The sequence below is a fragment of the Miscanthus floridulus genome, chromosome 7, assembly GCF_019320115.1.
Source record: "Miscanthus floridulus cultivar M001 chromosome 7, ASM1932011v1, whole genome shotgun sequence".
NCBI classification, from domain to species: Eukaryota; Viridiplantae; Streptophyta; class Magnoliopsida; order Poales; family Poaceae; genus Miscanthus; species Miscanthus floridulus.
Genome location: NC_089586.1, coordinates 130,883,781 through 130,944,259, shown reverse-complemented (window position 1 = coordinate 130,944,259; position 60,479 = coordinate 130,883,781). Strand labels below are relative to the sequence as shown.

Sequence of the window (60,479 nt, the reverse complement as noted above, 5' to 3'; positions counted from 1 at the left end):
CTACATAGTGAATATATAATACGGTATACTTTAATACAAAATTTTTACTGTAGCATTAGATTAATTGGAAAATCCAATTTTGTCTGTAATTAATTAGAATTTATCTATAACTAAGTTATACATAGTCCAATGAGTACGAAATTTTTACTATAGTTCAAGCATACAATAATTAGCGTACCATAAAAATTTCACCATAATTGGACCATAGAAGCTGCAGCTATGAATTATTCCAATTAATTAAAGACAAAATTAGATTTTCCAATTAATCTAAGGCTACAGTAAAAATTTTGTACTAAAGTATACCGTATTATATATTCACTATGTAGATCTACTCATGTGGAGTCCAATAAAATTAGATTTTTTATTTTATGATTTTTCTATGATTTTTCAAAAATTCACCGAAAATAAATAAAAAAAAATTCAAAACCGCAATTACCGTAGCAACAACCGTCACTGCAGCAACCCGCTGTTACTGTAGCAAACAGCTGCTGAAAACCGCCCCAGAGGTAAAACAGACGGTTTTAGATAGTTCAGGGGGTAAAACAGACGGTTTCATAGTTGAGGGGGTGAAGTAGACCAAGTATGATAGGTGAGGGGTTAAGTAGACTTTTTCCAATTATTTATTTAGGACACGCGCTATAGTGCGATGGATAGAAAGATGCATCCACCGTGTGGAGCAGGACAAATCGAGATGCTTGCCGTGTCTTCTAGGGTCAAATGCGGTTCGGTGTTGTTGTTATTATTAATCAGTTTCATTCACAGACGATGTGGTTTGTAGATCAAAGGGTTAATGACGCAAGTCTCAGTGCAAATTGCAACCAGAGTGAGATCCATGCCCCCACATTTCCTACTACTCCTAGCTACTAGTACTAGTAGCAATGAAAGGCAGCATGGTGCCAAGAGAAAGCAAACAATAACACTGTTTTTTTTTACCTGCAAAAAAAAATAAAAAATAGTGGAACGCTAGTGAATAAAAAAGTTGCTACACTGACACTGGTGTCCGGCATGATTACTTTACCCATTGCCGTAAACCTGTAACCATATTTTTTTTCTTTCTTTCCGTGTTAAAAAGATCACCAGTACTCCGTACATATTACACACTGCATAAGATAACAAGGAGATTATGCGTGGAACGGGGATGTTATCAGGACGGTCTAGCAACATGTTCGTTGGTTTTATTTGACTTATAAATCATAGTTTATCAGCTAATAAATAGTTTTTTTTTCTTATATTAAACTAGTCAATAGTACTTTCAGTTATGATTTATAAGCCAAATCAGCTCAAACGAATAGAGTGTGTATCCGAAATCTCCAGCTAGCTCGTCGTCCTTTCCGAAACTAATCATATTGTCGCACAGTACACCACATCGACTTGAGTTCACACGGATGATATATCGTTTTCGGTGTGGCGGTGGTGTGGCCACATGCTGGTTCACATGCGCATGTCGATGCATGTCGGAGAGAATATAGTTTTAACCGGCCTCAGAAAAGAGCGTTTGCCATACCATACCTCTCACTGCTTAAAAAGGAGCAAATAGCAGGAACATGCAACAGGGAAGAAAAGAATGTGATCACACCAAAACAAAAGTCTCCTTAACCTAAATAAATAATTTGTTCAGTAAGATTTTTGTTTTTTTGGTGGGGCAGTTCGATTTGATCTATGAAAAGGGTTGAAAATCGAATTAATTTTATAAGAAAAAAAAGATTCAACACAGGGGTTTAAACCCAGGCCCTTGGGCTAAGTCGTGAACGACCTAATCAGCTAAACCACAATGATGTTGCTACATGTTCCTCGGAACTATTATACTTGTTTCATTTCAAACGCCAAGATCTATAGGGTAACAGCTCGGCGCCAAGATCTACGGCGTCAAGATCTACGGCGCCGAGGCCTTGTCCACGTCGGCGCCAGGTCACCGCCATGTCCAACGTCTCGCCAAGACCTCGACGCCATTGTCCATGGCACTGAGACGTGTTTCCTCGGCGCCGAGGTCAGGATCTATAAACGAAAATGAAATCAACGTGAGTTTATTTGTGAATATTTTTTTTAAAAAAGGGCTGAAAAATAAAAAAAATATCGGCAGAACAGCTGGGTGGTCGTCTACTCACGGGCGGCATGATTGGTGATGTTGCATTGCGATTGCATAACTACTCGCGCACGCACGTCCACCGCATTGTTTGACCGCCCCGGGAAACAGGTACTAGAAGCAGCAGCAGGCTTGTACGTATTGTAGCCCCCACGGGCAGCAGGCACCGGGAAACCTGATGATTCCTGGACTCGTCGCGTCGCCCCGCCCGGGCGCCCACAACAAATGAAGGGGCCGCCGGTGGGCAGCAGCATGTGCTGCCTTTCCATGCCGGACGGTGTGCGAGTGTGTCAAGTGAAGTGAAAGAGCAGCCGTAGCGATGGACAACAACTAATCACACTCTAACCGTGTTGGTGTAGGTGTTCGTGTCCGTCTCCTGCGGCTGCGGTCCGCGGCCCGGACGTCCGGTGCTCGAGATATGCCTCGCGTCGACTCGACCAGACCGGGCTGCACGAGTCGTCCACTCCTCCGTGCATGCCATCATGCGCGCGCTTTTCTTTGACCTCGCCAATGGTCATCCCTCCGGTGATAGCAAACCGGCACTGCGCCCACACCCACTCCGACAGCCCATCACAGCGCGCACGTTGCGGCGCTAGGCTCGTTCGGCTTACCCAGAAAATAACACTATTTAGCTTGTTTTTATATCTAAAACGGTATTTTTTTTTCAAAAGAATTCAATCAAAACAGTATTTTTAAGCCAGTTTAAGCCATAGTTCAGCCAGCCGAACGGCCCCTAGGCGATAGGTTGTGCAGAAGAAATTGAAATGCCAGTGCCGTGCTGACTTGTACCGATCGAAGACTGGCGGGCGGGCAATGGATGCAGTGCACTGCTAGCAGTGCCGCGCACTGGGCTGTGCGGCTAGTGCTAGGAGACGCGCCGATGCGGTCTTCTAGGTTGGATTATTAATTAGGCAAAGGGACGAATAATCCCGGCGTCCAAGGAGGAGACTGGAGACGGGTCAAAGTTTTTGGCCATCTCGATTAGCTGGTTCGTATCGTCGCTGATTTATGAAGAAATACTGTTGGCTGATTTATGTGAAAGAAAAATATTATTTCGACTGAAAATTTACGATCGTTTACGACAAGTCACAGCCAAACAAACAGATGCAGCGTCCATTTGCGGCCAGGCAGACTTGGCTATCCATCCCCGGACCCCGGCCCCTTTACTCACTGTTCATCATTCGGAAACAAAACCGCCACGACGACATGTGTCATGTGAGGTGTGATCTGTGTTTGGATGAAAAGTCTAGGCTTTGTCGTCGTCGTCGGCCCTACTCCCTACCACGTTTCCGGAAGTTGCAGAGGCGGGCATAGGATTTGAAGAATGTGTATTTCAATTTTCAAATGATGAAAAAAGTTGAGTGTTTTAACCCTTCGTATTGATTAACGAAAAAGCAACACTTCGTTCTCCCATATATTTCAGATCCATGCATGGTTCTCTGTTGCAGTGGTAACATGTAATTTTTATTATTGTTTGACTATAGAAAAAAATTAAATTATCTTTTTAGTTCTACTGCTAGTGCGATTGTTGTCTGAAAATTTAGTCAAATACTTCCTCCGTTCTTGAAAGAAAGACCGGATACGTGCATATTAAACTTTTTCAACTTTAACTAGGTTTGTACAAAATGTGTGTAACATTTATATCTCTAAATAAGTTTATTACGGAGTATAAAAATATATTCAATGATCTATCTAATGATACTAATTATATATTATAAACATTAATATTCTTTTATAATATAGCAACTTCAAAAATAACGGATATTCCATGAATGGCCTTTTAATTACCCTGGGCCCATGCCTGGTCTGGCGGCCCGTCAAAAGTCGGAAGTTCCTTTGGGCCAGCGCATTGGATGAGTCGTCCCTTTCGCCATCCACTTTCGACTAGGCACTTGACTCCATAGTTTATTTTAAGCTCAAGTCACCCTAATCCACGGATGGATAAGCTCTTTCACAGTATTATGTACACTTATATGGCTACATCCATTATCCATTACTCTCTCTGTTCCAAAATAGAAGTCGTTCTCGCTTCCTGAGAAGTTAGCTTTTTTAACTTTGAACAGTTATATAGAAGAATATTAATATTCATAATACATAATTAGTATCATTAGATAGATCGTTGAATACAGTTTCATAATAAACTTATTTAGGTATATAAATGTTGCATATATTTTTTACAAACCTAGTCAAAGTTGAGCCCATAACAACTTCTATTGTGGGACGGATGGAGTATATTACTAGTGCACACACACTCGTCCCTATCTTATGGGCTACATCAGCTTACGTCCTGCGAATGTAAAGTCACCACACGTTATGAGTATTTTGAGATTGATATGATTCATCATAGAAGTTTCGTTGTTGACGAATACATCATTTGAGGATATATAATCAATGCAAACACGAGCACCGGTGCTAAATTGAAGACCCAAAACTTCTTCCAAAGGAGAATTTAAACCAAATACATAGATAGATCGATAAACTTCGCAACTAACGGTACAAACTAGCCCACTTGGAAAACTTTTATATCCTTTTAAAATAAAAACTTTGCTAAAAAAACCATCAAACAACCTTTTTCACTAGGTCTCTAAATATTGCTATCATCTATTTTCAAGTTCTCGCCATCCAAAAATAAATAGTAGGGCTAGCTCTCCAAAGTATACATGAGATATAGAAAAGTTGTTGAAAGGTGGTTGCCTTTTGAGGTTTTGTAACGGGATTTGTTTTTAGTGCATGATCTGGACGGGAGAGAAAGAGGTGATGATTTAGATTGCCAAGACTTTGAGAAGATGGAGGATAATGTTCAATCAAGAGCTGGGAGAGAAGATAGAGATGCTTATACAGAAGATGGGAGAGAGGGCAAACCAACGACTAAGAATCGGCTGGGTTCCGGAGGTGCAATCAAGATTAGAGTTATTGGATGTTTAGTCTTCGGAGTGGGTCTTCATCGATGTGAATCAACAAGCAAAGTGAGGTAGAGCCGAACTTGAATGTCATGCAGGCGGTGTTGTTTTTTTTAATTCTGTCGGGCGCTTTGGACCAAAAATGTGTGAAAACGCTTTATGATTAATAAAGCAGGGAAACCTGTTCTTAAAAAAAGTTGTTTGAAGGTGAAATGACATGGAGAATGATTTTTGTCTATGTAGTTGTCTAGACAAAGATTTAGAGAGTGAGTGAAAAAAATGTTGAGGATACTCTAGACGCACAACAGTTAAGCCAAGAGCATCTCAAAAAATACGAAAAAAAATCACAGCCAAGAACTGATTTTTTAGGGTAATACACCTTTCCGACAGCAGCCCAAACCACCGCCTTATTTTAGTCATATCATCAAGAAGCGTCATGCCACCGTAAATTTTGGCACCTGCCGTCGAGAAATTGACGTTTGGAGATGGGACAAAAACACCGTTCCAACGACAACCAATCGCCGTTTTTTTTAGCCAGAGGTGACTTGAGGTGATCGGAGAGATTCCACGAGACAAATGTACGGAGTAGTAGTTTCTTTGGCACAAAATTTGAGGTGCTCTCGGATGAGTGCCGGTTTAGTTTTCGAAAAGTTTTTTAAAAAGTGCTACAATAGCTATCACATCGAATCTTGCGATACGTGCATGGAGTATTAAATATAGACAAAAAAAAACTAATTGCACAGTTTGGTTGGAAAATTGCGAGACGAACGTTTTGAGCCTAATTAGTCCATGATTAAACACTAATTGCCAAATAAAAACGAAAGTGCTACAGTAGCCAAATTCCCAAAATTCGCGAACTAAACGTAGCCTGAATCGCCCTGTTCGGGTCTGTTTGTCTGATAGATCATAGCTGAAACTAATGTTGGCTGATTTAGTGTGAGAAAAAAGTACCGTTCGTTGGTTAAAAAAATACGACTTATAAGCTAAACAAGCCCAAACGAACAGGCCCTTTGTTTTTTTTTTGTTGGCACGCCATACATTTTTGTAATCACCTAAACGTACTTTTTTCTCTCTTACAGATATAAACACTTCAATCGAAGAACTACGTAAACGATAGGGAGTTTGGTTTCAGAAATGAGCTAGTTGATTATCTTCTCACTCTTTATTTTTCTTATTTAGTTTGTGAAATAAAATAGGTTAATCTACCGTCATCTTATTTCTTACGCGCTAGTAATTATTAGTATCGGCACGAGAAATGATCTCAATCCACCAAATAGCTTCACGATACCCCACCGCCTCATCTAATGTTCTGACATCGAACCAAACACTTGCGTTTCAATACCTAACCAACCGAGCAGCGCAATAAAATCAGCAGGACTGAGAGGTGAGCCGTGACGACGCAAACGCAACATGCTCGCCATGCTCGGACCCGCACGGCAGTGACCTCCCTGTCCTCTCCGCGCTGGCGCGGTCGAGCCCGATCCACCGAGCGACCCCTCCCGCATCGCGGTCGCCTTCGCCGGGGACGCTTTCGTATGGGGTCTGGTCGCGCTGCTGCCACCAGCCACCCGAAGGGCGGAAGCCAACAAAAGAGGAGTCCGCGCCGCGGCACCGGCAGCACCGGATTCCGCGATTGCCCCCCCCCCCCCCCCCCCCCCCCCCCCCCCCCCCCCCCCCCCCCGCCGCTGTCGCTGTTGCGTCCCGTGAAAGGATGCGCCTCTGCCGGCGTGCCAGCGCGAGCCATTGCTTTCCGAGGCCCGATCGAACGCCCGGCCGGCGCGGTCGGTCAGCCGCGCGACGGCGGCGGTCGCGAGGGACAATAACCCGCGTGTCGTCGATCGCGCATGTGTGCTCCGCGACCGGCGCTGCGAGTCTTGGAGCCTTGGAGGTGCTCGTCGACTGCTCTCTCTGATCTCTAGCGTAGGAGTACCTTTCGACCGTGGACTGAACGTGAAGAGGCGGCTGGTTTTTGGTTTGCCTCATCTGCACGCCACGGATATGCTGCTGGAGTAGCCATCAACGGTCAGCAGTTGCCAGTAGGGCAAAGACTTCTCCGGTGGGAGCTACAGCTACAGCTACGAGCTCGCTAGCGCTGTCAGAGGTGATCCGAGCTATCTCCAGCGGATTCGTGTCAGCTCTCAGCCGTGCATTTACAGGGCCGGAACAAAGCCGAAAATTACTGCCGGTGACGGTGAGGTGAGCTTGGATGTAAATAAATAAATAAACAAACAAACCAGGTAAAGAAAGGGTGAGGACGATGGGCCTGGGGTACCTCTGCTCGCTTCTTGATCTGGTCGCTCAGCTGCCGATGGGTGCCGTGCTGGTCTCGAATTTTGACACGATTGAAAAGGTGGTTTATTTGCTTCTGATGACGACTCATAAATCAGATCAGACAAGACGTCCGTGAATCCATTTATATTCAGTAATTCTGCTGCGCGTGTGGCCATGCTCGGAACTCTGATGAGTGATGAGGTCAGGATTAGATCATGGGCAGAGAGCTCGCCATTGCCTTCACAAATTAGGGATTTTGGCTTGATCGATCGAGTCTGTGCAACAACAGTTCCTGTTAGGATCGATGTGAGTATCTTTCTGTGTAACCCGTATATCTGGATAGGCTCCTCGCCTTTCTCAGTAGATGCACCGTAGCCGGTGCCGCGGTGTAGAAGACGTCCAGCGCTGGCGAGATGAAGTCCAATGACGCCGGCGATGTCCTGCAGGGGAGACGGCGGAGTCGGTGGGCCATCCCGTCGCTGGCAGCACGCTTTAGGATCGGATTAGGGTTTGTCTGTGGGTGGGTGTGGCGGCTCCGGTCAACCTCGTAGTCCAAGCCCTCACTCCCACCTTCCTTTTATGTGTGATGTGCGACAGGGGTCCTCCAACCAAATTAGGGTTGGGCTCCCCCGATCAGGGAGTAGAGATAGGGCCCAATAGGCCGTTGGGCCTATTGGTGGAGATCAACTAATATTCTCCTCCTTGATCTCATTCCATCTTTCACTTTCATATCATTTGCTTTTGTTCATTCCATTACAGATTAGCTCATAGAGCATGTCTCATCGTCACGGTCCATTGCCGATAGACTTAACAGCTACAACTCACTACTCTGTTCTGAAATAGATACTTATCTTTGGGCCTTCTTTTGTTCAGGAATATTTTAGGCTTTCCCTTAAACCCAAGCTAGCTACATGTTCTCTGAACACCATGTCCTCTGAACATGTTGGGTGGTAAGCCTTTTGTAAGCGGATCCGTGAGCATCATTTCTGTTCTTATATGCTCAAGACTTATGACTTGATCCCGGACTTTATCTTTCACAACATAATACTCTATGTCAATGTGTTTGGCAGCACCACTTGACTTATGTTGTGAGCATACTGTACTGCCAGATTATCATCGCAGTATTACTTTAAGTGGTCTATAGATGTCGTCAACCACTTTTAAACCGGGTATGAACTTCGTTAGTTAGTTCACCTGTCCGTTGCCTCATATCACGCTACAAACTATCATACATTGTGGACGATATAGTGACGGTTTGCTTTGAGCTTTTCCATGAAATAACTCTCCTTTGCGAGATGATAGAAAATCCACGTCTGGATATACATTCACTCTCGCATAATCAGAATCTGAATATCCCACCATGTGGAGTGAATCAGATCTTCTATATGTCATCATGAGGCCTTTCGTTCATTGCAAATAATGCAAGACTTTCTTTACTAATTTCAGTGTTCTATTCCAGAATTGCTCGGAATCTGCCAAGTAAAATCCGGTAACAAATGCAAAGTCAGGGCGCGTACATACTTGAGCATGTTGCAAGCTTCCGACAGCTGAAGCATATGAAACCACTTTCACTTTGTCGATTGAGCTCATATTGGTTCCTGGGGCATTGAGAATCCCCATATCTGTCGCCCTTGACTATAGGAGCAGGTGAGGGACTATTTTTGTGCATACTGAATTTCTTTAAGATCTTTTCCATATATGCCTTTTGTGACAGTCCTTATACCCTTTTTCTTCTATCTCGGTGAATCTCGATCCCTAGAACGAACGAGACTTCGCCAAGATCTTTCATATCAAATTTCTTTGTCTCCAGTAGTAGACTGACATCACTACTAGCAAGTAAGATATCATCTACATACAGGACAAGGAAGTTAAACTTTCCATTCTTAAACTTTGTATAGACACAATTGTCCTCTACATTCTCTTTAAAAAAAACCTAAAATTCTTTATTGTCTAATCAAACTTCAAGTACCACTGTCTTGAAGCTTGTTTTAATCCATAAATGGGTTTCTTTAGGCGGCATCCCATTCGTTCTTTTCCTTCCATGACAAAACCTTTCGGTTGTGCCATATAAACATTTTCCTCCAAGTCTCTGTTGAGAAATGCCGTCTTTACATCCATATGATGTAATTCTTAATCGTAATGTGCCACTAATGCCATTATGATTCTGAAGAAACCTTTACATAAGACTGGAGAATAGGTCTCATTGTAATCAATCCCTTCTCTTTGCATATAGCCTTTTACCACAAGTCGCGCTTTATATGTTTCTATATTCCCTTGAGAGTCAAGTTTTGCTCTGTAGACCCATTTACAGCCTACTGTATTGGCTCCTTTAGGAATTATTTCAAATCCCAAACTTTATTGACATTCATCAATTTCATTTCATCTTCCATGGCCTCAAGCCACTTTGATGAATGATCACTTCTCATGGCTTCTTCAAATGAGGTGGGATCATCCTCCATTTGAAATTCCTTAGTGTTATACACTTCATAATCAGCAGAATAGCTGATTTTCTAACTTTTTGAGACCTTCTAGGGGCCTCCACATTTGGCACATCATCTATTTGAGGTTGTTGTTGCTCCTCCTCATGTGTGGCAATAAGTTCTATAGAATCCTGAAGAACAGGTTCCTCATTTTCATTCATTGTTACCACAGATGAAATAACAACAGGTGCTGACACCATAGTATCTAGCACTATCGATGCAGCTATAGCAGGTAGTGAGAAAAATGGCTCATGAATCATTGGAGTTGACGCATACACCCGCTCCACTTCAAGGATAATTTCTCGAGCTACCATGCTCCCCCTCATCTTTTCATTCTCTAGGAAAACATCGTGTCTCATTTTCACAAACTTTGTATGTCTCTCTGGACAGTGGAAAACAAAAACCTTTTGACTTTTCTTTATTGTCAATGAAATGGCACCTTACTGTTTTGGGATATAACTTTCCAATGTTTGGGTTAAATACTTTAGCTTCAGTAGGGCTCCCCCACACACACGCAAGTGGTTTAGTGAGGGTACACTTTCTGTCCACATCTCATACGGTGTTTTGGGCACCGACTTACTTGGTACTCTTTTGAGAATATGAATGAGGTTTTTAACGCCTCCATCCACAGGCTCAACTGTAAGGTGGAGTAACTTATCATACTGCCCATCATATCTATCAGGGTACGATTGATTCTTTTAACTACTCTATTCTGCTGAGGTTCACCCGGTATAGAATACTGGGCTACTATGTCATTCTTTTAGGGTATGCTGACCGTAGTACTCCTCCACGGTCAGACCTGACTATCTTAATCTTTAATATCTTAAATTTATCCAATACATCTTTTCTTTCTTTAATTGAATAAATATAGCCATGATGGGAGTAATCATTTGTGAATGTTATGAATGAATCATTACCATTCACACTCTTTACAAGAAACTGATAATCTATGGAATTCCTGCGCTTCGTTTGTTATCTTTCCGTAATTCTTTTTACATACTTTCCTTTGTTCTAAAACTGAGAGCTCTAATGGAGGAAGAATATCATTATTAACTTGTCTTTCCATTCTCCTCCTCGAAATATGGCCTGAACGATAGTGTCATAATTTCGACAACACATCGTGAGCTCTCTTATGCCACCATATCCAGAGTAACACTCTGTCACCAGCTGCTTTATCAGCTGAGTAGCATATGTCTTTGAAGTGTCAGTGAACTGACTCTTTATTCTATCGAGGTACTCGGTGACCGTGTCATATTCTAGGATTAAGCCCACAATTATGGGTTCAATCATGTTCTTTATCACAGCCAAACATTTCTTGTTGACAGTAATCCACTTTCTATGCTCAAAAGCCATAGGATATCTTTTGGGATTCAAAATCCCTTTCTTTAGTTGCCCAAGTGACATCATTCTCTTTTATCTTCCTCATCGGTGCCACAATCTCAGTGGAACACGGTGAGGTGACTACCCAATCCACCTTAGATAGGATAAAAACCAGATCATAACTTTTCTTAACATAAAATTAACACCATTTGCATGCCTTGATTCCAACGTTGGTCAAAATCAAAATATACAACTATTCTTATACACTAATTCTACATTACCGTTGGGTAGAAATAGAATTAATGCATAAATCATTAACTTTCACAATTGTTCTTACACACTAATTCTACATCACCGTTGGGCAGAAGTAGAATTAATGCATAAATCATTAAAATTAACATCTGTTCTTATACACTAATTCTACATCACCGTTGGGCAGAAGTAGAATCAATGCATAAATCATTAAGATTACGATATTGTTATTAACAACGTTGGTCAGAAAATAACAACATCATAATCCATGACAAATCTCTTTTCTCCAATTAAATACCATATTGGTTTAAAATAACTGGAGAATCAACAATTTCTTTAGCAGCGGAAAACTTTTCTTTTTCTCCAATTAAATACCACGTTGGTACAAATTAACTGGAGAATAAATAATTTCTCTAGCTATGGAAAAACTTCTCCTTTTCTTGAATTTTACCCACAGGGAAAATTGCTTTTTATATTTTCTTTAATCCATTAATCAATTTTCAGGAAATAAACATTTACTGGAAAAACTTCCTTTTCTCGAGTTAAATATCACGTCTGTTCAAAATCACTGGAGAATATACATTTTCTTTAGCAGCGGAAAACATATGCTCAATTTCTTGAATTTTACCCGTAGGAAAAATTACTTTTTCTATTTCCCTTTTTGAGCTATTTTTCATTTTCCAGAAATAAATATTTGCTGGAAATAGAAAAAGGAAAAACTCATTCTTTTCTGTACTGTACTTTCGGCCCAAAACGACAAGGCGGCCCACGGCCCACGCCCGCGTGGGCGCTTCCCGCGATCTCCCCCGCGCCCAGGCCGCAACCTAGGCCTGGGCCGGGAATTCGGCCTGGCGCGCGCACCCGCCTGGGCTGAAAACTAGTCCGCTCGATCTGAGTCGTCCGATGGAGATCGACGGCTGCGCGTCGATTTCGCGCGAACAAAACCACAGCCGCGGCCTCCGACCGGAAACCCTAGGGTCATTTCGCTTCCTCCGCTTCTTTCTCTACGCTCTCTCTTCTCAGCGCTGTGAGCACCGAGCGGCGATCGAGCGGGCGAAACAGCGAGTGAGCGGGCGGTGGAGCAAACTTGGCGCCGTCGCCGGCACCCTCGCCGACGCGCGTGCTCCCTAGTGGGTGAGCACGCCGCCGTCGAGCGGCCTGGCCACGGTGCCCCCTTTGCCGAGCCCGGCGAGCAGTAGCCCCGGTTCGGCCTATCTTCTCCCGCGCCGGCCAAGGCTATCCCGGCTCTTCTCTTCCCGCGCCGGCGAGGGTGGATCCGTCCCCTTCCCTTTCTCCTTTCCCACCCCCTTCTTTTCGATTTGGATCTCACTTTCCTCTTATCTGAACCGAACCGAAGGAGGGGATTAGGGTTAGGGTTTCTTTGATTCCTTTCTTTTCTTTTCTTTGATTTCTTTTGTTTCTTCTCGGATTCAACCGGTTAGGGATGAGGATCCGTTCTAGGGTTAGGTTTAGGGTTCGTATGCCGACCCTGTTCTTTTCCCCTTTCTTTTCTGTTTTTCCTTTCTTTTCTTTGACATCCGAATGGATCTAGGGTTAGGTTCTGTTTTCTTTTATTTCTTTTCTTTTCCCTTGTTTACCCGAACAGATTATCCCCGTTCTAGGGTTAGGGTTTCGGCTCTGTGAGCCTAGGGCCCTATTTCTTCTCTGATCCGAAAGGATCTGTTCTTTTCTTTACTTTTGTCGTGCGCCGTCGAACGGTGCGGCTCCTTTTCCCCACGCGCGGTGGCGGTGATGACCGGTAGACCGTGAGCCGGTCTCTCGTTCTTTTGCTTTTACCCGGTTAGGGTTAGGGATACACAGGAATACACAGAGGTAACCTGCTCCGGTACCATTGTTAGGATCGATGTGAGTACCTTTCTGTGTAACCCGTATATTTGGATAGGCTCCTCGCCTTTCTCAGTAGATGCACCGCAGCCAGTGCCGCGGTGTAGAAGACGTCCAGCGCCGGCGAGATGAAGTCCAATGACGCCGACGATGTCCTGCAGGGGAGACGGCGGAGTCGGTGGGCCATCCCGTCGCTGGCAGCACGCTTTAGGATCGGATTAGGGTTTGTCTGTGGGTGGGTGTGGCGGCTCCGGTCAACCTCGTAGTCCAAGCCCTCACTCCCACCTTTCTTTTATGTGTGCTGTGCGACAGGGACCCTCCAACCGAATTAGGGTTGGACTCCCCTAATCAGGGAGTAGAGATAGGGCCTAAGAGACCGTTAGGCTTATTGGTGGAGATCAACTAACAGTTCCTTCTCATGGCCAAGGATCATCCTCTAGTCGTCTTCCTCGCCCTTGACGAATGTACACTTCTTTCTACGTACGCATAAACATTCGTTTCTGAATCCGTCGCTGCACTGCATAGGCATCTGGGAATGCATGTGGGTACTAGCCCATTGTACCCTTGTGCGGCTGTCAGTTATTATGGATTGGGTTCTACTGTCGCTGGCAAGAGCGCATGAACCAATCATTTACCAAGGAATACTAGCCCATTGTACCCTTGTGCGGCTATCAGTTATTCGCTTGTTGGTTTCAGCTAACCCAAATTAGCCAATTAACAGTGTTTTCCTCTCACAACAAACCAGCAGCAGCCAGCCCAAACCAGCGTGCCGATCAAATAAACGATCGATGTCCCTTTGCGATGGCATCTTCTTCTGAGGCAACGTCGCGATGCTGTCAGCTAACGAGCAGTTGGTCCTTTGCAGGAACCCGAAGAACAGGTCAGCCGATTGGTCGCCAACCACTCCAGTGCCTCGTCTTCTAGAGCCTAGCTAGAGATTGCAGTGCGTTGCATTGCATCACCATTACCCTTTGGTCCCCTGCAAGTTGCAAGAACATAAATACTACAACACCCTAGCAAGAACAAAGTATAGTGCTCCGTACCATGCTGAATTTCGTAGGTGGCCAGTGTAGCTAGCCTGTGCCTCTGCTTGGCACCTTCTCTGCAAAATGGGAGAGCAAAAGGAATCCGCAGACTGCATCGATCCTCCTTCCTGGGCAGTGGCCAGTGACAGCCCCAGAACAGAGCCTGAATGATTTCCAGCTGCAGGAACACACAGGCACACACCAAAATATACGTCCAGGATGTGGCAGATGTATGGAATAAAAACATGGCCACCACCCACCAAAATACCAAATGACCAAATCCTGAAAATGCAAATATGATTCCCGGTTCCTGTAGACGCGCCCATCAGGCCATCACATCGTCTTTTTCATCTCTGCGTGTTCCCTTTGTGCCTGCCTGCTCTATCCTCAGAATTTATGCCCACGTACCAACAAGATATCATGAGAGAATCCTATGGACTAGGGTGGCTGCTTTGGCCCTTGGGGGAGTACCTGATTGGCATATGCTTTTTTCGGGTGGGGGTGTTGGTGCTGCTCCCTTTACCAAATGCAGGTTTTTGTTCACGTTAACGCCTGCCTTTCTGGCACAAACAGGAGTACAATGTTTGCACTAAGGTACTAAATGCAGCAGATTGTTCATTTTAAAACAGACTTAAAAACATATGCTTTAGGAAAAAGAAAGAAAAAGAGCAGCTCAGAATTAGTACTCTGTACTCGCCTTTCCTAGTTCCACTAAAAACTACAGTGAATGCCTTCAGTGGTGGAGTTCTGCTATTCTATTAGCTTCTTTGGACGCTGAAACTGGCCAAGAGGAGCTTTAGCCTTTACTGAATTCTAATGGCCACCGAATAAATTAGTAGGTATTGGTCTGCTTACGGAACAATGAATAATTGAATATGACGTGGATGCCAATGTGGTTTGTCGGACAGTAGCAGCAAAAAAAATACGACTTCTTTTTCAGCTCCGGTCCCACTATCATCATAGGACGGGCAGTCAGAAAAAAGTGGAGCTCACTCAAAGCAATCAAAACTTAATTGTTTAAGATACTTTATAAGAGCGAAAAAGTTGCGGCATTCAGAGAATCAGAGCTCAAACTGAAAGACCTTTTGCATAAATTGTATTCATTTATTTCTAGGAGCCAGAACGCTGGGCCATAAATGTATTAGATTATTATCCAGTGCCGTAATCCAGCAGCATGTGCGGTGTGCTATTGGAGTTGGGGAGCAACCACAGGAATGCAAGACGAGGAGAGCCAGCGAAGAGAGAGCAGACAGCCACACCACACAGGCAGGTGATAGAAATCACATAATCCACTAGCCATAGATCTAGCATATACACTGATATTTGAGATAAATAGCAAGCCCTAAAACATGAACTAGTACGGGATTTAGAGACAGAGGAAGAGAGGTTCGGAGATGCAAACCGTCGGGCTTGGAGGAAGAGGAGGAAGCCACGCCGTCGGTGCAGTGTCCCGACGGCGGTGTCGAACGGCGTGGTGGAGGCGCTGTCATAGAGGCGGCGGTACTTCTCGTCGCTAACAGCGCCCCCTCTCTAGATCGGCTAGGGTTAGGAGTGTAGGTGGGGTTTCTAGCGGCGCAGGTGAACCTCGTGCCTTGTGCCCCGATCCCCACCTTCCCTTTTATGGCGCTGTGCGACGGGGGCTCACCAATCGTAGTTAGGGTTGGACGCCCCCCATCAGGGCGCGGATCAAGGCCCAATTAACCGTTGGGCCAACTGGTGGGCCATTTGCCTGCTCAGAGGAGGATTAGGTGGTGATTCGATATCAGACCATATCATGCTGATCAGATGCTGAGACGATTCTGTTCAGCAGGACAGCGCTTGCGTCAACGTAGATGCTGAAAAAGTGAAAGTGGTGTGCACTTAAGCCTAGGTGATCATACCTTTTTCAACGGATGGTTCAAGAGAAATGGCGCTTGTAACTTTTTATGGGGAATTGAAGATGCACACTCTATGGTTTTTCTTAGGCCTTGTTTGAATCGGCTCCTCTACCTTGCACGTACCTCGCTGACGGAGTCGGAGCCCCAAATAGCAGCTTCGCATCCATACAAAGAAAACAGATCTGACCAACTCCTCTATCGCGAGTGCTGATTGCAGAAGCACTCATCCATTCAAGTATGTTTGGTGTGCTCGCTCCGGTGGCGAAAACCCAGACAAAAAAGAATATAAAGATGGCATATGCTAGGAAAGAAATCATTAATGCTTAACTGCTTTGCTTTTGGTGGCCGTTTCGGCCCATTTGATCCACCATAATGAACATGGGCCCAACCTTTGCATTCCTCTATTGTTAGCGCCAGTCTACAAACGGAAAAAAATTGGTATTCAACAAATATTGTCCACTGGGCTGATAATAAAGAAAGGGAAAAGGTATCCAATGGGCTACTCTTATGGTTCAGTTCCGAAATGAGCCCGCGCTTTGCTTTTTTCTTTCTCTTTCTGAAAAAATCCACATTACCTTGCTCAACTTTTACGAAAGTCTACTTTTCCTCCCTGAACTTTAAAACCGGGTAAACCTCCTCCCTGAACTTTTAAAACCGTTCGTTTTACCTCCATAACCGGTTCTAAGCGGTTTTCAAAGGCGGTTTTGTATTTTTCTTTTTTATTTATTTTGGCTAAATTTTGAAAAATCATAATAAATCAAAGAAAAATCATAAAATGAAAAATCTAATTTTATTGGACTCCACATGAGTAGATCTACACAGTAAACATATAATATAGTATGTTTTAGTACAATTTTTTTGTTGTAGCTTTAGATCTATGATTTTCTATAATTAATTCATATCTGCAGTTCTATGGTCCAATTATGGTAAATTTTTATGGTGGGCTAATTATTATATGCTTGAACTATAGTAAAAATTTCATACTCATTGGTCATGTATAAATTTAGGTGTATGCTTGTTAAAAAGTATTTATAAATCTATAACTAAGTTATACATAATCCAATGAGTATGAAATTTTTATTATAGTTCAAGCATATAATAATTAGCTCACCATAAAATTTTCACCATAATTGGACCATAGAAACTGCTGCTATGAATTAATTACATAAAAGCATAGATATATAGCTACAACAAAAAATTGTACTAAAGCATACCATATTATATATTCATTGTGTTTATCTACACATGTGGAATCCAATAAAATTAGATTTTTTATTTTATGATTTTGTTGTGATTTACTATGATTTGTCAAAGATTCAGCCGAAATAAACTAAAAAGAAAAAGATAAAACCGCCTTTGAAAACTGCTTATAACTGGTCAGAGAGGTAAAACGAACGGTTTTAAAAGTTCAGAAAGGTGGTTTAGTCGGTTTTAGAGTAAAGGGAGGAAAAGCAGACTTTCGCAAAAGTTAAGGAAGGTAACGTGGACTTTTTCTTCTTTTTCTTTAAAAAGTTCCTAAATGAGTACAGGTAGTTGCCACACTCAATGAGCCCAGTTCGGGATAAAAAACTCATGTGAAGCCTATGGGCCGTGTAGACGCATGCATGCTGTCCGGCCCAATCGGCAGAGCCTTGGATGAACTGGATGGAGGTCGGCCAAGGGGCCCAGTAGACTTGGCTCGGCCTTTAATTTTGAACTGAACCTTCTTTTTTTACCTGTAATAAAGAAACCTTTCTTTCTTTTCATCAGAGACAATAATGCGAAGAACTGAACCTGCGCACGAAAGAAATGGATTGCCAATCTAGCTTAGCTTGGTTTTTCTCAATTGTAGCTCTCCTCCTCTTTCACTCTTTTTTCGTTTCCTGATTCCCTTCCCCCTTTGTTGTTCTGTACATGTAACTTGCTCTGCGCTTTGCAGCTTTTAATTTAATTCCAATAGGGGCTCGCTGGTCCTGTTTCCTAAAAAAAAAGAAGTGTCCCCGCTATATTTTGTTCAAAAATGAAATATGAAGAAGAAGCTTTCTCTATTCCAAACTATAGTTCACTTTTACTTTTGTTTCATGGTAGTTTCAACAGAATAAATCTGATATTTTATATGTTTGGTTAATCTTTTCTAAAAGATACTTAGCCCAAGACCCCTAAGTCAGAAAAAAAATCGATATTTCAGACGCTAACACTGCGCATGCAGTTTCGAAAGCTCAGATCAATTGATCCAATACTAGCAGCAGCATCGTCGTTGCGTTGCGTTGCCCGCAAGGCCGGCCGGCGGCATGAACGTGAGGGCAGATATGGCAACTGGCATGGCAAGGCAGCCCCAGCCCGGCTCCCCACCCACCGTTCACAAACTTTTCCTACCTTTTTCGAGCAACAGAGAACAGAAGCTAGTAGCCAAAGACACTAGTGCAGCTTCCAGCAACTTGCCCGTTGCCCCGCCCCCGCTCGATGCCTCGATCACATGCATGGTTCGTCCGTCTCGAGAGCTGCCGGCCAGCTTGGCGTTCGCGATCATGGAAACGAGAGGCGAGGCACGCCGCACGGGCGAGGCCGGAGGAAAGGCACTCACGGGACACGACTCTTTCCCTGGCAGCCAGCAGACGGAGGGTAGAGGTTGGTTGCTTCGCGAGCAGGGTGCGGACCGTGAGAACTGACACTGAGCATGCATGCTGCGGTATCTGCACACTGCGCCCACCAGCAGCCAGAAAAAGACGGGACGCACGGAACGGAACCACCAGCGGGGGAAGTACACAGGAGCTAGCTCACTGAATGCAGATACGGCCAAGTCTTTTTTTTTTGGTTTGGTATAACTTGTCATACTGACAGTCAAAAGTTCGGCATATTATGAGGCTAATGAGCATGTAGGAAAGTTGCAGCAGCTTCAGAAGCAACAAGCGCAGCCAATGGATTAACGGGTTCAGTTCAGGCAGCACCTGTCATCATCATCATCGAGCTGGTAATATCTGAACGTGATCACTATGAACAGATCAACATACAAAACTTGTGAACTTGAAGCAGCGAAACAGGTGATTTCTTTTCGCCACTAAAACCATCAGCAGCAGCGATGCACAGGACGTCCAATTGCCCAAGCGACTCCCTTCTTACAGTACATGAAAAGCACAGTAAACCGTAACCAGAAGCGATAATCAACAAGTTACAGTGTACTGAAATCAGAAATTTCACTGCCTGATACACCCTCTGTCAAAAAAAAAAAACACTTCTAGAACATTTAACATGTTAAAGTATCTAGAGTTTACCTAACTCTAAATAAAAAATTCTCAATACTTATAGTACTCCCTTCGTTCCAAATTATAAGTCGCTTTGACTTTTTCGATACAGTCGTTTTACTATGCATCTAGATAAATAATATGTCTAGATACATAGCAAAATCGATGAACAAGAAAAGTCAAAGCGACTTATAATTTAAAACAGAGGGGGCATCAAATAAGTATTATTGTTAGATTTGTCATGTAAGCTTTTTTTATTAGACGTATTTAATGCTATAAATATTAATATTTTATTTATATATTTAGTCAAACTTTATATACGTTAAACTGGAATACGTCTATAGAGTTTTATTCTTTCTTGGAAGAGGTAGTATTACCAAATCAAACCGGCTGGAAATCATTTGAAGTTGTTGCCAAACTGCAGACTATAAACTTTTAGGGAAGTCACATCAACTTCGTGACATGAACGTATAATTATTTGAAGTCTCATTCAAGGTTCCGATGAAGTATTAAAAAAGACACAGAACTCGGTAGCAAAATGGAAGAGACACACAGGCACACAGCTGAAGCCTGAAGCTGAGCTGTACATAGATTTTCTGGAGTTTTTTGGGGTTCCATTTTCTCCTGAACAGAGCTAGTCCTCTCTTCTTCAGCAAGAAGAAGGCTGTACTATACATGGGTTGCAATGCAAAGATCAAGCAACACGAACCCAGGAAGAGGAAGCCCCCCAAATTCCTGCTTCGCCTAAGGATTACTGCAGAACAAGAAGAACACTAAGGATTACTGCTGCGTGCAACTAATACTAGTAACCAACTACAGCCCTACTGTCCGTTGACGATTGGCAGAACCAAAGCAAAGAGATCAACTGCAAAAGGTCCCTCTACTTCTCTTGGATGAACGCCACTATCTACACTGCAGATGTATTCATCGGAATGACGCGGAGCATCTGAATCAGTTCACCGCCACACTTCCGCCGCGAGTCACGATCCATGGGTGCCCTGCAGGTAGATCGAAACACCCGGGTAAGATGAGCAGACAATTCAGCCGACGAGATCTGCCGGATATGCTGGGGATGAGGGAGCAATGGAGTCGGAAGGGAGGACAGACGAGGGCTGCTGCTGTTGTTAGCTTTACTTACTTAGGACTTGCTCGGCGGAGAGCCTGCGCCAGACGTCCTTGCAGAGCATGCGGCGCATGAGGTCCTTGGCCTCGGGCGAGACGGCGGCGAAGGCGCGCGGCGGGAAGCGCAGGTTGCCGCGGAGCACGGCCTGGAAGATCTCCCCCGCTGTGGCGCCGGAGAAAGGCACGGTCCCGGAGAGCATCATGTAGAGCACGACCCCGGCGCTCCACACGTCCACCTTCTCGGTGTACTCCCTGCCGGCCACCACCTCGGGCGCGACGTAGTAGGGCGTCCCGACCAGCCCCGTCATGGGCCTGCCGTCCCCGAACCAGTCCGCGGAGCCGAAGTCCCCGAGCCTGAGCGCGCCGCTGGCGTCGAAGAGGAGGTTGTCGGGCTTGACGTCGCGGTGCGCGACCCCGCGGCGGTGGCAACCCGCGAGCGCGTCCGCGAGCTGCGCGACGAGGCCCGCCGCCTCGGGCTCCGGGAGCGGGCCCCGCGCCGAGACGAGCGCGAACAGGTCCCCGCCCGCGCAGAGGTCCAGCACCAGGTGCACGGCGTCGGCGTCCTCGAAGGCGGCGTGGAGCGCGACCACGTGGCGGCTGGCGGCCGACGCCAGGAGGTGCACCTTGGGCTCCTGCTCCGCCAGCGCCAGGTCCAGCGGGTCCGCCTCCAGCTCCCGCAGCGCCGCCTTGGGCGTCGTCTTGAGCGCGAACGGCTCCCCCGTGGACGCGGCGTAGCAGCGGCGGACCGTCCCGAACCGCCCGCGCCCGATCTCCTCGCCGATCACGTACTCCCGCCGCAGCGCCTCCTCCGCGGCGCCGCTCATGGTCATGCCCCTTGGTCCGGTGGTGTGTTGCCTTGCTGATTGGGTTGGCTGGCCGGCCGGCTGGGTGGGTGCGTGCGCTGTGTTCTGGTCTCCACCGGCCGGACGGCGAGGACGCCTTTTAATGCGGCAGGGGAGGAGGTCGCTGCAGGCTTTGGGTTCAGGTGGGGGACTGGGTCCCAGCCTCCCAGGGATCCGAATATCCCCCTGCTGTTTTGGCCGTTTCTGCTGCTACTGGCTACCGCTAGCCAATGAGGGAGTTTCGCCTAATTAAGATCGTACCACAGTGATTAGTGGTAGGGATAGAAAGCTAATCAAAGGTTAATTAAATTTGTCTATGATTCCAGATACGCGCTCCCCCAGATTACGAATGTCTTACTTGCCCAATGATTCGGATTTTTTTCCTCGCGAAATAAATCATAGATTCTATAATTTTCCTCAAAAAGATAAAAGATTCTTGCGTTTAGAGGATACTGCTAATGTGTGTCATTGCCGGAAAGGGTTTTAGATTAGGCGAGAGGTGGTTTTCAGAGATCGGGCGGTTTTGGATAGATTAATGAATAATGATGGAGATGCACGGGGCTGTTTGGTTGGGTTTTTGGCTTTGGCTTTTGGCCCCAAAAGCCAAAAGCCCAACCAAAGGGGTTGTTTTTGGAGGCTGCTTTTTCAGAAACAGCTGCTTTTTCGTAGTACATTTTTGAAAGCTGGTTTAACCCTGTTTTTGTCTTTTGACTTTCTGCTTTTCGAAATTGGTGGAATAAAAAGCTCTTCCATAGTTGTTTCAAGAGAGATAAAGATAGAAGGTATATTTTATACTTGTTTAACCAAACAGCTTTTAGCTTTTCTACAGCCCACAGCCCACAACAGCTTTCCCACAGCTCACAGCTCACGACAGTTTTTTTCCACACACAGCTCAACCAAACAGCCCCGTAGTATCAGACAAGTGATAGCATGGCCGACGGCTGGCCTCTCTGGAGGGGGCCCACCGGGCCAGGACGCCCGACCGGTCTGCCGCGCCGTGACGGCGTAAACCCTGGAAGTGCTTGGTGGGTGGTGTTCCATGACTCGACTCCATCAGATCAGCGTCTTCGTCCGTTTTGGTCTCTTTGTTAATATACGGAAAAAAAAAAGTGGCTGCTGCTTCTGTTCTTCGAAGCTTACGACCTATTCGTGTTGGTTTATAAGCTCGATCAATGCTGACCCTGGCTGAAACTAATAAGCGAATATGCTGTTAATACGTACGTTAGTTATGATCGGAATGCTTCGGTGTTTAGGGTAGCTGAGGTTGGTGACAACTGACAGGTATGGTTGCATGTCCGGCACCGGCAGTACCGAATCGATATGAGCAATTGCCTATAGGACACCCTATAAAATCGAAATGCTATGGTGTGGTGGTGTCGGCGTCGACGTTAGCTAGCGCGAGCACAGACGGTCCATGACACACTAGAATTCATCCGTCCATACACATGATTTCAACTTCATGCATGACTGGACTGTTAGACTACCTGCCTCGTGAGCGTCTATGCATGCGCCGCCAAATCGATCTACCGGCACCAGCTGCTAGCTGCACTGCTTTCGTTCTTGTATCTACAAACAGCCTCTCTTTTCGGCCGGCCGAAAAAACGGCTAATACTACTGTTGAAGTGTTGTGAGAGAAAAAAACGCTATTAGTTGAAGGCCAATGTGTCTGTGTGCCGCGACGTACGTACCTGCGGTGCGGGGCAGCCTGCAAACTCGGCGGAACAAACAAAAATTAGGCTCGGGGTGCGTACGTGGTAGTACCGTACCATGCATGTCACGTGTATGTGTAATAATTTATTATTGTGCATGAATACGCGCTGAGGACCGGACCTCACCTAGTACGGATGGAGTACGATCCTATCGTGCTGGTCGTTCTGTTTACAGTATCGGTTCTTGACAGTGGCAGCAGTCGGCCGGTTTCGAGCGGTCCGCCCGCCCGCATTGACGCTGCTAGCTAGACTTGCTACAGAGGAACCCAAGGAACGCTCAGCGCCGCTTTGCCTGGCCGAGGCACGGGCGCAGGCCGGGACGGGACCGAGAACCTCCGCCGCCGTCGTCGTCGTTGAAAGAGCCCACGGCCGGGAACGTACGCAGGCTCGAGCTCGAGGCCGTCGTGGGCGGCCAGGCGCATGTAGCCATGTACGGCGAGTTAGTTATAGACGGGACGAGTCACGCGCAGCTCGCGAAGTCCATCAGCCGCCGCGCGCATGCAACGCCAAACACGTTGCGCTCCGAACCCCCGCGCGGTCCGGCCCGGAGCGCCCCCTCCACCCGCCTGGAGTCCGGCCTGGACTGGACTCCTGGCCTGAATCCAAGCCCGTCGACGACGACGACGCGATTTGGCCGGGCGCGCGGGTGGCGAACTGGTGATCGTTAGGCAGGCACGCCACGAAGCGATTTGGCCGGGCTCGCGGGGCGGGCGGGCGGTGAACTGGACCTAGACCGGCCGGGCAACGGACGGAGACCGACCGCGCGCGCCACGCCACGACGCGATTTGGCCGGGCGCGCCGGCGGCGAACTGGTGATCATTAGGCTGGCACGCTCCATGCTCCGGGGACTCAACGTACGTGCGCGGATTTTCCAGCGATTGACCTCTTGTCGATTTCTAGCTCCAGGCTCCGCGGAGACCCAAGTACCCAGCGTACGTGCACGAATTTGTTACCTACGTACCACGCCGCCAGCCCTCGGCCTTTCGTCGATTCCTCGTCCGTCCGCGCACGTATTCCGTTTTTTGGAGTACATATAAAAAAAATCTCAGGAATTTTCACCATCACACCGGCGACCGGCCGAACTGAATCCGGTATTAGCCATTCGTCCAGAGGTGATGACGTCACTGAACCGCGGAGCAAATTTGTTTGTTGTATAAGGAAAGGAATAGTGGCGAGGATTATGCATGATTGATTGCATGTTTAATATTCTTGGTGACAAATAAAGTAGCAGATGGAAATGACGAGTTGAGTATGGCTAGAGTTAGTAGGCACGGAGTATATATATTGGGCACCGGCCTGGCTTCGCTGGCGAGCTGACGATATAAGCGTACCTAGTATAGAGAGCTCCTATTTGTGCGGGGTCTTTTACTTTTTTTATTCAGAGTTGGATGCTAACCTGAAAAATATCCCTTTCTCCTTCAGGATTAAACAACAAATGCTACCACGACCCAGCAAAGAGTTATGGTGCTGCATTGATCTCCCTTCTCTTGCGTCGCTAAATCTTCCACAAGACCCAGCAACGTGGCCGTCCGTCCTGCTCACAATCTTATGGCGCTTATGGGATACCAGGAACAGCATGATCTTAAGGCCTCGTTCGGCAGCACCTGATTGGTGCCAGACCAAGTTTTGATCCTGGCCAGGATCGAGTGAATCCTGGTTTGTCATTAAAACCTGGTGAATAATCATTCTTGGCCAGGATCAAAACCTGGTGAAAAAAATGAGTGTTCGGCTGAGAGAGGCAAGAAAACAGGGGTAGCAGAGCCGTACTTGTAAGCAAGCAATGAACATCCAGAAACAACTTGACTGTAATTGACTCGCAAGTTACAAAAGATGATAATCTGAACATTATCACAATCTTTAGCGACTGCACGTATCTGAGCTACATGTCAAGTAACTGTCTGCTCAAGTTAACACTACATCGAGGTCGCAACAATCACTACGGGAGAGGCAAAATTCCCCGAGTGTCTCTGGCTTCCCCGAGTGCCAAAAATCGGGCACTCGGGGAAGAATTGCACTCGGGGAAGAGAGGCTTTTTCGAGTGACGCAGAGATCCTGGCACTCGGTAAAGAGCAGCACTCGGCAAAGGCCCTCTTCCCCGAGTGCAACACTCGGGGAAGATCGACACTCGGCAAAGAAACATGTTACTTGACGGTCCACCCCGCCCACGCCGTTAAAACTTTAAAAAAAAATTCTTCCCCAAGTGCCTTCCCTGGCACTCGGCGAAGAGGCCCTTTCCCGAGTGCCAGAACAGGGCACTCGGGGAAGAGGCTGCCTTCCCCGAGTGTCCTGTCCTGGCACTCGGAAAAAGGGCCTCTTCCCCGAGTGCCAGGGAAGGCACTCGGGGAAGAATTTTTGTTTTTTTGTTTTTTCTGCCTCATTTATTTTGTGAGGTCTTCCCACATTATTTAAAACTCCCTGTTCAAATTTGGGACAATTTTGACTTTTTTTGTTATATTTCGTTAGTTTTTTTCGTTTCGTTGAATTTTTTTGCATACTTCGAATTTGAACTACAGGTGCATGAAATAATGGAATTTGATGATTCAAAAAATTATATTAATGATATTTGGTGTATGTTGAGGCCTTATCCAGGAACTCGCATGAAATTTTGAGCATCTTGTTGACGTAACATGACAAGCAACTTATGGGAAAAGTGTTTTTAAATTATATAAAATCCGAACGAAGTCCGAAAATCACGAAACTTGTATGGGCGTCGTGTTATCGCATGTAGAGGCTATGATAAAAAATCGAGAAGGTTTCGAGCAAGTTGCGACGTCAGATACCTAAAACCCAGACATCTCTGCATGTGATCACTTGCAGAGGCATGCAAAGATGTCTAGGTTTTAGGCATCCGACGTCGCAACTTGCTCGAAATCTTCTCAATTTTTTTATCATAGCCTCTACATGCGATAACACGACGCCCAGACAAGTTTCGTGATTTTCGGACTTCGTTCGGATTTTATATAATTTAAAAACACTTTTCCCACAAGTTGCTCGTCATGTTACGTCAACGAGATGCTCGAAATTTCATGCGAGTTCCTGGATAAGGCCTCAACATACACCAAATATCATTAATATAATTTTTTGAATCATTAAATTCCATTATTTCATGCACCTGTAGTTCAAATTCGAAGTATGCAAAAAAATTCAACGAAACGAAAAAAACTAACGAAATATAACAAAAAAAAGTCAAAATTGTCCCAAATTTGAACAGGGAGTTTTAAATAATGTGGGAAGGCCTCACAAAATAAATTAGGTAGAAAAAACAAAAAAAAAAAAACAAAATTTCTTCCCCGAGTGTCTTCCCTGGCACTCGGGAAAGAGGCCCTTTCCCGAGTGCCAGGACAGGACACTCGGGGAAGAAAAAAAAAGCCCAGCAGGCCTTATCTAAACCTAACCGGCCACCCACCCGGCCACCCCACACCCGCACGCCGCCCGCTCGCCCGTACGCACTACCCCGCCGCCGCCGCAGCAAGCCCCCCGCGCCGCGCCCCGCGGCAGCCCCCGCGCCGCGCGCCCCCGCATCCCCCGCAGGCGCGCCCCCACAGGCCCCGTGCCGCGCGCCCCCGCATCCGCCGCAGGCCCCGCCGGCGCGCCCCCGCAGCCCCCGCGCCGCGCGCCCCCGCATCCCCCGCAGGCCCCACCGGCGCGCCCCCGCGCCGCGCGCCCCCGCAGCCCCTCACCGGCGCCGCCGGCGCGACGGTCCCGACCTATCGCTGTCACAGGTCGTCTCATTGGAGCAAAGTGTGCCAGGTTGTGGGTGCCTACTTCTGATTTATGATTCTAGATGCCCAAAAACTTTTCCTTTTATTTTGATTTAATTTTTGTTTTGACTGCACATTGATTTTGTTTCCAGGGATCTAATGGAGATGTATTGTCTATTTTTGGTGTGCCAACTAATGTGTCTTCGTGTCTTTGTGATGATGCTGGCTCCCCCTTCCTTCTCTAGAAATTGCTACACTAGTAATTGCTACTTTATCCATCTGTTCGGTGTCTTCCCTTCCTTGATTATGTCCAGAGACAGCAGAATGTAATAGTGGATTGTGGTGGAGGTACATACTGATCGCTTTTTGTAAATTGGTTGACACGGATGTATTGCTTTTGAGGAAAAAACATTAGTTTACACGTCAGCTTCAAAGGCAAGGCATGTTAGTGTTAGCATTATATATCTTTGTTATGGCTACCAAAATGATTCAGGATCAACATAGAATTAAAATTTCTTTTGGGCATAGTACATTTTTTTCCCTAGCTGTTATTGATCATGTGTAGCATAGGTAAATAGACCTGATTATCTTCATAACTGATTACTACTCAGGTAGGCTTGGTGAGTTAGTTTTAGTTTCTCTTATTAATCTGTCGACACATATCTTAATTAGTACATGTCAGTTGTTTTTGAAGCTGTCATGTTATCAGAGTATCAGATTGGTCTTTATATATGGGTGCTCCATTGATAACATGCTAATACTATGACCATGTGACCACTTCTCTGTAGTTACGATGTCCTACAAAGTGCCCTCATGATTTTTGATGAAATGTCTACATGGATATATTGGACAAAGATCTCAGGTACTGAGGTGTAGCATCTTTGCTCTGCTTATGCTATTAGTTTTAGTGTCAGTTTCAAAGGCAAGACATATTAGTGTTAGCATTATATACTTTTTTATGGCTACAAAAAAGATTCAGGGACAACGTAGAATTAAAATTTCTTTTGGACATACTTCATGTTTTTCCCTACCTGTTACTGATCATGTGTAGCATAGTTAAATAGAGCTTCTTATCTTCATAACTGATCAAGGTTAGACAGCTCTGCATTCAGTTTACCATATGTTCCTTCCAGTTTGACCTCTTTAGTCCTTTGTCATAATTTGTCTGCGGCAGGTTGTTCTGAGTCTTTTTTTGTGTCTAATAACAAAGTTAGTTACCTGTCTAATCAACTGTCTTGGCTCCATACGTAATAATAATGATGTTGCTTTGGTTCTCCACCAAAAATAAAAGTTTGGGTTCACTGAATAAAGATACAAATATTATTGGACTAATTAGCGCTCTTTCAGGATCCTATGTTCACTTATTGAGATGGTACGTCTATACTGCTTGTTTTAAGTTTTTTTTATGTAGATACTCTTGCCGTCATTTCTAAGTGTGATGCTATTCTTCCTGAATGCAGAGGCTACACATGCATATGCAGGTGTTGGTTTTCATAATAAAGATCTTTCTTATTTTTAGATTTAGATTAGACTTATATACTTTGTTTACGTTTTCACTGCACATTGTTTCATATAATTCCTCACACCGCATTTTTCTGTGTTGCTAACAATTGCTTTGTATTGCAAAAACTTTTTATTCACTTCTCAGCCTCCATATGTACAACGCAGCTACAGGTACTTCCTATGTTGGTAAGTTGTCATTCTTTTCTCTCTTTTTTTAAGAAAATTCTGCAAACTATATTATGCCTGTGCATTTTTCTATGCTTTGCAATGCTATGATTTGTTTTCCTTTGGAATGGAACTCAAATTTGCTTAAATGTATGATCTGGAAATGCCATGTCTATGATTACCATGCACAAAAAACTGATTATCCTCCCAAAGGTCATCTAAAACAATTATAATCTTCTTACCAGGAAGTAGCTTTGTGAGGGAACTATGTACCATATGTCTTTCATTAGCCTGATTCTCTTTTTCAGATAGTTGTGAAATAATAGGCTCATGAATTTTATTCAAGTCAAATCTTTGTGACACATGGACCCATGCTTTAGAGTAACATTTGAACTTTGGATCATTATGAATCAATCTTGCAAAAGTTGTCTTGCCAATGCCTCCAATACCATATATGGGAAGGATGGAAATCTTTTTTGATGAGCTCTCAAGTAAAGAAGTTATTATTTTCCCTTTTTCTTGTTCCCTCCCCACTATGAGTTCTTCTACTACATCTGTTGATGTTTCTCGTGCATCAATAAGTTCTAGCTTAGTGCAACTTGGGCTTGACAATAGATCAGTATTCTGGTGCTGAACTGTGATATCCTTTGATTCCTTTTTCATCTCTATACTGTTATTCTGCACTGTCATTTTAGAAAAACTTATGCTGCAACTTTCCTGCAACTTGTTCGTCCAGATCTCTCGGACCTGATAAATCAAATTGTCAAGCAGGTAGATACTATTTCAATGTAAATATGACGTAGATTTAGATAAAAAATGGTCCTGATTTTAAGACGTATCATTTCTCACTTGATCAATGAACTCATTTGAAGACATGTCCGAACATTCAAGGTAGCCCAAATGAACTCATTTGAAGACATTTCTCACTTGATCAATGAACTCATTTGAAGACATTTCTCACTTTATCGAAACCTTATATTTTTATCTTGTCACTCACGTGCAATCTCCTATCTTTTTTGCAGCATTAATCGGGGGCGGCGTCGAACCATGTCGAAGGGTCGCTGGCATCGCACGTCGGGCCATCCCCACCTGGACCGTCGCCGGGATCGCACGCTGGGGCGTCCCACCCCTCACAGTCGCCGTGAGCCGCCTTCGGAGTCGTTTTTATGTATTGAACTTGTGAACTTGGAATAGTGTGTACTTTTGAACGTGTGGTTTGTAATATATTGTGGATTTTGGACAAATTTGGTCATTTGTGATATATAAATGTGGTTTGTGACATATTGGTGTTGATTTATGGTTTGTGATATATATATATGCTTTGTTGTTTACATGAAAAAGCAAAAAACAAAAAAAAATTAGAGGTGGCTTCCCCGAGTGCCTGTGCTGTGGCACTCGGGAAAGAGGGATTTTTTTTAAAAAAACAAATTTCTTTGCCGAGTGCCTGAGCTGCGGCACTCGGCAAAGAGTATTTAAAAAAAAAATTAAAAATCTTTCTCGAGTGTTGCACTCGGGGAAGAAAATAAAAAAAAAAAACGGCGTCGGCCGTCGGCCAACGGCGTCAAGTCTTCCCCGAGTGTCAGCACGGCACTCGGCAAAGCCTTCCCCGAGTGCACGATTTTCGACACTCGGGGAAGGCGCCTTTCCCGTGAGAGGATTAGCCGGAGGCTCTTCCCCGAGTGTTGCACTCGGGGAAGGCTTCCCCGAGTGCAACTGGGCCTTCCCCGAGTGCAACTGACACTCGGGGAAGCCAGCAGTTCCTGTAGTGAATGTTATTAATGGTATATGAGTGACTGGGAGTTGGGAGCCACCAGGCAGTAAGTTTGCATCTGGTACTAGAACTCTAATAACACTACAACAGAAATTCGACATATACATGAGTAGAGTCGATCTCTTCAAAAAAGAAGACTAGAGGTTCCTACAAGCGTTTCTGTTCCATCATCAGAATTGCTCCACTCATAAACCACAGCTAGTCATATCGCCACCAGAGTGGTCCTGCAAACAGGGCAACAAAAACACCAGTGGAACAAGTCAGTTGAGGGGACAAAACAAGCAAAAGCTACCATATGCTACGGTGCTGTAACGGGCTAGTTTCAGCGTGTCAGTTACAACAGCTTGTGTGACGTGCAATAAAAACACCATAAGCAGCTCCTAATTCAAGCACGTTCTTGGACCTAGAATGAGCTACAACAAGTGCAGTAGCACTGCTAATTGACTAAACCCACCCCATTCCAACCCCACTCCAAATCAAATGAATTTGTTTTCTCAGCCCACCCATAGGTTGCTTTCATCCAATCCAACGTGCACAATGGATTGCACCCATGGATTTTAACCAACAAATTAGCACCTAAGCAGGAATGGCATACTGCACAAACAAACATACCAGACTTGTCCCTCACACGGTCACACCGTGTTATGTTGGATGAACACAATTGATCAATTTCAGACTTGTCCCTCGCAAAAAGTTGCTGATGTGCTTATTAAACCAGGAGTTAACATTATTTTGATCATCCACAGGTGCAAATTAAACATGTACTGAAAATTCTTTTATATGCACTGCAATCAGCAAGTATAAGCCTATGAGTTAATTAAATTATATGCACTGCAAGTATAATAAGCAAGCTATGAGCACTGCAGCCTGTTTTTTCAACTTCAACAAATTGAAAGCATGTAAAGAAACAACTACTCTGCTGCTACTGTAACTGGACACTGAACTACTGCTACTGTCGGCACACAAGTAAAAGCACTGACAACATCCACTGAACTCAGCAAGCAAACAACAGAGCAACAAAGAATTTAGCAAAGCACACTACAGGTCAAACAAGAGATAAGATATTTAACTAAATCACTTTGCAAAGGCTAAACTATTGTCACTACCAGATGTGCATAATATGGATGCTACTCTAAATCACATAAATGACATAACTACATTTTAATATTGACATCACAAACGAAATCACTCTATCTGCAAGAAGCAATTTTCAACCTTACTACTAGCATTTAAGTTTGACATTGCCACATCATTACAAACCTACTACTAGCATACTGCAGATATACTCCTTGATCTCAGCTTTCAACCTTACTGTAAAAGGACAACAATTTTTAAGCTAAATGAAAGGAGCAGATCTCAGCTTTCAACCTGACTAGAAATGCATATCTACAGTCCAAATCCTCTTACTAGCAACTCAACTATCAAAATGTTCTCATCTCTAAGGGTTGCACAGAACTATAAAATATTTCTTCTTTTAGTTTTGCAGTGACTAAAGGACTCTTGTAGTCAAATAGAAGGAAAACATCAAGTTTTCAGCAATTAAGTAGACCGGCCTGTTAGACCATCGTACTTTTGAGCCAAACCAAAGTTGCTTCTCGATCTAGTTCACACCCACTTAGGAAGGCCTCTCTATTTTCTTTGCTCTTGATGAAAACTGCAAATGCTTTTGTCTTCTCTTCCTTTGTCAATTCCATTGTACTCAGAACAGATATACACCTTTTGATAGAGAAGTCATTACCTTCAGCAACCTTCTTTTCTTTAGCTAGATCTGCAGACTCATCTTGTACTTGCTTAGTCCTCATGTCTAGGTATCTCCCCATCATTTCTTCAATCCTTTCACCCTTCTTAGATCTCTTTTCTTCCTTTTCATGTTTTTTGCTTGATGTAGTAGTAGTAGTTCTTCGCTGCTTGCTTCTTTCAACATCTACGACCTCATTTTCTTCATCTCATGACAGAGAACCTCGCTGTCCATTTCTTTCAACAGCTACAACCTCACTTGCTTCCTCTTGTATCTCAGTGATTGAATCATCTTCATCTAGTACCTCATGAACCTCAATGTTGTCCAAGTCATCTACATCATGAATTTGTCGAAGTAGTGCTTCCTCTTGTGGTGGCTCAAGAGAAGTCAGATTGTAAGTACCTTCAGCCAAATGACCTACACAATAACAAGAAAATAGCTATAGATAGTGGTCTTTCCTCATAAAATTCAAGTATAAAGAGAACCAATATAGTTATGACCTAACTCTATAAAACTAGCATATTGTTGCTTAGTCATCAGAACTAGTAGACAAGTCAAGCGAATCATACGATAATATAGATCAGCAAGATAGAAACAAACAAATACTAAAGTGAGAAGCAGAAATAATATATTGATTGGCACTGTTTGCAACTATAGAAAGTGAACCTACCATCATAAAGCTCTCCCAAAGCATCAAATAGTGGAAATCTTGCCTTACTGTTGCGGAACTTCCTAATTTTAGGGAATGTCTGCACATTCAAAGAGAACCATTGATCAAATATGAGGTTTCACTATGAGGATATCCATAGAATTACTTTAAGAAATCAACTTACAATTTCAAGGTTGTCCCACATAGATGGTGATCCTTCAACCATATGCCTATCTTCATTCCAGGTGGCCCCACTCTGCCTCCTTGCCTCTTTGAGCATTCTATAGTCTTTCTTTAGCTGTCCTTCTTTGTCTTGAATCTGACTCTTTGTGTAGTTGGCATACTTGTTCCTCAGATGGAACTCCTTCACCATTTTATTCCACCCTTCAGGGGTCCATCCGTTGTCACCTCTGTAGCCACTATCTTTATACTCATGGAAAATGTCTACCAGGGACTTCTCAAGGGCCGGATTCCAGTCCGCTCTTTGCTTTACTACTATGTAAACTATGGTCAGACATTAGGTTACCAAAAATCAGCAAATACAAATAACAGTAAAGAAATACTAGTTTATAGGTTATAGGTTTACTAAAACTACTATAATAGCACATGGTGGAAGAAATTGTATAGAAGAGAATTACTTCAAGAAAGTTCTTTTTAGTAGCAAACAGCTGCAAAGAAATAATAGCAATAATAGCAGAGAAATAACAACAATAATAGCAGAGAATTAAACACCATACCTCTTAGAGAACCTCCAGTCTTCTTTGCCTTACTGCATTTAGGAGAAGCCTTCTTTTTAATACCACTTGTTGTACCCAAGAACCGGTGCAACTTTGGTGATGCCCTTGCAATCATATTGAGCTTCGGGAAGCCTTTTCCAACCATCGCTGTCAAATATGAGTATATGACACAAGCCTATTCACTTATTACAAGCTTATTCAATTATTACAAGCCAAGTTTATTACAAGCTTATTGATGACAAAAGCTTATTACAACCTATTCAAAGACTAATTTAAAGACTAAAAAGAAGTCTCTGCTTAATTATAATCCATGCTTATTACAAGCTTATTAACTTATTACAGCCTATTCAAAGACTAATTTAAATGTTGCTAGTACTGAACCCACATTTCTTAGGCGATGGTGTCTCTTAAAGCGTTGCCTTGTACTGAACCCACATTTATGTCATTCATTTGATCACCACTTGGTACAACAACAAAGTTTCTTGGAGAGATATTATCCGGCTGATGATCTAACCATTCCTCATCTCCATGAAGTAATTGGATCAGATTATGGAAGATGGAAGCAGCTATAGGTATCTTTACTTGATTTCCAACATGTGGAATGTGGCAACTTTTAGAATGGGGAAGCGCTTCTTAAGCACCCCCAAAGCCCTTTCCATATGGTTCCTCAGTAATGCGTGGCGGTGGTTAAAGAGCTCCTTTGGGTTCTGTGGCCTTCGATGTCCAGCCCCAAATTCTTTCAAATGGTATCGAACTCCTCGATATGGAGCAAGAAAAGATGGAGTATTTGCATACCCTCCATCAACCAGATAGAATTTGCCTAGAGGTACTTGGAAGCCCTTGCTCATAGCTGATCGTAGCACTCTGGAATCTATAGCCGATCCCTCCCATCCATTAGAAATGAAAGTGAAGTTGAGATCGAAATCACATGCCACCATCACATTAATGCTTAGTGTGCCCTTCCTATTTCTAAAAGGAGAAGCTTTCTCAGAGGCTATGGAAATAGGAATATGAGTTCCATCAATGGCACCTAGACAATTCTTGAAAAATGGATAGAATTTAGGATTGTCTTGGATTTTTATGCACTTGATTAGGATCAGGAGCTTGAAGGTAACGGCGAGAGAGTGTGGGAATGACCACCTTGAAGAAGTGGTTGATGTGATGATGGAAGGTGTCATTGCTGTGCCCAAAGAACACTTGGAGATCCTCATATGAGGCATTGTGACTTAACATGTATAGGAAGAAACCCAACTTCTCCTCCATAGTTATCCTAGTATCAACAACAAGCCTTTTGCTTCTAAGATAATTTGCCAATTCTCTAAATATGCGTGGTTCCATCCTAAATGCAACTTGACAGTTCTTGACATGTCCCTCAAGGAGTCTACGAACTTTAACCTTGCCTGTTTCTTTCGAAGTATGACGTTTCTTCTTCCCCCCCTCTAGCAGAACTCATAAGATATAAGGTGGGGAAAATAAATAGCATCATGTCATCGTCTTCTTCCTCCCTCCTCTTTCTAATATGATCTCGTAATGAGAGACGCATTGCAGGACTGAAGTATACAATTTTATAGTCATATAGAAGCTAAATATTATTAACCATGTCATATAGAAGTTATATTATTGACCATGTCATATAGAAGCTGTAATAAAGATTATAGTCGTCTTATAGAAGCATATATAAACTTATAGTCATATAGAAGCTTTTGGAGTACCTTTTGGAGTTGGTACTGGATCCCGAGAAGGCGGAGGTTCACCTTCCCCAACTCTAAATGGTCCTGGAGAGATCTACAAGTAACAAGAAACCATTTGGCAAATCAAGACATCATCTAGATAATAATACAAGTAACAAAGTGAACTAATAGGCTAGGTATGTCAACTTCAGTCTTCACTACAGACTGAAACAAAGGGACATTCCTTAATTCTGGAGGACGATATTAGCAGAATTCCTCTTTTTATAGTACAAACGAACTAGGCTAAGCTTGGTGGTCTCTCGCTGCCTCGCTATTGGAAGTAGACTTAACGATGGACTGAACGCCCAAACGAGAAAAGTATATGGCGCAACGAAAGAACTACACCGAACAAAAAGTCTACGTTTTCCTCGAAACCAACTGAACGTGGCTTGTTCATTCCTCTGATCCATCGAGGCAGAGCTATAACGAAACGTACGCTCTATGCATAAACAGCAAATATCCGCCAAATACATCACCACGAACGGAAGCATGACATAGAGAGCAGGCAACACCTACGAGCATCAATCAAACCCGTAAAAGAATCAAGCCCATATGCTCCATCCTAGCTGTACAGATTTCGAACTTGGGACGAATCCAAACCGGGGCAGCGCACGGCTTACTAGTATGTATGAGATCAGGCAGGACTCACCCTCGGTGTTGGCGACGACCCATCCCGGCTCGAGCAGCACCGCCACGGGCAAGGACCACCGCCCACCACCTCCCCGCCGCCGCCGCCATTCCAACTCGAGCACCAAGCGGGCCCCACCACCTCACCGACGCATGGGCGTGTGGGTCCCCCCACCGATGTGAGCTACACGGCGCTGCTCGATCTGCCGCGCCGCCGCCAGCCTCTCCCTCCAGAGCTCACAGCGTGCTCCTCCTCCCCCCTCTCCTCTCTCTCTCTCTCGAATGGAAGGGAGATTTTTTTTCCTTTTCCAAGAACCCTAGAGGAGGGAGAGAGGACGAGGACGAAGGGGAGAGCGAGGGAATCACTGGCGAGAAGGACGAGGAAGGGGGAGGACGTAGGGTTGCCGTCGCCTCACGCCGCCCTGCGGTCTCCCCGCGTCGCCCCGTGGTCACCTCGCGCCGCCCCGCCGTCGCCTTTGCTGCGTCGTCGCGTGCTCGCGTCGTGGAGACAGGGAGCCGGCACCGATCCGGATGGTAGGAGGTGTGGTTCCGTTCCGGGCCGTGGAGACTGGGAAAAGAGAATGCAGTTTTGGTTCCGGGCCAGTTTTCGTTCCAGGCCGGCCCGAAACGAACGCATATTCTAGTTTCCATCCGGATTGGAAACGGGCCGTAGCAATCCACCCGGAACGGGCTCGGGATAGGGCCAATCCGGTAGAAACGAACGGGGCCTAAGTGAGTGAGAGACATACGACTCGTCAGGTTATCTCTCGGTTTTGTGATGACTTAGCAATTTGAGAGAAGAGATTCACACCTGTTTCCATGGTCCCCGGTCTACGTCAATGGCGCATTTTGCTTAGATCTTGTACATCTTCACGACACCAAAGATGTTGTGTGATTTTATATATATATATATATATATATATATATATATATATATATATATATATATATATATATATATATATATATATATATGTGTGTGTGTGTGTGTGTGTGTGTGTGTGTGTGTGTGTGTGTGTGTGTGTGTGTGTAACGGATGCCTTCTTTAAAATGCAACGAAATCTAGGCGGAAAATCTCTCCCCTCCATAGTTTATCATAAAAAAAAAACAAATCTACCACGATGCAGACCACTAGTTCTCCATGCCATCTTTATTCGTTGGATATATACTTTAATTTGTTTCGTTTAGGAATGATATACCCCCATCCTTCAAATTATTGTTCTTTCTAGCTTTGTCCTTCGTTTTCTCTACTTGAGTTCCTAGAAAGAGTAAAGATAAACCAACACCGGCAACATCAAACTCGTTTTCTTACATTCTCAATAAAATATATGTCGATACCTTATTTATTTGAACTTGTAAATGCCAATTTGTTTGTCTAAAAACTTAATTAAAATTAAAAGAAGTTTAATTTGGCTTAAAATAAATTGAAAGAAAGGTGACAAAAATAATTTAGAACGAATGTAGTATGTACGTATATATGCGGTACAGATGTTCCCTGGGAAAAACAATGCGTGACAGAGACCACCCACCAAATAAAAGACGAGTTTTAATTTAGTTTCAAGGCCACTAATGGTAACGGGAGCTGACTAACTAGATTTTGTCTGTTATTGGTGGATTGGCGAAAGAAATGTTGGCATCCTACATTATGATGGAAGCAAACTCCAATTTGTGGGATGTTTGTGTTTGTATATATATATATAGGCCTATAGGCTATAGCTCGCTGTCATCTGCTGTGTGTTCCGCTGAGGCAAGCAGACACCTTTGGTCACTGCCTCATTGGGCGTGTTAGAATCGGTGTTAGAATCGACGCCGGCTACCTGCTGCTGATACACAACAATATATAGTTTTATTTTTCTTGGAGCAAACAAATACGTTTGTATATCCCGATATCTCTATCCGTCCATAGACTTCGGGGAGAGCAGGAACAGCGATGACGACACGTACAACGCGCGCTGTACATGTGAAATATCATCATTCAGCAAACAAACAAGTCAGTCTGGTCAGATATAACGATGTCGTCTATATATACTTTTTGGGCGGTAAATGTAAGTAGCTGGTGACAACGTGTATAATCCATTTTTACGCGCGCTAGAGCGAACGAGTCATGGGGCATGCCAATGCTGATCTGTGGGAGCACGCGGGCGCTAGGGATGGGCACGTACGTACGCTGGATTGGACGAGCAGTGTTGTTTTGTTATATGTATGTGTGAGTACACATGTCATGGGTGACGCGTAACCGCATGCATGCTTTTCTAGATTATCAGGCAGATCAGCATCTATTGGATACATATGATGACCAGTTTATTACTTTATTTAGTTTGATTGATCAATCTTTGCTCTTCCTTCTTATTATACTATTTAGGTACAATACACATATATAGTTGTTCCTTGCTTGCATTATTGTCTCCTCTCTGGCACAAGTAGGTAGTCGTGCCACTGTCCTCCTCCTCTATCGTCGTTTATATACTTGCTAAAATTCAGGTATCTAAATTTTAGTTTTTTAATGACAATTATTGCATATATTTTATACTAAAATTATAGATTTCGTTTATCGTAATTTCTGTAGGCGCAATCTGTAATTGTCGGTATCGAAAATAAAAAAACGTTAGACAAAACCACAAATCTGATAAAATCTAATTTGTTTGGCACAAAGATAATTAATAATTAACAATTATGTCTATAGGTAGATAAGGATAAAAATTTAATATGTTATGACACAGAGAGAATAACAAATCACAAAAAAGATAATTTACTTATATTAGTTGGTGATATAAGAGAGTTGTCTAAAATCATCTTAAAATTCAGACGCCTGAAATATAAGAGAAGTGTGTTCATACACATGGCATAGTTGTTCAACATATTGGACGGGGTAAATTTATGGGGGTGGACTAACGAACCCCATCTCTCCGTCTCCGCGGAATGAAGCGACGATGGGGCGCTCGTTTCCAGCTTCCGTTTATGTTGATCCACACACGTCCCAGTCCTATGCGCTCAGTCCACGGCAGTCACCACCGGAGGCTTAGCCATACGATGTTTGGAAACATAATATCTTACTAACGACAATAGACAATTTTGGCCACATTTAAGAAAGTGGGATCAGGAAGGAAAGAACACTAAAGGGCCACAGCTAACTGGCCACAACCACATTCTAATGGGCGAGAGCAAGACTAACCAAACACTTCTTATCTTGTTTCAGAACACACGTATAACTTCATCCAGCTGCTCCGATCCACCAAAATTATTCTAGCAAATAAAAACCAACACCCGGGCACGCAGCCATCACAAAAAGGGGTGCTAACAGGAAACTAGTAGGTGTAAACTTCTGAAAGCGACCGTCACGCCTAAGAGAGAATTAGGCAACTTAAAACTCCAACTCTAAATTATGGCATCTTTTTCTATCCTTAGCAAAACATATAAAAAAAGATAAACTATCTAGATGTGCAACTACGGTTTTACTAACGTGTTGCTATCTCTACCGTAAAAATGAGTTATGCAAACAATGTAAATGCGGAAGCTAAAGAGTAAGGTAGAGATATGTAAACTCCCATCCAAAGTTAGTCGAAACTCCGTGACTGACAGAAGCTTGAGTATGGACCAAAGTAGCATTTACATCAGTTGATTGACGGTTATGTTATGTATATGTTATTGCTTATGATTTCCATTTGTATGTACTTGTAACCAGGGAGTTGGAGGGGCATGATTGCCCAAATACAGCAATGTCTCAGTACATCATCTCAACCTATGGAGATCTGTCTCTTTCTCAAGCATTTGATGACTTCGTAAGTTTGCAATCTCAAGGGAGAATAGCTATCTTGTCAAGGGCTGTTTTGTGCACAATCAATTATCTCTTAATAGATCAAATAATGTTCTGAACATCAGCATAGGTCAAAGTTGCAATCAGAAGGCCCTGGAAGCTGATTGCGTGAAACTATCTTATTTTCTGAAGTTAGTTGCTTCTTGAATTTAACATAATTTACTTCCCAATGTGCAGAACAATGACCCTTCACATTGGGATCGGCAGATTAAGGATGGGATGGCTAGGGGTTCGTCATGGGACGTGAAGTGCTATAACCTTCATTGGGAGGCTTATTCCTCTATAAGGAAGCTGTGAACTGGGCATCTGCTAGAGAAGCACATGAGGCACCAGCTCCCCAAGTTAAGGGTACCATTTTTTTCTGCATATAATTAGATTAACATTTAATTTCTTAGATGAACATTTAATCAAGCTAAAGGTCAGTGAATAAACAAATGGTATGTAGAGCTGCTCTGGATTTCACAGTATTCTCCAATTTACTGTGGCAGTGAGTGTGCATTTTCTTGAGGAACAAACATGAACAGTGTCAGTGGACTTGACGCATATACTCATCATTCTGAACAAACAAACAGAGTAACTAGTGATCCATTTTAGAAAGGGTGAACAATATTTGCCGTCCCTTCTAATAAAAATACGGCAAAGCTTTTGCTGTCCCTTTGTTTTTTTTCAAGGGTGAACAATATTCAGTTCCTAGTTCTTGGCTCTTCATCACGTGTGCAGCCTTTCACTGTTGCATCCAAAAGAATCCATACTTGAATCAATTTGCTAAAGTTATGGCACAAATAATATTATCTACAAGCTGTAAGTATATGTGCTGCCCTCTTCAAGATCCAGGACATCTTGCTGTCTGAACATGGAAGGAAGATCCCGTTGTTCCATGGGAAGCAAGGTCTGCCTCTCTTCCAGATTGCCATCAGCCTGAGCCCACGGGTGCTGCTGGTATCTCCTCAGCCTCTCCAGCCTCTCAGCCGCCTCCTTCATCGTTGGTCGTTCCTCTCCACTCATGCTCAGGCATCGCATCACGAGGTGAGCAATTTCTTCAAGCACCTCGGCTCTCATCTCGTTCCTCACTTGCCGTCAAGAAGCTCTTCATGCCGGCCAGCCTTCATTGCCGTCATGAAGCATGACACTAGGCTCCTGTCTTCCTCTGGCCCGTCGAAGTAGAGTGCCTTCTTTCTGGTCAGAAGCTCCAGCAGGACGACACCAAAGCTATACACGTCGCTCTTATCGGTTAGCTGGCATGTCATAAGGTACTCAGGGTCAAGGTACCCACAAGTCCCCTGCACCAATGTCGCAATCTCGGCCTCATCAGCGGGCGCCAATTTCGACGCCCCGAAATCCGAAACTTTTGCGGTGAGCTTGTCGTCGAGCAGAATGTTGGACGTCTTGACGTCTCCATGGAGGATCGGCGGCGAGGCAGACGAGTGCATGTACGCGAGCGCCTCCGCGGACTCCGCCGCGATCCGGAGACGGGTGTCAAGGGTTATATCAGCCTTGAGATCCTTATCGTGGATGTAGTGGTAGAGAGTGCCGTTGGAGACGAACTCGTAGACTAGCATGGGCACTTCTACTTCAAGGCAGCAGCCAAGCAGCTTGACGACGTTCCTGTGGTTGATCTTGGAGAGTATGAGCATCTCCCTCGCGAACTCCTTGGTCTGGGCCTCCTCCATCATCTTGGACCTCTTGATGGCCACACCGTCTTGTCCTCGAGCACACCCTTGTAGACGATGCCGTGCCCGCCGCGGCCGAGGACACGGTCGGCGGCGAAGCTGTTGGTTGCCTTCTCCAGCTCATCCTCGGAGAATATCTTGAACCCACCCGCTCCAGCGCCGGCGCTGGTGTAGGAGCGCATCTGCTGCTGCAGGATGACGCCCCCGTTCTGCTCGAAGAACCTCTGCTTCGTTCTGATGAGCTTCCCCTTCTCGAGCCCCAGGTTGAGGCACACGCATAACAGTAATAAGACCACCCCAACGCCGAACCCTGAACATCATTGCATACTCATCAGTGTCCAGATAAGAAGCTGGCAAAATTTCCAAGCATAATTAATAAATTTAGTGTCGGCTCACAGGAACATGATGATGTGTTTGTGTACCTGTAACCACTTTAAGAGCTAGTGTGAACTTGTCCTTGGGCCGGCAACCGTTCTGCTTGTAGGCATCCCCATCGGTTCCCGGACGGCATTTGCAAGTGTAGTTTCCCGGCAGATTTGTGCAGTCTCCGTAGCATGGATACTCGTCTTTGCGGCGGCACTCATCGATGTCTGATCCGCATTTGCAAATGCAATTTGGTTTCATCATTGGGTAATACAAACAGGCAGGCAGCAATGGGAGTGTGTGTGTGTGTGATGCGCTCGTATATATGATATGGTCATGGAGATGGATGCATGTTTACCTCTGCATCCGCCGTCGAGGTAGGGGTTCCCCTCGTAGCCCTGCTTGCAGTTGCACCGGTAGCCGGCGCCGTTGGTGGAGGGGACGCACTCGCTGTTCCCACTCCGGCACGCGTAGTCCGTCATGTTCTGCTGGGCGGCGCTGCAGTTGCCGACGTTCCGGACAGCCCAGTCGAGCACGACGGGCGCGGCGAAGTCGTCGGTCCGGTTGAAGAACACGCGGTCGCTGTAGCTGAACCAGTCGGCGTCCGCCAGGAATACGTACTGGCACGTGGTGAAATTTCTGTCGAAGATGGGGTCCAGCTGCCCCCCCTGCAAGCTGAGCGTGTTGGGCAGGTAGTAGCTGACGCCGGGCGGTAAGGCGCTCTGGCAGCACCCGACGACGGTGCACGACCCCTGCCCCGCGATGGCGTACTGCGCCGGCCGGCACACGGACGTGCAGCAGCTGACGAAGTATTCGTCGCTGTCGACGAAGTAGCCGATGGTGGGGCAGCCGGTGGCGACGAGGCGGGTCTTGGTCGGGGAGACGCGGTAGGGGCTGGCCTCGCTGAGGGCCATGGTCGCGTCGTCGTTCCGGCCGACGAATCCCCTCGTGGTGGTGGTGTAGCACTTGCGCGTCGCGTTGAGGTAGATGCGGGCCTCGCCGGCGGCTAAGGACAGGCTGGCGAGCTGGTAGCCGCCGGTGGTGAGGCGGGGCGGGGAGCGGGCGTCGTCGCAGAGGAGCTGGAAGCCTCCGGTGCCGTCGTCGCGGTAGCACCCGGCACCGATGCCGAATGGGTAGGGGACGGTAATGTTGCCGCACCTGTCGCGGCAGCCCGGCCGCGCGACCCCCGGTGGCAGTGTCGGTGACGCTGGTGATGGCTGCCACTGAGCTGATGCTGATGCTAGACGCGCCAGCAGCACCACCAGTGCAGCAATGGCCTGCAAGCTGCGTAGAGTGGTTGCCATTTCTGAGTCGTGCTTTCTGACAGACAGCCGGACTTTGATATGATGCTTCATGCCTGCATTGCTACTACTACCTGCCTTCAAGTACATGCATTTTTGCATGTGTAGTGGGAACACGTGCTTCCACAAGTGGATGGTTGGTTGACTTGACCGGGCTGGGGAGCGCGGCAGCTTCGGGTATTGGATGGTCAGCCGACTTGTGTACGCATGGTTGGTCCTGCTCATGCTCAAGTTGATCTAATCAATTAGCCTCTTCCTGTCGGCATTTGATGATTGTTGGAAATATATACCAGATTTTTTTGAAGGAATATTGTGTCTACATATACACAATGATAAATGTTCTATAAACGAAGCATACAAGCAGGAACACTCAGTGTTAATCGGAACATAACTATATGTAAATAATACTTGAAGCAACAGATACATAGCAAGTCTAGACGAAAGATACTATGCGTATAATAAATAGGACTGTAAAAAAGAAAAGCTAGTGAAGAACTGAAGATTTTATTGATGCAAGTGTTATGGGTACCGCCATTCTAGGGGGAGAGGATCTCCACATGGAATTTGATTAATTTAAACAAAAGAAGTTTGCTAATAGAAGCAGAATCTTTCAATTCTACCTTCAAGTTGAGGCAATCAATAGCTATAAATATATTTTATACATGTTGAGTGGGGGCTTCTATATTTTGACCACTTATGCCAAATTTTCTAGCGATCTAAAGACTCGTTTTTTTTAAGATCAAGACTCAAATTTTGTTAATACTTGCTTCAGTCTCCAAACTCTCAATGTCTCTTTACCATTGCAAATGTTTATGGTCTTCTGTTTCTTGCAAGGATCCTCGTTGATTCAAATCAAGGAAGTTAAAGAGTTTCTTTTCTTGCGAATTGAGCGTAGTTTTGCTAGTAGGTTCCTTATGGTGGCACTTGGGTTTAACCGTTTAAGCTGTTAACTTGACAATGGTGTTCGTATTTTCCTAGATTGATTTTAATTAAAACTTAACAATGCTCGACAACAAGACACTATGATTGATTTCATTAATTTCAAGGTATGTCGGCTCATAGGTGCTTATAGGGTCGAGGCGCTATGGTAAGAACATCTCCAAGAGTTTTTTTTTAAAAAAAACTCACCCTCTAAATCAACATTTGGAAGGACCTTTGCATAAAAATCGCTTTCTATACCATTCCACCTTCCAATGGATTTTCTATCTTATGCGCATTCTAGAGAGTTATCCTCACTCCATCTTTCGCTAGTGAGAAAAATTGGAAATATCTATATTTAGAGTTCTAATTAAAGATGTTGGAGGATATTTTTTTTCACCAAAATTTCTGTTCCTATGAATTAGGAAGGATATAAAGAATCTGTTGGATTGACTTTGTTAATTTTAAGATTTTTTGGTCTAGAGTTTTTTTCAGGGGTTTGTTGGTCTAGAGCTGCTCATACATATAGGTGTGAAATTTGTTTTCTCGAAATAAAAAACAAAAGAGTTAAAGACTTTGTTGGGCCAACGGCGAGGCTGATGCACTACAGAAGCAGAGGTCCAAACTAAATAGTCTATGGGCTTCTCTGCCTGCCCTCGGCATGTCTGCCGCCGTCCCAAACCAGCCATCTCCTCACGGCCCATCGTCCCATACCGATTGCGCGGATGACGTCGTCCCGCGGGCGCGCGCGCCGCGTGGACGACGAGGTCCACGTCTCCCCGAGCGAGTGACACGAGCCGGCCCACGTCCCCGCCCCGCCCCGCTGGACCTCGGCGTCGGCCGGCCAAAACCCTCGCCAAAATCCCCCAACTCCACCACCACTTCTCTCGCTTTCGCTTTATCACCTGTCGCCACCAACAGTCGCCCCGCCCCCGAGCCCGGGCGCCGCTTCACCGCCGCCGCCGCCGCAGTCGCCGGTCGGGACGCTCCGGGCGACCGCGCCCCCCCACGGAGGAATGTCCCCCTCGGTTCCCGCCCTCCTCCACCACCGCGGTACGCGACCACCCCCTGCTCCCCTCCGCCTCTCGTCTCCCGTGCTTACCGTGAGGCGCTGGCGCCGTCCATCTCTGACCACCTAGGGTTTCGCTCCGCGGGTCTGCCCTATCGCCTGTTGTTGGACGGCGTTTGTCCTGCCGCCCTGTGCCGTGCGCGCGCCCCTGTCGCGACGGAGGGAAGCAATGCGCGCGATGTGGGGCCAGGGCAGCCTGCGTAACGGTCGAGGCTGTTTGCTACGTGGCGCGGGTTCCCCAGATGGCGCCGTGTGAGAATGGTGAATCATCAGAGGAGACCTAATCGGGAGTTATGCGGGGAATGGAACTGTTGGAGCCAGTGAATTCCACCGGAATGCTCTGTGGAATCAGTGGCGAATCTAGGATTTTGTCTAAGGGTATGTCGCCCAAAAATTTTCATATACAATTCGGTAAATCCATTTCAGCAATTCGGTAATAATTGTAAAATTGACAACATGATTCGGTATATATGCACTAAATAACACAATAAGGCTTAAATTCATGGATTAAGTTCAAACCATCCATTAAGTATAGTATAAATAGTTCAAAAGCCACACCGATAATTGAAATAAGGCATAAAAGAGAACCAGAGTTTTACAATGCTATTTTTGTGTCTATTTTATTCGACGCTTTCGAAGGGACATAAATGTATTGATTATATTATCTTCATCAACTTCAAAGAAAATATCCTGCTCAATGAAAGTGACTAGACAGTCATCCAAAAAACTATCTCCCATCTTATTTCTTAACTTTGTTTTCATAAAAACCATTGTAGAAAATACCCTTTCAACACTTGTCGTTGCCACAGGTAGAAGCAATACCAATTTGAGGAGCTCATAAACCATATCATACACTTTGTGCCTCTTTGTTTCAACAAGCTTAATTGAGAGATCAACAATATTGTCTAGACCTTTGAATCTATCATCCTGTCTCATGTCATCAATATAGTTATCTAGCTGCAATTCAAGTTTGAGTAAATTATTATTTGAGAACTCCTTTGGGTAGAACTCAGCTAGTCTACGTAGCTTCTGTGTATTAAAAGAAGCAAATGACTTGGAAGGATTGAAGGCCGACATACAAGACAACAACTCCATATTAATCTCGTCAAACCGATTATCAAGTTCTTGACTTATTTGATCAATGACACTAATATATACTTCTCTTCTAAAGTGGTCATCATTGGTTTGCTTTCGGGCACGAGCTTTCCTTGCTGATTTTCCATAAGGAACATAATCACCATCCATAGCAGGAACTTCAACACCATGTTTATCGCAAAATGAAGTGACCTTCTCAAGAAAATTATTCCAACCATCGGACCTCAATTCTTGCATTCTTTTCTTTGCCACATTAACAAGTGATATTGCATTAATAATATCTTGGTCCCTTCTTTGCAAACACCCAGATAACTCATTTGTATATCCAAGAATAATATACATTAAGTGTGCAAAGAAAACAAACTAGTTTTCAAACGCTCCGGTCATAAAATGTATACAGTTACCTGGAGCATTGTCCAAAACATACTTCTTCACTTCTTCACTATTTCCGGCAAGAAATTTCAAAAGTTCAATGAAGTTTCCTCTGTTGCTAGATTCTTCACTTTCATCATGTCCATGAAACGCCAACCCTTGATGCAAAAGAAACTTGATACACCTAAGTGAGTAAGTCAACCTTTTCTTATAAAGACGAAGATCCTCATCACTCCACTTCTCAATATTATAATCAATTGCTACCTTGGGATTTGTAAAGCCAATGTATCTCTCTCGAGCTGCAATATGTGCCTTAGAACCCATATGTTTGCGAAGTGCTTTCTCTCCTATATTCCAATTCTTCCAGCCATCAACAGTAAATGTGTCTGACCCAGTACACTTCTTGAACAAATAGCATATGAAGCAAAACACAACATCCTTCTTAATACTATACTCAAGCCAATCATTATTGTACATCCAACAATAGTTGAATCCCCGATACCTATCTGAAATCTTTCTTTTTGGAAAATCATGTGCAAAAGGTTTGAATGGACCTTTAATAATATATGCTCTTCGAATTGCATCTTGATCATTAACAGGATATTTTAGAATAGGACGTCTTTCACCTGGATCATGTGGAAGGCGATTGATGTCATAAACTGGTGGCAGTGAAGACGGTTGTGGCGGTGGTGGTGGCGGTGGCGGTGGCATAGGATTTACAATTTCCTCAACTACTCTCTCATGAGTCTGCTCTTCCACCACAGGTTCAACCGGATCAGGATTAGAAGTAGCAGTAGCTGCCGCTGCCTTCTTCTTTGCTGCATGCTTCTGAAAAAGAGATGCAATGTCCCCATTTCTCTTCATAACTGCATAAATATTACAAAGAACACAGTGCCAAATAATTAAAAAAATTGCGCTTGCACGATTGAACTCTCACATGTGATTATGGATCACTCACATGATACGAGTATTGAACAAAAGATCAATCTAGATTGACTCTGATGTTGGGAAAAATCCTCCACCTCGCCACGTGATAGATGATTCTATAATTTTAGCGCTAAGCAATTGGCAATTAAAAGCACACATGATTTTTTTTAAAAAGCCGAACAACAAAGATTGAATCTCACCTGAACAATTCCGATCACAAATTCACCTAGATGCCGGTGGCCGGTGCTGTCGTAGGACAGGGTGAAGGCCGAACGGGACACGAGGTCACAAGGATGAGTGGCCGGTGCCGTCGTAGGGTAGGGCGACAGCCGACGGCGTGAACGATCTGTATTGGCGTCGGTGTAGGGCAGGGCGAACACTCGAAGTCCAACCGACGCGCTGCCTCGATCCATAATTCCGTATTGGCGTCGACGTTGTCCCTTGATCCTGTCTCCGTCGCTGGCCGCATGGGCCGCGTTCCCGCTTGGGCCTCACGCTCGTTCGCGGCTCGCGCTAGCACACGCTCAGGCAGTCAGGCTCAGCTCTAGTATACTACAGCAGATGAATGTATATGTGTATATATACGTATATATACTTGCTCTGTTGCCGGAATTGCAGGGTATGCCGGTGCATACCTGGCATACCCTATAGCTCCGCCACTGTGTGGAATTATAACCTTTGCTGTGAAATTCCTACATAGCAGATGGGGCAAATTACTTTTGCTCCACATGGGGTACGCTGTGGACAAACTATAGAAATGTGGCTGCTGTAGTCTAGTGTAATGCTGCCAGCCTCATCTACTAAAAGAAACTGGGTAGGGATTTTGTTCCCCAACTATAATAGGTCTTCGGAATCTTATTAAATTGATTGCAAATCCAAGCAGTGTTGAATTCACCATCTACTCCAGCTCGCTGTCTTCGTTTAAGTGCAAGGGGCCAAGGGCTAATTAGTTAAATTGATCAGAGATTTATAAACGCCATGAATGGGATTGCGTATGATGTGTGTTTCATGCTTCATCCACGGTTTTACAATGAAATCCTATCTAATTTATGAGTGATGATCTTTTTCCATTTAGATGCCTTGCAGTTTCTTAGCTGCTTGGATGCACATGTTGACTAAGTTACTGGTCTTTGTTATATTCTGTTAGGTGACTGCCATCTTAATAGCCCCATGTTCAAAATGGATTGCATTTAATTCCCAGATTTAGCTTATATTAGACTTACTGTTAGTTGCTATTTCTTGGTACCGTCTCCCAGTGCAGTGTTTTCATCTTTTTCGTACGTGGTGTAAACACCTCCCATTTTTGCGTTTTTTGGCTTTAATTAGAACAGTTTGTTAGCTGATTCATAAAAATGCACAGATCTACTCTTACTGTATGCTGTGCACCTCCACTTCTGATGTAGCACTGTATTGGCGTCGGTGTAGGGCAGGGTGAACACTCGAAGTCCAACCGACGCGCTGCCTCGATCCGTAATTCCGTATTGGCGTCGGCGTTGTCCCTTGATCCCGTCTCCGTCGCTGGCCGCATGGGACGCGTTCCCGCTTGGGCCTCACGCTCGCTCGCGGCTTGCGCTAGCACACGCTCAGGCAGTCAGGCCCAGCTCTCGTATACTACAGCAGATGAGTGTATATGTGTATATACGTATACTTGCTCTGTTGCCGGAATTGCAGGGTATGCCCGTGCATACCCGGCATACCCTGTAGCTCCGCCACTGTGTGGAATTATAACCTTTGCTGTGAAATTCCTGCGTAGCAGATGGGGCAAATTACTTTTGCTCCTCATGGGGTACGCCGTGGACAAACTATAGAAATGTGGCTGCTGTAGTCTAGTGTAATGCTGCCAGCCTCATCTACTAAAGAAACTGGGTAGGGATTTTGTTCCCCAACTATAATAGGTCTTCGGAATCTTATCAAATTGATTGCAAATCCAAGCAGTGTTGAATTCACCATCTACTCCAGCTCGCTGTCTTCGTTTAAGTGCAAAGGGCCAAGGGCTAATTAGTTAAATTGATCAGAGATTTATAAACGCCATGAATGGGATTGCGTATGATGTGTGTTTCATGCTTCATCCACGGTTTTACAATGAAATCCTATCTAATTTATGAGTGATGATCTTTTTCCATTTAGATGCCTTGCAGTTTCTTAGCTGCTTGGATGCACATGCTGACTAAGTTACTGGTCTTTGTTATATTCTGTTCGGTGACTGCCATCTTAATAGCCCCATGTTCAAAATGGATTGCATTTAATTCCCAGATTTAGCTTATATTAGACTTACTGTTAGTTGCTATTTCTTGGTACCGTCGCCCTGTGCAGTGTTTTCATCTTTTTCGTACGTGGTGTAAACACCTCCCATTTTTGCGTTGTTTGGCTTTAATTAGGACAGTTTGTTAGCTGATTCATAAAAATGCACAGATCTACTCTTACTGTATGCTGTGCACCTCCACTTCTGATGTAGCACTGTACGTCCCTTGCAGATGTACAGATAGGCCACATAAATGGTGCATACTCTTTAAAGCGTCTTATCATGTTTCCATGATCAAGCTATGACTTGTGACTTTCGCTCTAGACAAAAAGGTGAATGTGGGCTTGTTTAACACTTTGTTTTTCGTATAAACACTCCTTGTAGTCTTTTCCTTCCGATGGCTTTCGTTTTTTCTTAAAAAGATTCTGTAAGTTACTTTTATATATCATCCAAGTGGTTCTGTACATACTGACTTTGATATGATATTTCTACCTAGACGTTTATATCAAAATCGTTCTTGTTAACCATGCAATCTCGGTTTATTTTGTTATCGATATCCATATCGTGTACGATAGCAATTAATGCATACAGTTCCATTTTAAGCTTCCTATTCCTTCCTAATTCACAAGTTCCTTCTAAAGCAATAACTAATGTACAGTGCTTTTGCTGCACAGGGGTCTCAGGCAGAGCAACCTTACCTGTGCATCATGGAGAAAGCAGAGTCCCTCCAGGAGCTTGTTTCATGGGCACATCACCTATGTTGGGGCCAATGAGGGTATCCTTGGTATGTTGTGCAAGCCCCAACTACCATAGGCCAAGGAATTCGGATACATCCCGACAACAAAAAGGGGGGTCCTCCAGAGGGAAAGGCAAGTCATACCAGGATAAAGATGATTCTGAGAACATTGATGAATTTGATAGTGATATCATGTTCTCCAAGAACGGACCACCAATCTCTATGGCAAGCAATTCCCGTCCTCAAGCCACATCAGCTCCTGGGGAAAGAGAGAAGGAGATTGTGGAGCTCTTTAAAAGGGTTCAAGCACAGCTGCGAGCTAGGGGGAAAGGCAGGGAAGACAAGAAGCCTGAACCTGCAAAAGTGCAGGGTGAAAGGGGCAGTGTTGATTCACTTCTTAAGCTGCTTAGGAAACACTCTGTGGACCAGAGAAGGAAGAGCAGTGACGACAAAGAACAGAATTTTGATGTAATGAGGAGAAGCAACGATTCTGGAAATAGACGAAGTTCAACCATCTTTGGCACAAAAAGTGACATCCAGGAAGAGCAGAAGAAGCCACCTCCGGCACCCTTCAAAAGGCCAGCTTCAAATTTCAGGCGAAGATCTCCTGTTCCTGGAGTGAAGTTCCAGCCTGTTATCAATGCGGACGTAGACAGAGATGCCGATCGCAAGTCCATCGGCAGTAATGTCGACGATGCTGTACAGAAAGCTAAGACAGCTCTTGATGAGAGGACTGCTACAGACGAGCCAGACTCCATGTCTCCGTATGAACCTGATTCTGTAATAGAACCAGAAAATATTTCTTTGGAGGACCTTGATGACATTTTAGACAACGATGAAGAATCTGATGCTGATGAACCAGACGATGAGTATCCAGAACCTTCTTTGGAAATCGCTGATGCTACAGATACGGATGAATTGCATGAGAACAACTCCATAGAAAGTTCAGATCTAAGCTCTCTGAAGGTTGCAGAGCTGAGAGAGCTTGCAAAGTCTCGAGGAATCAAAGGCTACTCAAAGATGAAGAAAAATGAGCTGATTGAAGTCTTGAGCAGCAGCATGGCTTGATGATAAGCGGGTGATGTTGTCAACCTGGCCCTCTGTTTGAACCCACTTTGCTTGGCCAGATTCGCCGCCTTTCAGTCCCGTAGAAAATTGTAAATGAGCAAGGCTAACTTTGTTCCGGTCTGTGCTGATCTTTTGCCGGTTCTCATTTTGTACGCCTAGTTTGCTAGCCATTTAGCTGAATTCTGTGCTGAGTGGAGTAAGGTAGCTGAGAGCCTGAGATGCTGTTTGTGTACTATAAATCAATGCACCACATCCGTTCTAGGTGGTGTTCATCTTTTCTACAGAGTTGACTTATGGGCTATGGCTATGATGGACCGTTCGCTGATCAACTGTTAACACTACTGGATTGGTCTTGCCGATATTGTTCTGAGACAATTGTAGGTGTCCCCCCCCCCCCCACCCCCACCCCCCAGGAGATGTTGCCACATGGTGTTGCTTTGCTTGCATTGCACCCTTCTCTGTATCAATTGAATTAATATACAAGATGGTGCTGTGCTGCAACAACGCCTATTGTTTCTGTAGGACAGTGCCACAATATTTACCCTATGTGTGAACAAGAACAAGTCCTGATTTCTCTTTGCGTTGCAGGTGAATGAAGGCTGGCAATTATTGGCCTGCGCTGCGCTCTCGACGCGGTGCAGAGGTAGCTGCAGCTTTGCTCATGGTCATGGAAGACAGGATGAGGAAGAGGAGCAGCAGCCACCAATAACGCATGGGTGGTTTGTTACTTTGTTCAGAGACAGGACACACTAGGACAGGACTGTGTTAAGGCCGGCGGCTGCGTTATTGGCCTTGAACTTATCATCTTCCCTCGCTCAGTAGGTCTCTGGCAGCCGTCAGATCTGGAGTGATTGGACGGTTAGTTGGCCTCCTCACGTCACGTGCCGTGTCTCTGCTGCTTGTCTCTCTGGCTGACTGGCTCTGCTTCCGCCTTGGCCTGGGGCCTGGGCATATTGGTGCCTTGTTTAGATCGTAAATTTTTGCAATCTGGACACTGCAGTACGTTTTGTTTGTATTTGACAAACTTTGTCTGATCATAGATTAACTAGGCTCAAAAGATTCGTTTCGTGATTTACAACCAAACTGTGCAATTAGTTATTTTTTTTACCTACATTTAATGCTCCATGTATGCGTCCAAAAATTGATGTGATAAAGAGAGAGTGAAAAAACTTATAATTTGGAGGTAATCTAAACAAGGCCTGGGAAGCCCTGATTAAAGCTGGCCCAGCTCGATACGGCCGCAGTTATCATTGTACGTACTGCAACCGAGTCCCAGCCACTGCCCCTTTTTTTCATTCAAAAAAAAAAAAATAGTAACGAGCACATTTTTGTCCTGTTGGCATGCAAGTAGCCACGTATTTGCACACAGGGGCCTTTATGCAAGGCTTCCTCCGTTTGCGTCTCCTCACTCATCTGCTGATCCTACGACCCAAAACGCTCGAGAGGCTACTGCAACGCCGCATGCGTGGACCAATGCTGACCATTGGCCAGCATGCATGCAGATGCAGGTAGGAACGAGACGACGAAGCCAGACCAGACCAGCACAGCACAGGACGGACGGACGGACGTGTACAACGACAAGGTGTGCGTAGACACGTAGCTAGGCCGGTCCCTGCCTGCCTGCCCCGCGTTGCTGTAGCGCGCCATCACTGTTCGAACTCTCTTCTCCAAGCTGAGCTGCTGAGGCTGAGCCGCGGCGCGACTGGGCGAGGGTAGCCAGCACCAGCAGCTAGCTAGGCTGCCGGGCGCCGGACGCGCCGATACTGTTGCCGCGTCGGAGTAGGGCGACCTAGGCCTGCACGCGCCGTGCGCCAGTGCGTGCACGGGAGCCTGGAACCCTCTGCGTGTGCCGAGTGCCGACGGCCGGGAAGTCGGGAACTGAAGCCGACTAGTCCACATCACACGCCCTGGCCTGCTCATACCATGGGCCATGCATGCATTATGCGCCGTGCATGGACCATGTGTGATGTGTCCATATCGCAAGCAGCCTCGCACACATCAAACATGAGCACTAGCTACCTTGCTACCTATATCTATATGGTCACGTGTTCTTCCCCTTTTTCTTATACTAGCAAACATGCATGTATGTTGCGATGGAAACATACAACCTACTACGCGGTCTTTTAGACGAATGATAATTGTATCATCAGTTCCGGCTTGAAATCGGTCTATGTATTGTAGCTAGATGGGCAGTTCAAAACATGGTCTCATATTGGATTTGAATTGTGCTGGCTTTGATTGAAAATGTGGCCCCGTGTCGGATTTGGACTAGAAATGTGCGGACAATAAGAGTGAGATAAAGACGCACTAGAGAGTGATATGCGTTGGGATGGCCTAACGGGCGAAAAGTAGGGCAGGATAGTCATTTTGGTCCCTCGACTATCGCTTGAGGCACAATTTCATCCTTGAACTTTCAAAATGATCAATTCAATCCTAAAAAATTCCTTTTGGGTTCAGTTTCATTGTAGGACTTTCAAAGTGACCGTTTCAGTTCTAAAACTTTGTATTTTGGGCTTAGTTTCATCCATGAACTACCATAGCGCATTTTAGTATTTAGACTTTTCTTTTCGGCTCAACTTCATCCCTTATTCTACGTGGAACTTTGTGATGTTACACCTGGTCAACTCTAGAACCACTCGCGATTCAAGATGGACGGTCATCCTATCGTTCAATACCATTGTCCCGGCCGGGTGGCACCTTCCCCAGGTATCGAATCGGATAGCACGCTTTTGACATTTATATCCATATTTGTAAATGAATATAAATATAGATCTATATATCCTCTAATACGAATAATTGGATCGTTCAGATCCGATATCATATGTTCAATTATAATTATAGTGTTTCATTTGAGTAACAAAATGTTATTTCTAGCATATGGACAAAAACACATTATTTTTATTCGCAACAGGTTATTAGTTGAGCCTGATGCTAGAAATATCTAAGGGAAAAATTGTAGATCTATTGATGTTCTAATTCATCAATGTGTTCTCAAGGTACTAAATCGCGTTTGTAGCCACTGCAATTACTCCCACAAAAGCAGTGTAGTATCTAGTTTATAGTTCAAGAGAAAGATATTTCCTTGATTCTTTCTTTTCTTCCCAATTCCTGGAGTCATGCTTGTTTTAAAAGATAAATCCTGCTATTTGAATAGTTGGTTTGTGTATTTGTTTCAATAGTCGATACTCCTGTGGTGTTTCTATTAGAGTAGGTGGGTAGCATATCACCATCATGTTTCATCAATTTAATGCTTAAATTGGTTTATCCATTCTTTTCTGGACACTGGTATATAAACGGTACCATCTAAAATAATCCATTAGAATTATTAATGGCCACTAAAGAGTTTTTAGACCGTCCACTATAGTAATGTTTTTATCCGAATCTCCAATCGCGAGCGGTGTTGGAGCTGACCAGGCATGATGGTGTGGTGGTCCACATACGACTAGGAATGAAGTTGAGCTAAAAGCAAAAGTTTGAAGAGTAAAATATACTCTACTTTGATAGTTCATGGATGAAATTGAGCCCAAAATATAAAGTTTGAGGATTGAAATAGTCACTTAAATAGTTCCACTACTACACAAAACTTAACTGAGGCGGGCATTTTGGATTAACCGAGGCGGTTTTTGCAACCGCCTCCGCCGAAAGGTAACGGTTAATCGTGCCTTAACGTAGGTGGTTGGTCGCCTGCCTCGGTTAATCAAATAAAAAAACAAAAAAATGAAAACCCGTGGACAAGCCCAGCGAGCCCATCCACGGGCCGCCGCCGCCCGCTGGATGTGCGCCCGCTGGTTGCGCCGCGCCGCCGGGCAGCCGTGCCCGCGAGGCCGCACCCGCGAGCTCGTCCCCCAGGCCTTCGGATTCGCTCGAGTGAGGGAGAGGGAGAAGGAGGGAGGCATGGGAGACGGAGGGAGTGGCAGAGACGGTGCCGGTGAAGAAGCCGCCGCCCGGATCTGCAGCCATTGAGCCCTCCGGCCTCAGATCCACACGCCCATGAGCCCCGGCCGCTGCCGGGGAAGGAGCCAGCGCCATCGCCTCGGCCAGGCCACCGCGCCGCTAGGCTGCCAGTCGCCGCGCCAGGGAGCTCCTCCAGATCCGCTGCTGGTGAGGGAGAGGGAGAGGGAGGCACGAGAGAGGAGAGAGGAGGGGACGCTCGGGTGCGGTGCGGTGCGGAGAGGGAGGCACGGGAGAGTGGGGAGCTCGGGTGCAGAGAGGGAGGCACGGGAGAGGAGGGGGCGCTCGGTTGCTGAGTGAGGGAAGTGAGTGAACCCTAACTCCCCTGCTACCCGATAGTTGATTGGATATGGGCTTTTTTGCTGGGCCTCGGGCCTTATAAGGGGTCCGCCTCCGAAAATAGGGGTATTTTTGGAGGCGGTAACCGCCTCGGTAAATAGATTTTGCGAGGCGGTTGACTGTGACTGCCTCGGTTAATAAAAAATGATCGTCTCTGTTAATCCCAGGCATTAACCGAGGCGGTTTAAAATCCCGCCCGCCTCCGTGGCCATTCTCCAAACGCCTCGCATAAGTTATTCTGTAGTAGTGTTCTAGGATGAAACTAATTAAGCTTGAAACTAAATTAAACTTTGAGGTCAAAAATGGTGAAACAGTCGTTTTGATAGTCGAGGGACAAAATTAAGCCTCGAGCAATAGTTGGGGGGGACTAAAATGACTATTTCACCAAAGAGTAGGAGGGTTCTACTTTTCATATTATCGGGTAGATATAGGTATAGATGTATACATATATACAGTCAGAACATCCCTGTATTTTTTTACATCATGAAAAAGTCCGTGCTTCACATATCACATGCTTGTTTAATGCAAGAAGAAGCGTCAACTCATAATTATTACAGGCACACTCAATGTTTAATTAAACTCATGTTTATACTGATTGTGATTGCTGACCAATAAGCAAATAAAATGAAAGGCTATCCATTGAAAGCGAAAAAAATATATATCTGATCTCTCCATTGCTAGAGTAGAGAGATCATAGATACAGTTGGCACACCTCTATCGGCCGTTCTTTTCTTTGTGGTCATCCGTGCAACAGAGCCGGTCTTGACATGTACAGCAAGTGGTAACTACTAACTAAGGGGTGGTGACCAGTGACTACTGGTACGACGACGACGACGACGACTATATGTGTCTTATTGTGCTGTACATCGCGAGAGGCCGGGGACGGGGAGGCTAGCTGCCGGCTTTAATCACGGGCACTGTTGGTCCGGCGAGCTAGGTTACTGTCAAGATTCCGGTGGCGCCACCACCACTGCTACGTACTTCAATTCGTCGTCGTGTGTATGCGTCATATATCTACGACCACTACGCCGGATTTACACATCACTGCTAGCATCATCACTGCCGGATTTATGAGAACCGGCAGTGATGTACCTTCACTGTCGGTTATGAACTTGAAAATAAAAAAATAATTGGGGTTGGGCTAAAACCGACAGTGAAGGACCACATCACTGCCGGTTTGTGCCTTGAACCGGCAGTATTTTGGCGGCCACTCATCACTGCCGGTTTAAGCCAAGAGCCGACAGTGATTAGGCTCTATCACTGTCGGTTCTAGCCAAGAACTGACGGTGATAAGCCTACAACACAAAAAGGCTGCAGCCGTCCTATCCTTCCTCCTCTCTTCCATCCCGAGAACAGAGGCGCGCGTTTGGACCCTTCCTTCCATTGTTGCGGCTGCTCTTCACAATGAAGCTAGTGCTGAGATTTTGAAGAATGGCTTGATCTTTTTTGCTTTAAGGTTAGTAACAAACATCCACTCCTTTGATTTTGTTGTTTAATTAGCTTCGTTTTGATGGCTACATTGCTTGATTTTCATTATAGTTCTTTCTCCATTCTAGAGAGCACTTTTCTAATTGAACATTTGTGCAAGGCTCAAATTATGGTGAATCTATCATCCAAACGGTTGGTGTCTATGAACATATTTAAATTCCTAGCTAATTATTCCATAGTGGTCAAGATCATCATTGTTAGTATGTGATGCTATAATTAGTTCTTAGAAGTAGAGTAGAATATATGTTCTTCATTATTGCGCAATAATTGTTTTTTACTACGATTTTTAATTTATAGGGCCGGGGCTACCAATTTCAATTTTCTAATAATTAGTGTACAATAATGTTTTCCAAAAATGATATTTTCGAGCCACAATTGTTGTTCATGAAGCTCGATTTTTTATTAATTCTTTGTAATTAGTGTCTCAGTATTTTTTTGTGCAGAGATGGATCGAGAGTGGATGCATCTGTCCCAAACAGACAAGCGGTACATGCATGGCATCAGTCAGTTTATCACTGATGCCAAAGCCCATGCTAGGAATGGGAACCCTGTCTTCTGCCCATGCAAAGATTGCAATAATCATAGGAACTTTTATCAAATTGAGTCTATACGATCGTACTTGATTACCAGGGGGTTCATGCCAAACTATACGATATGGACTATGCATGGCGAGGTTGGTGTGAATGTTCTGCTGAAAAACGATGATGATGTGGACATGCCTGACGTAGCCATCCACGATGCTGATGAGGTATCCGGTGTCAATACAAAACCTATGGCCATAGTTAATGTGTTTAGGAACACGCTAGCTGATGACACCGAGAATAACGATGGCATTTTTCAGCTGCTACGTAATGTAGAGACCGGATGTCTTAGTGAAAGACAGCTGAGAAAGCTAGAGAAAATAAGACAAGATGGCAAAACACCATTATATAGGAATTGTCCAATGAGCTAACTGGAAGCCGACATCAAGCTGTTAGAGTTCAAATCGACAAACGGATTGAGCGATAAAGGCTTCGATCAATTGTTAGGTATAATAAGGAAAATGCTCCAAAAAAAAATGAGTTGGCAGAAAAGGCATACTTGGCCAAGCAAATGATCTGCCCATCGGCCTTGAGGTTGAAAAAAATACACGTGTGTTCCAATGATTACATATTGTACCGTGGAGAAAAATACAAAGACTTGGACAAGTGCCCTAAGTGTGAAGCTCCACGGTACAAGGAAGGGTCATCAGATGAGGGTACCAAGACCAGAGGAGGTCCTGTAAAGGTCGTTTGGTATTTCCCTATAGCTTCCCTGGTGCATAGGCTGTTTGCATGTGCAAAGTTAGCCAAGCTGTTGCGCTGGCATGACGAAGAGCGTCAGAAAGATACAATAATGAGGCACCCCGCCGATGGGTATGACTGGAGGACTATCAATACTATGTTCTATAAGGACATCGATGAAGAGGTAAGGCACCTTTGGTTTGCTTTGAGCACAGATGGGATGAATCCTTTCGACTAGGTTAGAAGCAATCATAGCACTTGGCCAGTGACGCTCTGTATATACAACCTTCCACCTTGGGTCTGTATGAAGCGGTCGTACATCCAGATGCCACTACTAATCCGCCGGCCGAGGAGCCAGAGGGTTCGGGTAGAAGGAAGGCCAGATCCAAGCGAGGCGTGTCAAAGATTCCTATTGGTAGGAATGAACACTAGCACATTACTGAGTTCGATGAATTCGGGGATCCACTCTCACCGCCTATAGCTTTGACCAAATACAAGACTATCCTCGGGTTACTTGTTAGGGACTTCATCCGGATTAGGTACAGGAAGTGGATTGGGAAAGATGATAACCCGTGGAGGGTTCCCAAAAGTGAGAAGGATTACATATGGGATGTCAAGATTCCAGAGTATTTCACTTTCCCAACCGAGTATGACAGGGAGTTCGTCAAGAAAAAAAAACAAAAGAAATCATGGGGACATGCTTCAAGAATTTTAAGGGGACATTGTACAAGAATTTTGTCCTCTAAAATAAAGAGCCAGATTTTGACGGTGGATAGTTTAGCAAGCAGAAGGAGTTCTGGCAGGATTTTAAGGAATATAGGTTATCCGAGGAGTACTTAGCACTGAGCAGGAAGAATAAGGAGAACTCATAGAAAGCGACGAATCCTCATCATCTTGGCTCTCGTGGCTATGCCAAAAAGATGCCAGAATTTAAAGTAGAACTTCAAAAGATGAATCACCTTGCTGAGGAAGGTGTTTAGGTTGAGACCACTGATTGGGAGGCCAGATCGGTATTATACTATATGGGGAGGAATATAAGGCACACCGAGGATGGGAGCTTTAGCTCCACAAATCAACCTATGAGCGAACTCATCCAAAGGATCTCCTAGGTAACTGAGGAGGTGAGGCAAGGGACTCGCACTTCTAATAGGGAGAAAGACGTGCTCATCCAAGCAATCAAAACCAAAGAGCACCCTGGTCGCACTAGAGGAACCGGTGTTGTTCCTTAGAAACTAGCATTCCCCCAAGAATCTAACACTTACCGGAGCCACTCGAGGGGTAGAGCGGAACATGAGACAGAGTATTTAAGGCGACTAAAAGAGATGGAAGACGGAATGGAAGCACAGATTGAGGCGATTATTGAAGCGCGAGTCGAGCAAATTTTGCTGTCCAAGGGGTCAAGAGTACCACAAAACTCTACTCCTACTGCCTTTAGCCCACAGTTTAGGGGTCGCAGCAGCTGCGGATCGACCCCGCTAGACGAAGAAGAGGCGAATGTGCCTCATCCGGTGGATGGTATCACTGAACCCGTCAATGTCAAGTTGTACATCCGTCAGGAATGGACAAAGGACAAGGTAGCGCTCGGCCAGGCCTGGCCTGTGGGAGACGGGACATTAATGGCCGCCCAATTCCACAGGGGTACACTCACATCACCATTAACAGAATACTTGATAAGAATTATAACAAGATACCCATTGAGTACCCCGTAGCGGAAGACATGCCGAAACTTGGTCAAAACAAGGGCTCTCAAGTGGCCTGGCGCAAGCGCGTCATTAAGCTTGACCATCAATTGTCCTCTAATGACGAGGATGACTGCGAGTCTTCGCCCACCCGTGATGATCACTCACCATCTCCCAACAGAGATCACTCCCCTCCTCATCCAAAGCCATCACCCCCGAGAAGACAGAGGTCTCCTTCTATTCCTCCTCGTCCGACTCCATCTTCATCAGCCCCAAGAAAAGAGACTCCTCCTCCTCCTCCACCTCAGCCCAAAACAAGATCAAGGACATCCTCACAGTCGCAGAAAAGGTCCTTGGATTCGATCGCTAATGCTCCCAAAGTGGACCAACAGAAAAGAAAAAGGCCGTTCAGTGGCAGCGTTACCACTTTGATGAAAGAAAAAATTTACAGCACACATCTCGAAGGAAGATTGTGTTAGTTTCTTCAATCTCTGTGCCTCACTGCCTTCATTTTTGTTGAAGTTCGAATTCGAAAGGCAAACACAGAATAAATATGCTACAACAAGAGACAAAGAAATACACAATAAAGATTTAAGGAACATACAGAAGTACATCGA

At 44.9% G+C, this 60,479-nt stretch overlaps 4 protein-coding genes, 1 long non-coding RNA gene and 2 pseudogenes across 5 annotated transcripts; 2 read left to right on the top strand and 5 right to left on the bottom strand.

The window, feature by feature from the left end:
* Window positions 1-19,810: 19,810 nt before the first annotated feature.
* LOC136464814 (phosphoenolpyruvate carboxylase kinase 2-like) lies at window positions 19,811-21,327 on the bottom strand. Its single transcript, XM_066463764.1, has 2 exons — window positions 20,413-21,327; window positions 19,811-20,272 (listed from the first exon to the last, which is right to left on the bottom strand). The coding sequence occupies exons 1-2, from the start codon at window positions 21,224-21,226 to the stop codon at window positions 20,226-20,228; spliced, it is 861 nt and encodes a 286-aa protein (XP_066319861.1). The 5' UTR covers window positions 21,227-21,327; the 3' UTR covers window positions 19,811-20,225.
* A 5,010-nt stretch (window positions 21,328-26,337) lies between these two features.
* Window positions 26,338-26,679, bottom strand: LOC136466291 (glycine-rich cell wall structural protein 1.0-like). Its single transcript, XM_066464681.1, has one exon. The coding sequence runs from the start codon at window positions 26,677-26,679 to the stop codon at window positions 26,338-26,340; it is 342 nt and encodes a 113-aa protein (XP_066320778.1).
* A 47-nt stretch (window positions 26,680-26,726) lies between these two features.
* LOC136464813 (uncharacterized) lies at window positions 26,727-29,597 on the top strand. Its single transcript, XR_010761279.1, has 4 exons — window positions 26,727-26,907; window positions 27,437-27,510; window positions 28,297-28,337; window positions 29,339-29,597. It is a non-coding gene; the product is annotated as an uncharacterized lncRNA (long non-coding RNA).
* A 2,436-nt stretch (window positions 29,598-32,033) lies between these two features.
* On the bottom strand, window positions 32,034-33,356 carry LOC136466289 (uncharacterized). The gene is made up of 4 exons (XM_066464680.1): window positions 33,212-33,356; window positions 32,659-32,969; window positions 32,496-32,574; window positions 32,034-32,242 (listed from the first exon to the last, which is right to left on the bottom strand). Exons 1-4 carry the CDS (start codon window positions 33,354-33,356, stop codon window positions 32,034-32,036), a joined length of 744 nt encoding a protein of 247 aa, XP_066320777.1.
* A 245-nt stretch (window positions 33,357-33,601) lies between these two features.
* LOC136466288 (uncharacterized) lies at window positions 33,602-34,754 on the bottom strand (annotated as a pseudogene).
* Window positions 34,755-40,110: 5,356 nt separating this feature from the next.
* On the bottom strand, window positions 40,111-42,750 carry LOC136467990 (wall-associated receptor kinase 1-like; annotated as a pseudogene).
* A 1,684-nt stretch (window positions 42,751-44,434) lies between these two features.
* On the top strand, window positions 44,435-52,163 carry LOC136467991 (SAP-like protein BP-73). Its single transcript, XM_066466846.1, is given in 5 exon segments — window positions 44,435-44,687; window positions 49,572-49,609; window positions 49,611-49,671; window positions 50,014-51,520; window positions 51,732-52,163. Coding segments are annotated over 4 exon segments (1,266 nt in total). The 5' UTR covers window positions 44,435-44,650; the 3' UTR covers window positions 51,144-51,520; window positions 51,732-52,163.
* Window positions 52,164-60,479: the final 8,316 nt, after the last annotated feature.

Excerpts from the sequence above, each read along its gene's own strand:
- LOC136464814 (XM_066463764.1), bottom strand. The coding sequence starts at position 21,226 with ATGACCATGAGCGGCGCCGCGGAGGAGGCGCTGCGGCGGGAGTACGTG. Across the intron at positions 20,273-20,412 it reads CTCCGCCGAGCAAGTCCTAA|GGCACCCATGGATCGTGACT; the intron begins GTAAGTAAAGCT and ends ATCTACCTGCAG.
- LOC136466291 (XM_066464681.1), bottom strand. The coding sequence starts at position 26,679 with ATGAGACGACCTGTGACAGCGATAGGTCGGGACCGTCGCGCCGGCGGC.
- LOC136466289 (XM_066464680.1), bottom strand. The coding sequence starts at position 33,356 with ATGGTTGGAAAAGGCTTCCCGAAGCTCAATATGATTGCAAGGGCATCA. Across the intron at positions 32,575-32,658 it reads TGTGGGACAACCTTGAAATT|ACATTCCCTAAAATTAGGAA; the intron begins GTAAGTTGATTT and ends TTGAATGTGCAG. Across the intron at positions 32,243-32,495 it reads TTTGGGAGAGCTTTATGATG|GTCATTTGGCTGAAGGTACT; the intron begins GTAGGTTCACTT and ends GTTATTGTGTAG.